The sequence below is a fragment of the Glycine soja genome, chromosome 11, assembly GCF_004193775.1.
Source record: "Glycine soja cultivar W05 chromosome 11, ASM419377v2, whole genome shotgun sequence".
Taxonomy (NCBI): domain Eukaryota; kingdom Viridiplantae; phylum Streptophyta; class Magnoliopsida; order Fabales; family Fabaceae; genus Glycine; species Glycine soja.
Genome location: NC_041012.1, coordinates 34,097,272 through 34,169,360, shown reverse-complemented (window position 1 = coordinate 34,169,360; position 72,089 = coordinate 34,097,272). Strand labels below are relative to the sequence as shown.

The window sequence follows — 72,089 nt, the reverse complement described above, 5'->3', positions numbered from 1 at the left end:
AATAATCAAAATATCTTAGAATAAAATAATAAAAAAAAATCAATCGGACGCTTTTCTTTTGAAGTTTTCTTGGATCAATTGACTAATAACCAAAGTGAAACTAAGGCTAAAATCAACTCACAAATCAAGCTTTGTCCGCAAAAATCACCAAAAACTATTTTAAGGTCCAACGCCTTAAACGGTCCTCTTTGCTTTTATCGGTTAACATGGACCGTTCAAAAGCATAAAATCAACATGTAACTTTTCCGCTTTTGCGAGAACTACGTAGGTCTGATTTCCTCTTCGATGGAGGATACGTAGGAGCAAAAGCCTCGCTTTTGTCGACCTCATGAGATGGTTAGAGGTCCAACGCCTTAGCTTTCTCACCAAGTAAAATGGATCATTTTAAGGTCCAACGTCTTAAATGACCCCCTTCCAAGTAAAAAAGAATCCCTTGATTCGCCCCTTTTGAAAGAACTACGTAGGTCTGATTTTCTTATCACAATTGAGGAATACGTAGGAGCAAGGGAAACACCCTTGTCGACCACAAAAAGATAAAAAAATAATACAAAAGGCATAAAAAGACATAAAAACGTAAAAGGGAAAATGAAACAAATTGAAGTCATATTTGCACACTTGATTAAAGGCTGCCGTCCCTTGTGACGGACGCGTGGGGTGCTAATACCTTCCCCGTGGGTAAATACAACTCCCGAACCTTTTGCACTTAAAGTTCATAGAACATAACTTTTCTGGTTTTTCCAACGTTTTCCTCGAATAAACGTTGGTGGCGACTCCGCACATTTTCCTTTCTTGGAAGACGCACCTGCGAGCCCTGCGTCGCCCTCCCGTCGAAGGATAGGTTGCGACACGGGGTCTTCCAAAATTGATGCAGTTGAAGAAATGCTAGTAGACAGGGATGAGACATTTTGAGCTATACGCAAGAAGCTTATGAAAGCCCAAGAGAACATGAAGAAGTACGCGGACCCCATAAACAAATGACTGCCAAAGAACCTCAAGTGGGCTTGGGCAAACTGGCCAAGCGATTTTATGGACCTTTCAATGTTTTGGAATGCATCGACGAAGTGTCTTACCACCTGCAATTACCAGAAGGGGCTCGGATTCATTCAGTCTTCCACTGCTCCTTGCTTAAACCATTCAAAGGGTCACCGAAGCAGTCAGAAATCGTATCTTTACCATAACATTTCATTAATGGTCAACCTTTAGTTTCTCCTCTAGCTATCCTCGATTATCGCAAGGCACCAGGACCATCCAATACTTCATATCAGTCACAGGAAAGGGGATAGTTGCAATCACAAGTTCTGTAGGCTCTAGATGTATTGCTGATGTCATATTTGTTCTTGAAATTGACCAAAACTTATTAAGTGTCGGCCAACTGATTGAACAAGGATTTAAAGTTGTATTTGAAGACAAATATTGCTTAATTAAAGATGTAGCTGGTCAAGAAATCTTCAAGGTGAAAATGAAAGGAAAATTTTTTGCTCTAAATCCATTGAAGGAGGAGCAAGTTGTTTTCTCTCTCAGAAAATCGCACAGAAATCTGGCACAAAAGGCTTGGGCATTATCATCATTAAGCATTGTTACTGTTGAGTGAAAAAAGGTTAGCACTTGATGTCCCTGTGCTTGAGGAAAAAAATTTTAAATTGCAAAGCTTGTTAACTTGGCAAGCAAAATAGAAAATCTTTTCCAAAGGCATCATTGAGAGCATCAAGAAAGTTGCAATTGATTCACACAGATGTAGCAAGGCCTCAAAGAACACCTTCATTGAAAAGTAATATGTATTACACTATATTTATTGATGACTTCACCAGAATGTGTTGGATTTTTTTCTTCAAGTTCAAATCAGAGGTGATTGAAATTTTTTGGAAGTACAAAGTCAAGGTAGAGAATGAAAACGGTCTCAAGATTCAAATTTTGAGGTCAGACAATGGCACCGAGTACACATATGCAAAATTTAATCAATTTTGTGAGGATTCCGGCATTGAACATCAACATACCAGTCCCTATACCCCACAAAAAAATGGGGTTAGTGAGAGGAGAAATAGATATATCTTGGAGATGATGAGATGCATGTTGTATGAGAAGAATTTGCCAAAGAAATTTTGGGCAGAGGCAGCAAGTACTATTGTTTTTCTTCAAAATAGGCTTCCCACCAAAGCATTGAAGGATCAAACAGCATTTGAGGTTTGGTATGGTTACAAACCATCTCTAAAATTTCTTAAGATTTTTGGTTGTTTGTACTTTACTCATGTTCCACAGAGCAAGAGAGACAAGCTAGATAAAGGAGCATTAGCAGGAACTTTTATAGGCTACAACGCAGTTAGCAAAGCTTATAAAATTTTCCAACCGCAAATTGAAAAAGTAGTGTTAGCAGGGATGTTCACTTTGTGGAAGATGAAGAATGGAATTGGGATAATCCAAGGATGATAAATCAAGCCCCTGGACATTTGAACTTAAACTTTCCTGCACCAAGTTCAAAAAATTGGCAAGATGAGCTTGTTGATGATGTTCTAGTAAGAGGTACTAGACTTCTCTCTGATATTTATGACAGGTGCAATATTGTTGTATGTGAACCTGAAAACTATGAAGAAGCCAAGAAAAATCAAATTTGGGTTGCTGCAATGAAGGAGGAGCTCTCAATGATAGAGAAAAATCAAACTTGGCATCTTGTAGAAAGACCTCAAGACAGGAATGTGATTGGAGTCAAATGGGTATATAGAACTAAGCTTAATGCTGATGGTTCTATTAATAAACATAAGGAAAGACTTGTGGTGAAGGGGTATGCTCAAGTTTTTGGAGTAGATTACTCAGAAACATTTGCACCAGTTGCTCGATTGGACACCATTAGGTTGTTGCTTGCTGTTGCTGCGCAAAAGAATTGGAAAGTCTATCAACTTGATGTTAAATCAGCCTTTTTAAATGGTTTCTTACAAGAAGAAATCTACGTTGAGCAACCTCAAGGCTTTGTGAAGGAAGGAGAAGAAGATAAAGTTTATTTCCTCAAGAAGGCTTTTTATGGGCTAAAACAAGCCCTAAGATCCTGGTACATCAAAATTGATGAACATTTGCTAAACTTGGGATTTACCAAAAGCTTAGCTGAAGCGACATTGTACGTTAAGAGTGAAGGAGCTGTCATTCTTATCATCTCACTCTACGTTGATGATCTCTTTGTAACAGGAAGCAACACAAGTCTTGTGGAAAAGCTTAAGAAAGAAATGATGGAGGAGTTTGAGATGATAGACCTTGGTTTAATGACCTTCTTTCTTGGCATGGAGATCAAACAAGGAGAACATGAAGTCTTCATTTGTCAAAAGAAGTATGCCAACGAGATTTTAAAGAAGTTTAAACTTGAAGAATGCAAAGAAATGAGCACTCCAATGAATCAAAAGGAAAAACTTTGCAAGGAAGATGGAACGAAGAAGATAGATCAAGCATATTTTAGAAGCATGACTGGGTATTTAATGTATCTTACAACAACTCGACCTGATATTTTAAATGTTGTAAGCATTTTATCTCAATTTATGAATTGTGCAAGTGAAATGCATCTCAAGGCTGCAAAAAGGGTGATAAGATATGTCAAAGGCACTAGCAATTTTGGCATCAAGTTCAAGAGAACTGAAGAGTTCAAGCTAAGAGGTTTCTCAGATAGTGATTGGGGTAGCTCTATTGATGATATGAAGAGTACTTCAGGGTACTATTTTAGCTTTGGATCAGGTGCTTTCTCATGGAGCTCAAAAAAACAAGATATAGTTGCTCAGTTTATAGCTGAAGCAAAATTTATTGCTGCTGCTGTTGCTGTTAACCAAGTTTTGTGGCTTAAAAAAATCTTGATTGATCTTAACATGGAGCAGAATGAGAGTACACAGATTTTTGTTGACAATAAAGCTGCCATAGACATTTCCCATAATCCTGTTTTTCATGGGAAAACTGAGCATTTTAATATCAAGTTGTTCTTTGTAAGGGAAGTGCAGAGAGATGGAGTTGTTGTTCTTGTTTACTACAAAACGGAAAACCAGGTTGAGGACTTATACACCAAGCCACTACCAGTTAGCAAGTTCGAGTTTCTAAGAAAGAAGTTAGGACTTTGCAAATCCTAAAACAAGGAGGAGTGTTAAGAAAACTGGTTTATGGACTGCACTGGACAACTTTATCTTTTATTATTTCAGTTATTGAATAAGTCTTCTTAGTCAAAGTAGTGGTTGCTAAAATTTAGGAGAAAGTATTTCTTGGCAACAAATCATTCACGATGCTGGAAGCAGATTTGACACGGGTGCATTCGATGATCCAATAGCAGAAATTGCATGATTGAAGCAAGCTGGCCCTTTGATCGATTACCTGGAAAACTTTGACACATTGTTAGCTCGAGTATTAATTACAGAAGACTTAGCATTAAGTTTCTTTCTTTCTGAGTTAAACCCTGAGCTTGAGAAATCAGTAAGGGTTCATAGGCCAAAGACAATTCAAGAAGCTATACGAATTGCAAGATTACAAAAGGAGGTCCTTCAAGAAATGGCAAAGAAATTCTCACCAGCAAAATCCGCAAGTTTTGAATCTCAAGTTAGATATACAAGATCTTGGTCTTTTACATCTCCACAAACTAAAAGTTATCCAATCACCACCTTACAACAAAGTCTATCTCAGAATCCTACATTTTCAACACTTCCAACAAATTCTAAGGTATCATCCATAAATCTCAGCTCTAGGAAGCAAATTAGTGAACGAATTACAAAGGGACTATGTAGATTTTGTGGTGAAAAATGGGATATGGATCATAAGCAACAATGTAAAGTATGGGGTAAACTAACTGCTATTTTTAGTGCACAAGACAATATGACTGCTGAATTTACATCTGAAGATGAACGGGAGCAGGAAACTGAATTAGTATAACAAAGTCTGGATTTAGTTAGGGATGAAGATGTTCATATATCCCTTAATGCATTACAAGCTGTAGCTGGGGGGAACACCCTGCAGATGACAGGCTTAATTAAGAAACAACCAGTGCCGTTTTTAATGGACACTGGAAGTACACACAACTTCGTTAGTGCCAAGTGGGTAAAATCACTCGGACTTAAGTCTCAAAGCATAAAAAATTTTCTAGTTATGATTACATCTGATAAACAAATGGTTATTACTAGAAGTTGTACTCAGGTAAAATGGTGGTTTGGTGATCATATTTTTCAAGCTGATTTTTTAGTTTTGCCTAGCAATATTTTTGGGGTGATTCTGGGTATGCAGTGGTTCAAGACACTAGGTGACATCAATTGAAATTGTGCTCAGCTGACAATGCAGTTTCAACATCAAGGAAAACTGGTCTCCTTACAAGGTGAACAAATTTCAGAGAACATCATGGAATTGGAAGGTAAATTAAAACTAGCTCATTGTCAGGCCATGCTAGTAGCACTGCAAGGACCGGTTTGCTATAATGAGATATCGGCGGAGGATCACAAGTTGACTCAAGAACAGGAATCTAAACTGCATCAATTGTTAGAGACATACCGACATCTATTCAATGAGCCCACAACGTTGCCCCCCAAAAGACGGTATGATCACAAAATCTCCTTGGTTAGTGATAAGCCATTTTGTTTGAGACCATATAGGTATCCACATGCTCAAAAGGAGGAAATAGAAAAACAAGTTAAGGCTTTACTCAACACTGGGTTTATTAGAGAAAGTGGAAGCTGCTATGCATCACCATTAGTTTTGGTTAAAAAGAAAGATGGCTTATGGAGATGTTGCATTGATTTCAGAAAATTAAATGCATTGATAGTAAAGAATAGGTTCCCTATGCCTTTAATAGAAGATCTATTGGATGAATTAAATGGTGCGAGTTACTTTTCTAAACTGGACTTACGAAGTGGATACAACCAAGTCAGAATGGTAGAGGAGGACATTCATAAAACTACCTTTAGAACCCGTAGTGGGCACTATGAGGGGTTGTGTTACCTTTTGGACTCAACAATGCACCAACCACATTTCAAAACTTGATGAATGGTATTTTCAGGGAGCACCTTAGGAAGTTCATTTTGGTTTTCTTTGATGACATCTTGGTCTATACTAAGACATGCTCAGAACACATTCAATGCTTGCACACTACACTACAAATATTACAAGAACACAGCATGGCACTCAACTACAAAAAATGCAGCTTTGGAACGACCAAAATCAATTACTTGGGACATTTGATTTTTTTTGCCAAAGGTGTGCATCCAAATCCAGATAAAATTAAGGCAATCCAACAGTGGCCAAGACCTGAGACAGTCAAAGAATTAAGAGGATTTTTAGGTCTCTCAGGCTACTATAGAAGATTTATTCAAAACTATGGGAAGCTTGCTGATCCACTTACACAAATGCTGCAGAAGGACATTGAGTTCAAATGGATAGAAGACACTGAATCAACATTTGCTAAATTGAAAAAGGCCTTGAAATCTGTTTCGATATTAGCTTTACCAGAATTTGGTCAACCTTTCACAGTCAAAACAGATGCTTCAGGAGTAGGTATTGGTGCTGTACTTCTTCAAAAAGGCCACCCAATAGCCTACATTAGCAAAGCCATGGGCCCAAAGTATCAATTACTCTTAGCCTATGAGAAAGAATTCTATGCTATATTATTTGCTGTGAAGAAATGGCAACACTACTTCCTTGGATAACACTTCATAATCAAGACTGATAAAAAAAAATTAGAGCACCTTCTTGAGCAACCTCCAACTTGATGCAGAATTGGGGATTAGAGAAACTCACGGGATTGGATTTCGGTATTGAGTATAAAAAAGGAAAAGAAAATGTGGTAGCTGATGCACTATCAAGGCAGAAACAAGGAAGCATAGTAGCAATCTTCCAAGTCACATCTCAGTTATTGATAGAGGCCAAGGATTCATGGAAAACTGATACAAAATTATAGAAGATAGTGGACAAAATCAGGGTTCTTACAAGCAATACACATTTGATGGCGCATTTCTTAAAAGAAAAGGAAAAGTGGTAATCGGAGCAGATCTACAAATGAAAGAAAAGATCCCGCATCAGTACCACAACACTGTAACTAGAGGACATTCAGGGGACGATCCAGCATATAGGAGGATTAAAGAACAATTTTATTGGAAGGGATTGCAGAGGGAGGTCAGGAAGTGGGTGCTGGAATGCCATATCTGCCAGAAAAACAAACCATTGTTACAAATGCCTACTGGATTACTTCAGCCATTATCTATCCCAGATAAAGCCTAGAAGTCCATTTCAATGGATTTTAATGTGAGGCTCCCTAAATCTAACGGAATGACAGTTATCTTTGTCATTTGTGATAGATACATAAAGTATGCTCATTTTATATCACTAGCTCACCCGTTTAGAGCAGCTAAAATAGGGCAAGTATTTATGGACACCATTGTAAGATTACATGGTTGGCCATCCGAGATCATTTCTGATAGGGATAACATCTTTATGAGTGCTTTTTGGTTTGAGTTGATGTAACAACATGAAGTTAAATTGCTTAAATCCACAGCCTTCCACCCTCAAATTGATGGACAAACAGAGGCATTAAACATGGCTTTAGAAGGATACTTGAGGTGTGTTAAGGGTGAATTACCTTAGAAATGGACAGAATATATAGCCTTGGCAGAATTATGGTATAACACTAAGTTTCATACAGTTATCAAGATGACACCATTTGAAGCACTATATGGCTACCTTCCTCCTATGCCAAATATTATAGTACAAGGCGAATCATTAGTAGAAGCCGTAGCTTATACGGTAAAAACCAGACAACAAATAACAAAGCTTCTACAGGACAATTTAACAAAGGCTCAGGAGAGGATGAAGAAGTATGTTGATCTCAAAAGGGCAGACAAAGAACTCAACTGGGGAGACTTCGTTTACTTGAAAATACAACCATACAAAAACCTAAGTTTGGCAAATTCAGCATTCCACAAGCTGGTTGCAAGGTACTATGGACCTTTCAAAGTAGTAGAAAGAGTGGGCAAAGTAGCATGAAGACTTGAGTTACCTGATAGAACAAGAATACATGATGTATTTCATGTTTCCTTGCTAAAAGAACATCATGGTCCTCACATAGCATCACAAGAACTACCTATGCAATAGCACAAAGTTCTGAATTGTTCTTCTTATACTTTGAGGGTAGAGAGTGAGTGAGGGTTCAATTGGGTAATTCTATTCCCAATTGTTACACAAGTATATATGAAATCCCTATACAATAGAACGAAGCACCCCACTTGCATATTAAGTGCCACGGGTCCAGTGTTTAACACAGTTAGCACGAGCAAGACCCCTGGAACAACATATATATGGTTTTGTTTTCTCTTATGATATTTTAAGCATATGTGCTATTGCGAGATAATGTTAAATATTTATAACTAAATGATAAATGCTTCTTAAACCGGAGGGTGTTAAATATAAGAGGGTGAGGAATCCTCCACTCGAAGAAGCATAAATATAAGAGACTATGACATAGAGAAGGGGGACATTCCTTGAGAAATTGAATGTATAGATATTATGTATTTTTGTAAAAGTTTGTGATATTTTTCTTTTACAAAAATATTATAGACTATTGGGTTAATTATGTTTTTACTTCCTAATTTTTTTTTTGTAAATTTCACATGTAATTCCTCAGAAATTTTTAATGTTTTTGGTCCTTAAAAGTTTTTCTGTTAATAGTTATAGTTCCTTAATATCAAATACTAATTGATGACGTAATAGTGTAATTTTTCTAGTAAACTATGTTTATAATATCTCATGCTCATATTAGTTGATGATGTCAAATTTTTTTATAAGAGATTACAATTTACCGAAATATTACTTGTGGTTGTCACATCAAACATATTACATTATAAATTAACATTTTTACTTGTGTCGCAACCAGCCTTTCGGCGGGAGGGCGACGGGAAGGCTTGCGGGTGCGTTTTCCATGGGAGGGAAATGCGCGGAGTCGCCACCAACATTTATTCGAGGAAAACGTCAAAAAAACCGGAACGTGTGGTCTACGAACTTTATTCTGAAAGGTTTGGGAGTTGTTTTTACGTACGGGGAAGGTACTAGCACCCCACGCATCCGTCACAAGGGACAACACCCTTCAATCAAGTGTGCAAATATGACTTCAAAATTATGTATTTTTCCCTTTTTTCATGTTTTTTTTAGCTTTTGATGAGCCTTTTTGTATTTTTTTTATCTTTTTGTGGTCGACAAGGGTGTTTCCCTCGCTCCTACGTATTCCTCAATTGCGATGAGGAAATCAAACCTACGTAGTTCTTTCAGAACTAAACGTTGGTTAAGTTGTTTTTATCTTTTTTCGCAAGATATATTTTAACCGAACAAAAGTTGTTTAAGGCATTTGGACCTTTAAACGATCTTTTGATTTTTGAAAAGGAGAGAAACGTTAAGGCGTTGGACCATTAACGATCTCTTGGTCTTGAAAGGAGAGAAACGTTAAGGCGTTGGACCATTAACGATCTCTTGGGTGGTCGACAAAAGCGGGGCTTTTGCTCCAATGTATCCTCAATTACGATGAGAAAATCGGACCTACAAAGTTCTTGCAAAAGCGATAAAGTTATGTGTTGATTTTATGCTTTGAATGGTCGATTTTAACCAATAAAAGCAAAGAGGACCGTTTTAAGGCGTTGAACCTTAAAACGGTTTTGAGTGACTTTTGCGGACAAAGTTTGGTTTGTGAGTTGATTTTAGCCTTAGTTTCACTTTGATTATTAGTCAATTCATTCAATGAACCATTCAAAGAAAAAACGTCTGATTGATTTTTTTGATTATTTTATTATTATGTTTTTGAAGATATTTTGATTATTTTATTATTATTTTGCTTTTTTTGATTTAACCGAAGTTACAACGTGAACGATCGGTTGGATTTTATTTTAATAGTGATTAAACGAGATTATAACACAAATGATCGGTTGAAATTCATTTTATCAATTATTAGGCGAGATAAAGGCTTAAATAAATGGTAAAAAGCTCGTTAAAAGTGGAAGAAAAGAAAATCGAAAGTGAACGAGATGAAGATGAAAGCAAACAAAACAAGTAATGAGTTGAAAGTCTCGGATTCGAACACTTACCGGTTGAAGACCAAAGAACGAACGAAGAATGGATGAAGAACGGTGAAGAACGGCGGAAAATCTTCACAGATTTGCTCATAGAAACGTCTCGGAAGTATTACGGAAGCACCTCGACTTGGATTTTCTTCACGGAAACACGTTTTTTCACCCAAAACAGTTGAAATACATAGCATAGGGGTTAGGGATCCTTGAAACTCAGCCTCCTTCCCCTATTTATAGCCAAAAAGGGGAGGTGCTTGCCGCCCAGAAATCTTCCTGTGCGCAACCCAATTACTAAGTTCACCCCCCTTTCGTACTTTACGAAAATGTTATGGAAGTGTTTTGGACTTGATTTTCCTCTTTTTTCTATTCCCTTTCACCAATATTAAGTGAAATATGCTAACCCAAGGTTTCAGAAATTTTACGGAAGCATTACGGAAGCCCTGGATGCCTCGAATGCCATTTTTTAACAAAATGGAGGTGGTTGCCGCCCAGAGGCTTCTTGAGGAAGATTCCTGAGTGCACCCTGTAATTGATAAGTTCACCTCCTCTAGAATGTTCTTGATGAAGTTTCTTGAGCGCACCCCCCGTGTTTGATAAGTTCACCCCCCACTTTTGTATTTTTGGTTGTTTTCTTTCCGAAACGTCCCAGAACTTTACGGATTCCACGACAATGGGTATTAAACATTTTGAAGTGGCCAAATGAAGGTCGCATGCCGACAAACAATGGTCCCCGAACGAAATTAGGGTGTGACAGTTTCCCTTCTTTACTTATCTTTTATTGGAGATAAAAGGGAAGTAAAGATAAGACACTAATTTCGTTTGAGCTGAATCTTTACCCGACCGGCCACTAGCGCAAATCCAAGCAGTAAAAACTGTGAAGGCATGAAGATATTGAAATTCCTTCTTTTCTCATTTAATTCATTTTCATTTTCATTTTCACTCTTTTTTTTTATAAAAGCGTACAAACAAAGGACGTTGAGTCCTATGAAGCATAGGGGAAAAAGATATTAAAGTTTTTGAGTTGAAGACATTGTCGTCTTCGAAATGCAAATGAAAACATTGTCACCTTTTGAAGGCATGCAATGACCGAAGACATTGTCGCCTTCGAAATGTAGATGAGGACATTGTCGCCTTTGAAGGCGTGCAATGACTGAAGACATTGTAGTCTTCGAAATGTAAATGAGGGTCATTGTAGCCTTTGAAGGCATGCAATGACTGAAGACATTTTTGTCTTCGAAATATGTACGGATTACCATATAGGGCGTCTCTGCATTCTACCTAACTTCTCACAGGTTGGGGTAGCATAAATATGTGTACGGATAATCCTAGGGTGTCTCCACAATGCACCCGATTCTCACAGGTTGGGGTAACAAATTTGTGTGTGTGTGTGAATAACCCTTGGGTATCTCCGCATGTCACCCGATTCTCACAGGTCGGGGTAACAAATTTATGTGTGTGTGCGGATAACCCTTGGGTATCTTCGCATGCTACCTGACTTCTCACAGGTCGAGGTAACAAAACTGTGTGTGTACGAATAACCGCTTGGGGTATTTCTTCCTGCCACCTGACGCATGGGTCAGGATTAACAGATGTTGTCTTTGTACGGATAATCACTTGGGTATATCCGCCTGCCACCTGACGCATGGGTCAGGATCAGCAAATATTGTCTTTGTATGGATAATCACTTGGGTATATCCGCCTGCCACCTGACGCATGGGTCAGGATCAACAGATGCTAACGCATGGGTCAGGATCAGCAGATGTTATCTTTGTACGGATAATCACTTGGGTATATCCGCCTGCCACCTGACGCATGGGTCAGGATCAGTAGATGTTGTCTTTCTACAGATAACCACTTGGGGTATTTCCGCCTGTCGCCTGACGCATAGGTCAGGATTAGCAAATGTTGTCTTTGTACGGATAATCACTTGGGTATATCCGCCTACCACCTGACACATGGGTCAGGATTAGCAAATGTTGTCTTTGTATGGATAACCACTTGGGGTATTTCCGCCTGCCACCTAACGCATGGGTCAAGATCAACAGATGTTGTCTTTGTACGAATGATCACTTGGGTATATCCGCCTACAACCTGATGCATGGGTCAGGATTAGTAGATGTTGTCTTTGTACGGATAACCACTTGGGGTATTTCCACTTGCCGCCTAACTCAAGGGTCAGGATCAGCAGATGTTGTGAGACCAAAAGAGTCTCGGTCGGAAGATGTTGAGATCTACGGAAAGGGTGCAGACGACCACATTGGTCTCCGCTTGTCAATCGGACTTGGTGTCTCTAAATGACGAGGTGCAGATAACCATTAGGCATCTCCACATGCTACCAGACTCATGGGTCACGATAGCAGTATGGGGTGGTCGACAAAAGCGGGGCTTTTACTCCTACGTATCCTCAATTTGTAATGTGGAACTCAGACCTACGTAGTTCTTTCTAAGCGGTGTGTGATACTAAAATAGTCTCTACCGAAAGATGTTGTCATCTCCGGAAAGGGTGCAAATGACCACATTGGCCTCTGCTTGTCAATCGGACTTGGGGTCTCCGAATGACGAGGTGCGGATAACCTTAAGGTCTCTCTGCATGCTACCGGACTCTCGGGTCATGATAGCAAAAGGTGGGGTGGTCGACAAAAGCGGGGCTTTTGCTCCTACATATCCTCAATTTGTGATGAGGAACTCAGACCTACGTAGTTCTTGCAAAGCGGTGTGAGACTAAAATAGTCTCGATATTCTTTCACTAAAATGTGAACATGCTTTAGTAAAGAAACAAAAACCTCCAACTGATCAGAATAACATATAATTTTTGGAGAAAAACAATGTGTCTATTGGGGAAGGAGAGTATGCTGATAAAATTTACACATAACCACAAATGAGATTTTGGATGTTAGCGTTTTGTTTCTAAACGACCATTTAGAGGAAACACCGGGTCCAACTAAAAATAGAAGAAAATCACTCAGAGTGTATAAACCTCACACAGGCAAGTGTTTCATCCTAATTCCGAACCATAGATATGTCATGACTTGATTATGCAAATCATTTCCTATCAAATCAAAGATTACATGTGATGTGCCATTATTTTCTCCTATTTCTTACCCCTTTCTATCACCATTTTAATTACTGATTAGTCTTAATTGTCAAATTAATTATGCAGTTTTATCATTTCGGCCTACTTGACTAATTCTGTGTTTTAATTTAATTTCAGGAGAATTATAAGCAATTAGGCTTGGATCCAGAATTGGGCTGAACCGGCTTGGACTTGAAGAGAGCAGACAATTTTATTTGTCGTCCAATTTTATTTTATTTCGTTTTTGGGCTGTATTTTTGTAATTGGGCCACCAGACCTTATTGGGCCCAAAAATCAGATTTGTAAGCTTTGGGGCCTAGTGACCTTTAGTGAGCCCAGCTGCTAGGGTTTTATAGGTGGTCCGATTACTGTTCACGGGGGGAGATATTGTAGGGTTTCATTTTCATTTTTCATGTTACTGTTCACGTAGCAACTCCATTTTTGTTTTCTGCTTCAAATTCCAGTTTCGTTTCTGCTTTTAATTCCAGTTTCGTTTTCATTTTTGTCTTCTAATTTCAATTTGTTTTCTGCCTTTGATTTCCTATTCGTTTCTACTGTTAATGGAAGGCTGAATTTCTAGTGTTGTTTTCTCTTGAGGATTAAGCATAACTCTCTTTGAGGTTCTATTATTAATATTAAATTCTGATTAGTTTTTCCCCTTCACCAATTATTCTGTATTTGTTGCTAATATTAATCCATGCATGCTTAATGCTTGATTAATTGTCTATGTGCTTAATTAACGTTCATGCTTAATGGACATGCGAGAGGGATTAATTGGTGTATGTGTTGCTTAATCACATAATGACAGCCTTGTGTTAATTTTCGCTTAGTAAATTAATTTCGGGTTGGATTAAGTGGTTGAACTGATTAGGGATAAATTCTCGTAACCTAGGATAAGCGACTTGCTTTTGAATCAAGGGGAAACAACATGTTTTAGTTCTGTTATTTTTTTTATTCAAGTTTGCTTGCTGTTTAAATTACAAAAACAAACAAACCCCCCATTTCGTTACTGTTTTATTATTATATGTTATGAACGTTTGTTTGATCATTGCTCACTGGGAGATGACCTAGGATCACTTCCTAGATACTGCATTTTAATGTTTATTTGATTTGGGTACGGCTCTGATCAACATGCGTGATCATGAATCAATAGGATTTTTTTGGGAATAGTGTTCTTGGTGGGAAATTTGGCTCTGAGTGTTTGGGCCTTTTCCTTTTCTGTTTTGGTTTAGTGCGAGGCGAGAAATTCGCCAGCGCATAGGATTTTGGTTGGCGATCAAAGGGAAAAGACCACTTCAAGTCGTGGTTTCCTTTCTTTTCTTGTTTGCTTGTGACAATTTTGTATTGTTCAGATATTGTTTGGTCCAAAGACCTTTATGTATATTTCTTTTGTTTTCTTCCGATCTTTGATCGGGAATTTTTCTTTCTTTTTTGCTTTCTTCCAATCTTTAATTGAGAATTTTCTTCTTTTTCTTTTTTCTGATCTTTGATCGGGAACTTTCTTTTTCTTTTGTTTTCTTCCGATCTTTGATCGGGAACTTCTTTTTTTTTTGTTTTCTTCCGAGGGCGAGGATGGAGATCCTCACCCTGGGTCAAGGTTTATGGTGAGTTGGGATTTTGGCTCAAGGCTTGTAGAACAGCTGGACATGATATATGTCAGGGCGTTGGTTTGACCAGCGGTTCAGGGATAAAGGAATGTCTCACATTATTTCCATGACACACATGCAACAATGATGATTTGGAAATTTTATGCAAAACTGGTCATGTATGCACCCATGTGGACACTTAAGCATCAAGTTTTTATGGTCATGTGACACTAGGGCTCAGGATTCATTTTTCCTATTTAAGTCAACCCAGTGTTTCCAAAACATGTTCTTTTATCAATTCATGCATTCATCCGAGTCCATTTTGGGCATTCGGGAAAATTTTCACGGCATTCACCCTTCAGGTGCATACACATTTTTTTCACCAAAAACTGGTGTTATGATCAGTGAATCTTTTTTCAAAGAAAAGCTGGAAGTTATTTCTTTTCAAAAGCATGCTGGCTTTTCAGCCGAAAGATATATTTTTTGTTCTTGTTTGTTTTTGTTTTTTTCTTTTTTTTTTTCAAAAGATTAAAAATAGCTTGTAACCTGGACACGGTTGATGCCCGAGATGACATCTTTTTGAAAAAGGCGTGCGAACGAAAGTGCACAAGACCTATACATTTTTTTGTGTTTCGGACAAATCTTTGTAAAGTAAGTACGACCATATGCCCAAAGTGATAAATTACTTGCAATGCGATAGATAACTGCATGTTCAGTTTAATCACAATGGACATAATAATTGGAAGCAAATAATGTCAGATCACAAGGGAAATAACAAAATAATTGAAAGCAATAATGAATGATAAATCACAAGTTTGGCGATTCCGGTCGTATGGCTCCGCCTCCTCCAAGGAAATTCGAAAATTCATCATCCCTTAGCTGCCTCTGTCTCTGTCTGAGGAATGACCATCCCTCAATGGCCTTGAAACGCTACTGATGTTCCACGCTCTGGAATCGATGTTTGTCGAAGCTTGTGTCGGCTTGCGGGGCCGCATTGGAACCCTCTTCAATGGTGTCCTTCTTGGACCTCTTCGCGGGGAGCTTCTTTGCAGCCAATTCTAGGTTGCCTCCTAGTAGCGCTTCTTTAACGTCTTGAGCCGGACGCGTGATGACGATTTGTCAATCATGGGCCCAATACCTACTCGTACCTGCTCGGGTGGTTGGTTTCCTACTTGTCGGCCACGTGTCGTAGACAACGCTCCAGCCTTTGTAGATGAGCTGAGGTGGACCCTGGAGGTGGTGGCGGTGCGTCTGTTGCCCGCTGCTGGCCGTCCCCAGGCTGCTGTGGTGCCTCACCCTATGCCTGCCTAGGGGCGCAGTACTTCTCGATGAAAGCCCAGTTAATGATGGCCTGATGATCAGAGCCGGGAACCCTAGGGCCCTGTTGGACTTCTCCGGGTCCAAGGGACTCCTCGTAGGGGGCACGATCCCTGCAAATAGTAGATGACATTAGAAATCAGTTGAGCCACATGCATACTTACCTATGTCATGGCGGCATAGACCAACTGATACTTCCACAGGGGGAGATCGACATTATGGTCGCTGGGCAGAATGTTGCTAAGTAGCAACATCATCCATATCTATGTAAGAGTGGTCATGTTGGTGCGCATGATCTGCACTCGTCTCTTTGTAGTGGCCTGGGCGAAATCTTGCCCCGGTATGCAGAGTAGCTGCGTGATAGCCTCCTTCTTTGGTTGTGCTCGCACAATTGGCCCTCCTCCAATATCAGGGGGTGGCCTAGGAAATGATAAAAGCAAACTACTAGCCCCTCACCCGGGAGCGCAAGCCTCGATTAAGCATTAAGGGTGGAGGACCTTGAGTTCTCTGAAGGCGCAGATGTGGAGCCCTTTGAAAGCGAGGACGTGCAGCCCTCTGAAGGTGAGGTTGTGTAGTCCTCTGAAGGCGAGGACGTGTAGTCCTATGAAGGCGAGGGCGTGTAGCCCTATGAAGGCGAGGGCGTGTAGCCCTCTGACGGTTAGGGTGTGTAGCCCTCTGAAGGTGAGGACGTGTAGCCCTCTGAAGGTGAGGACGTGTAGTCCTTTGAAGGCAAGGACATCTAGTCCTTTGAAGGCGAGGATGTCTAGTCCTCTGAAGGTGAGGACGTGTAGTCCTTTGAAGGCGAGGGCATGTAGCCCTCTGAAGGCAAGGACATGTAGTCCTCTAAAGGTGAGGGCGTGTAGCCTTATGAAGGCGAGGGCGTGCAATCCTCTGAAGGCGAGGACGTATAGCCCTCTGATGGTGAGGACGTGCAGTCCTCTGAAGGCAAGGACGTGTAGCCCTCTGAAGGTGAAGACATGTAGCCCTCTAAAGGCGAGGGTGTATAGCCCTCTAAAGGCAAGGGCGTGCAACCCTCTGAAGGCGAGGGCGTGTAGCCCTCTGAAGGCGAGGGCGTGCAACCCTCTTAAGGTGAGGACGTGTAGCCCTCTAAAGTCGAGGACGTGTAGTCCTCTAAAGGCGAGGACGTGCAACCCTCTTAAGGAGAGGACATGTAGCCCTTTGAAGGCGAGGACGTGTAGTCATCTGAAGGCGAGGGCGTGCAGCCCTCTTAAGGCGATAGGTACTAGTACCCAAGGGTCCACCTTTATGAGAAAGCAAGAGATTGACTCATCGAGAGGGCCGGTCATCCCAAATTCACAAGATTGGACATTAGATGTAGGAAATCTATGCAATTAACATGATTTTTAGGGGTGCAGATACATGCAACCTTTGTGTTGAAATGCGGTAAATGCGGACTTCGTATGCAACAATGCAATGTAATGGAAAGTTGTACAATGTTCATGACATTCTTTCCCTATTTTATGATTTTGATTTGATTTTTGAAAGAGGTGATAATTCATGCAACCTTATCCTATCTTTTGCAAATCTCTTTGGGAACTCCCTCAGAGTGTATGTCCTGTTTGATTTACTCACTTGACAATTTTGGAGTGACAGCAATGGAGCCGTTTAATCAATCCACTGAAATCCTAGGGTTTGTCACTCCCCCTTTTTTTATTTAAAAACATCGACGGGTGAGAACTTTTGACCTGCCCCTAGGTTCACCTGAGGCTCACGCATGGTGCCTTTCATTGCCCCAGTGTAGGGATCTGAGGTATCCATGGTTGTTTTGTTTTCATAACCTTGTAGCAAGGAAGAATGAAAGAAGCTGTTGATTCTCAAAAAGGATTTTCAAGGACGAGAAACAGTTGAAGGATTTTTCAGTTGACAGATTAAGTCAAATGACTCTTATTCTTGATAACTCACTTCTATCTCAAAAAGACAAACTTTCAGGAATGATCAAATGAGGTCACATGAATGTCTATATTTTTAATTGAAAACACAGTCAATCAAATGTTTTTTTTCTTTTTCTTTTTGAACTTTTCTGCTTTACTCGTTGTTTACGGCATCCTCACCAAATGTGTAGCACGAGTAATTTCTGATTGAACGGTCTTGGAAGTCCAAACTCAGGAGCGCAGGTCGCTTGAGCAAACAAACCAATGGCTTGCACTCACGTTCCAGTGGAAGCAAAGATGTAATTACGAGAGGAGGAGGGACAAAGATGTCAAATTTATCCATTTTATTTAGCATTGTAACTATGGTTTACAATAATGGCATAAACTTGAAAATCTTGATGATTCATTAGAGACATCTAACAACAGCTTTCAAAATTGCCCCATGTGTGGTGTCGCTTGTCAATGTTAGGATTCACAAGTGATTCTCCTCAAATTTTAGCCAGCCTGCATTAATTAGACTTTGCACCTTACGCTTCAAGGTCATACAGTGCTCAATGGAATGTCCCGGAACTCCTCCATGATATGCACATGTTGCGTTCGAGTCGTATCCTCAGAAAAATGGAGGTTGAGGAACCCTGGGCATGTGGTAAGCAGGCAGGCCTTGTGGCTGATTTGGGGATGACTTTTGTGGATGATTGGGTGAGAGGGACTGTTATTGGCTGAGTAATGACATTGTTGGGCTGATGGGAAATTTGATCGTGTAGGAATGGCAGTCATAGCAAGGGTTTCTCCCTCATTCTCATCCTCTTCATTTGCCCCAGTTTTCACATTCATCAAAGCAGGATGATCAGATTTGCCTTTTTCCAGACCCACTTTGATCCTTTCGTCGACGAAGACCAAATCCGCAAAGCTTGAAGGTGTGTAACCCACCATTTTTCCATAGAAGGGTTGTGGTTGGGGGCGAAATTAAGGTCCCTCCAAAGTGTTTTACAAGGGTATACCACCAATTGCTTGCCCTTCAGTGGCGTATCCGAGGCAAGGCTCGAAGTCGGCTAGATTGTGGTGGGGAATTTCATGTGTCTCCCCCATGGTTTGAGAGACATGTGCATGATCAGTTTGAGGTTGTTGGCTTTCAATGAGTATGGGAGCGGAGTTATTGACATCCTCACTGGGAGTGTATGCCACATTGGGTGGTGTATAGTTGGGAGGCAAACCATATGGTGGGAAGGCATGCTTGTTTTTCGCACTAAATGAGGGCCGTTCGTACCTCCCAACTCTTTGCCTTCCAGACCTACCATATCTGAGGTTGGATGATTTGGTTGAGGCCATATGGGGGGGTCAGGTCCATCTCAACAATGGTGCTGGTAGTGGCTATTGCAGCCGCATTGACCTCCATTATCTCCTTTATGCTCATCATGGCCTCCATCATTGTGGCCATTTGCTCTTTTAAGGCCTCCGTGTCGGCCTTCATCTGCTCTTGCACCTTCTCTACTTCACCCATTACTTTAGCTCTAGCACGGGTTCGGTAAGGGCGCCGTAAAGTGTGTTCTTTCCTTTTGATAACAATGATTAAGTTCGTTTTTTTTTCAAGGAAAGAATGCAATGAACAATGCAACCAAAGAAAAGCATGGATGTATGTGAATGATGCACAATTGAAGTATTGCGAATTTTTACACAGGACATGGGGTTGAATCAATTTAGATTTTCAACATGGTCCATGACATCTTTGTCAAGGTGAAACTGGAAGTAACAAGGACATCAACAGTCCTAAATGTGTTTGGCAGTAGACAAAGCAACAATGTAACTCGATCCATCTTTTGCCCCAATTTTTTGTAAGATGGTTACTTCCATACTTCAACTTGACTTGATGAACCTTTTCGTAAAAGCATGAGCTTGGTTCAACCCCATAACCCAAGGAATGGAAATTTTGATCGCCAATACTTCGACAACATTTCATAAAGATGAAAGACTCGGGAATACGTATGCTATGCATGGAAAATGTAATTATGAGATTGAGATGCTCGAAGAAACATCATTTCCTAGTTAACCACGCATTAGGTACCATGCTCAATCATTTTTTTTTTGTTGTTCTTTTTTTTGAGAAATGGGTTTATGATCCCAACATGGTTGGCTCATGGTACCTAACACATGCAACTAAGCATGCAGTGTGAATTTTCACGCTTCCTTTTTGTTTTTGTTTTGCAGAGGAAAATGCAAGGATCATGCATGAGTAAACATGAAAATAAAAGGTATGCAAAAAGCATGTTAGATGCAGATGCATGGTGATGAAATGACTTATGCGAAATGCAATGCATGAAATGATAAGTGACAAATGCAGGAACGATACATCCATTACGATGCCATGAAGAGATGCTTATGCGATGCATGATATGAATGCATTTACGGACACGAGAGCCAGGAAAATCATCTCTTCTTACTTGTGCATTCGGGGGCGCAGTGCCCCATATGTGTAGTTAAGAAGGTGATATGGACCTTCTGGCTTCCCATGACAAAAGATGAAACCAACATACAACACATGCGTGACGACATGATACAGATGCACAAAAGCACAACAGGGGGATGTACACAGCATGGCAATATCCTCAAATAATCATACAGCAAAGGCGTACATGACATTTAGGTTATATGCATGTCAGTGTTTAAAAGGAACGCAGCGTGTTCGCTTCGTGCCCCTATTTTAGGGACCCAAACGGGAGGAACTAAAAGGCTTTTAGTGATAATTCCCAAGATGGTCATATCTCTCTTGATGGTTTCTTGAGGTATCATCCCCTTCGAAAAACATATTGCGGCAGTAGGCACTACCAGCAACAATATGTTATCAAAGAGAAAAACTCTAGATGAGGGTTCACTGTTATCAAGCAAGTCGGAGACCCAACATGACCACAGATTCACCTCCACTCCTTATGTTCCCATGGACCCGGGTATAGGGCCCCTTTTCAACTCACCGTGTGTGCAAAAAGGTGTTGGTGTTGTGTGCATCAAATGAATACATATTTATCCCATGCATACATTAAAACACGCTTACAACATCGAAGAAGTTTATGCAAGAACATAAAGGAAAAGGGAAACCGATGAAAGGGAAAACACAACTTTTGCACAAAAGATTAATAGGCCTAACCCTCTAAAAATAGTCCCCAGTGGAGTCGCCAACTGTCGCAACCTGCCCTTCGGCGGGAGGGCGACGCGAAGGCTCACGGGTGCGTCTTCCATGGGAGGAAAATGCGCGGAGTCGTCACCAACATTTATTCGAGGAAAACGTCAGAAAAACCGGAACGTGTGGTCTACGAACTTTAATCGTGAAAGGTCCGGGAGTTGTTTTTACGCACGGGGAAGCTATTAGCACCCCACGCGTCCATCACAAGGGACGACACCCTTCAATCAAGTGTGCAAATATGACTTCAAAATTATGTATTTTTCCTTTTTTTTTTTATGTTTTTTAGCTTTTTATGGACCTTTTTCTATTTTTTTTATCTTTTTGTGGTCAACAAGGGTGTTTCCCTCGCTCCTACGTATTCCTCAATTGCGATGAGGAAATCATACCTACGTAGTTCTTTCAGATATAAACGTTGGTTAAGTTGTTTTTATCTTTTTTTGCAAGATATATTTTAACCGAACAAAAGTCGTTTAAGGCATTTGGACCTTTAAACGATCTTTTGATTTTTGAAAAGGAGAGAAACATTAAGGCATTGGACCGTTAACGATCTCTTGGTTTTTGAAAGGAGAGAAACGTTAAGGCGTTGGACCATTAACGATCTCTTGGGGTGGTTGACAAAAGCGGGGCTTTTGCTCCTACGTATCCTCAATTGCAATGAGGAAATCAGACCTACGTAGTTCTTGCAAAAGCGATAAAGGTATGTGTTGATTTTATGCTTTGAATGGTCCATTTTAACCAATAAAAGCAAAGAGGACCGTTTTAAGGCATTGGACCTTAAAACGGTTTTGAGTGACTTTTGCGGACAAAGCTTGGTTTGTGAGTTGATTTTAGCCTTAGTTTCACTTTGATTATTAGTCAATTCATTCAAGGAAACTTTCAAAGAAAAAACGTCCGTTTGATTTTTTTGATTATTTTATTATTATTTTTTGAAGATATTTTGATTATTTTATTATTATTTTGCTTTTTTTTATTTGATCGAAGTTATAACGTGAATGATCGATTGGATTTTATTTTAATAGTTATTAAATGAGATTACAACACAAATGATCGGTTGAAATTCATTTTATCAATTATTAGGCGAGATAACAACTTAAATAAATGGTAAAAACCTCGTTAAAAGCGGAAGAAAAGAAAATCGAAAGTGAACGAGATGAAGATGAAAACAAACAAAACAAGAAATGAATTGAAAGTCTCGGATTCGAACACTTACCGGTTGAAGACCGAAGAATGGTGAAGAATGGCGAAAAATCTTCACGGATTTGCTCACAAAAACGTCTCGGAAGCATTACGGAAGCACCTCGACTTGGATTTTCTTCACGGAAACACGTTTTTTCACCCAAAACAGTTGAAATGCATAGCATAGGGGTCAGGGATCCTTGAACCTCAGCCTCCTTCCCCTATTTATAGCCAAAATGGGGAGGTGCTTGCCGCCTAGAGGCTTCTTGAGGAAGATTTCTCAGCGCAACCCAATTACTAAGTTCACCCCCCCTTTTCGTACTTTATGGAAGAGTTACAGAAGTGTTTTGGACTTAATTTTCCTCTTTTTTACTCTTCCCTTTCACCAATATTAAGTGAAATATGTTAACCCAAGGTTTCGGAAATTTTACGGAAGCATTCCGGAAGTCCTGGATGCCATTTTTTAACAAAATGGAGGTGGTTGCCGCCCAGAGACTTCTTGAGAAAGATTCCTGAGTGCACCCCATAATTGATAAGTTCACCCCACTTCTAGAATGTTCTTGATGAAGTTTCTTGAGCGCACCCCCTGTGTTTGATAAGTTCACCCCCCACTTTTGTGTTTTTGGCTATTTTCTTTCCGAAACGTCCCGGAACTTTACGAATTCCACGGCAATGGGTATTAAACATTTTAAAGTAGTCAAACGAAGGTCGCATGCTGACAAACAATGGTCCCCAGACAAAATTAGGGTGTGACAACTTGATAGCAAAGACTAAAATAATTAATAGAGAACAAGATTAGGACCAAAAATACTAAAATTTTTGGATCCATCACTGTCTAGGATGTTACATATAACACATGATTCTAAATTGCACCTATACTTGTGTGGTTTTGAATAGGCAGTGACAGATCTAGGCTATTTGAGGGTGGACAAATGTACCTCCTCATTTTAATAAATTCACATGAATTTTTCTTGAAAATTTTATATTTTGCACACTTAGTTTTATGTGCTTGTATCGTGGGCTTACTTATTCTCATCCGAGAGTAAACAAAATATACTCCCTTATTTTAATAAAATCATGAGTGTTTATCTTAAAATTTTATATTTTCCACCTCTTATATTTGCGTATTTGAATCACTTTCTCATTTTTATGTCTTAAGTTTATTTTTTTTCAAATGGTTTGCCCCCATTGAACTCACGACGACTTAGATCTGTCATTACGAATAGGAAACTATCAAACCAGAGAATACTTAGCATCACACATGGACAAAACATTCTTAATTTTATGCTCTATTAATAAATCTAAAACAACACAATAGTTCTAAGCACTACACAAAAATCCCATTTTACCGGTCATCACTGCAACCTTTACCAGCCATATGATGGCCGCTAAACCCTTCAACGACTTAACTTTTGGCGGCCAGCACATCCAGGGTGGTTAAAAGTATTACCGGTTATAGCGATTGATGGTAAAAACCCATTCATAGCCCGGGAAAACAAAACTTTTACTGGCAATTATAGTGCTAATTTTTATGGCCACAGAAGATCATTTTTAAAAATTACTCATTTCTTACCATCTACTAAATATCATGTATGGCCAGTAAAACAAGATTAGCCTAGTATTTGTGATTTATCTAGTCTTTGAATTAGCATTTGCAGTAAATCACGTAGTTCTCAAACAGTATTTAGATTCCAGAATAGACAAGAAAAAAAGTGGAATTTGAAACCAATTCAAACTGATTTCTCAATAGACCAAACACACTATATTTTGAACGATTGACAAACAATTGGAATGAAAAGCAATCTTTATCTATTTTATTCTATTACTTTATTGATTTAGTTCATCAACTCCCTTTACAACATTGAAATCATCTAGCCGATAGAACAGAAATAGAGATTCATTATTATATATCAGGAACTCTTGGACAGTTGAATTTAATTGGCTTATTGACATTCCATAGTCTTGGTCTTTTAATTTTTAAGATACGTGAAGGGGAGGGACGGAATCAGAAAAAAATTGTTAGGGACCAAAAATTTAATATATGATAAACAGAAGAGTAAATTATACAGAACTCTTGAGCTTTCTCGTCCTTATTATATCTAATATTATACTTCTTTGTTTTTGAATTCTATAGAAAATCTCTTAATTTTTGTGCATTGGTTACACTGATTTCCACCTCTTAGGCATAAAATGTTGCACCGACCACCCTTAGGGACTAAAAGTAATATAAATAAAATTATTTTTTCTGATATAAATTAATTTATCTACCAAATTAAAAGCAATTTAAACAGTAACAAATATAAATAAGAAAGCATACTTGAAAAAAATAACTTAATTAAAACCGTAATAAAAATAGGATTAATTAAATTTTTAGTCCTTCAACCTTTTCATATTCCAATTTTTGGTCTTTCAATTTTTCCTGAAAACTTTTAGCTCTCCATTAATTTTTTGTTAACATTTTTAGTTCCTTTAAATATTTTTGTCCATTTTTAGCCTCTCATTTATTTTTATTTCTCAAAACTAGTATCTATTTTGCCCATTTTTGGTTCTCTATTTATTTCATATGAGAGACTAATTTTGAGCAATAAAAATAAATGAAACACTAAAATTGAGCAATTTTTTTAAGGACTAAATATGTTGACAGAAAATTAATGGAGGCCAGGACTAATAGTTATTAATTTTTTTTTGAAAGACTAAAAATTGAAATTTAAAAGTCGAGGGACTAAAAATTTCAATTAACCTAAAAAAATTAAAAGCAATTAACATATAATTTAAAAAATTATATAACAAATGAAATGTCTAGTGCTATTATAGTTAATATAAGAAAATAAAATAATTTATATAGAAATTTAGGTAAAATAAAGTAATTTTCACTAAAATTAATATTAAATTAACTTATATTTACTCGTTTCCTTTTTCTATTATCAATAAATGTTAGTTTATTAATTTTTGTTAGTGAAAAAATTTAAACCCATAATCTTCTCTAGTGGCGGATTATTTAAGGGGCAGGAGGAAAAGCCATGGTCCCCCAAAGTTTTTTCTGTCATGAATACACTTTATATATATATTCGACCCCCTCAGTAATACATGAAATAATATGAAATGCCATTTTTTTAATTCTCCTAATGGGTTTGATTGGATTTTATACACCTGCAACAACAATTTGCAGTTGGGTATAGAATCAGGAAGTGCTGAAAAATCAAACAATAATAAATATACAGGTAGATCATTTACAACCATCATCTTAATATTCACAAGTTAATGAATATCACAACTTAAATCTAAGTTAATGGATGATTCTTTGAAGGTGGTAGTCAATTAACAAGGATAATAGTGGGTTTGCGGTTGTCTACTCACATTAATTAAGCCCATAAGTTAATTGCATTGGTGTTAATTTCTCATCAATGTTTTGTTTCTTTTTTTTTAATATTAATAAAAAAACTTAAAACTAGATTTTTTTCCTTAGTGCCAATGTGATGTACCAGCTAATGCCTAATGTCATTGGTTTTTGGTATATAAATGCCATTGTTTTATTTTATGTGCATGATTTTTCTCCTCGGATGGACTGATTCTCACAAAAAAAAAATTAAATTAAATTATATACTAACTTTGGTTTGATCAATTCGAAAAATTCACTTAAGGCTTAAATATATTTCGGTCTCTTAAATTTGATTATATTTTTCATCTCTCAAATTTAATTTTTTTTAGTCTTCAATTTCAAAAAATATCATTTTTAATCACTCTTCATAAAAAAATCTCAGATTGATTTTGGAGTGACTAGGATGCTTAATTTTCTTTTATAAAGAGAGGAATTAAAAATAATTTTTTAAAAATTAAAAGATTAAAAAAATAAATTTAAATCTGGAGAAAGAAACAAAAGTGATCCAAAATTAATTTAAAGAACAAAAAATATATTTAAGCCCTCACTTAAATTTAGATATAATTTTATGCTCGTTGCTCATTAAGACGTAGAAGTGGTAACGAATGTCTAGAAAGATATTATAGCTGTTACTTTTATGTTAGTATTTTCCTTTTGTTTTTAAACAAAATAAAATATTTTGTATTTTAACTATATATTACTTAATATTATTTTGGCCCCCTCAAAAAAATTAGTCAAGCTACGCAACTGCTCTTCCTTTTTCTTTCACCACTAAGTCAATTTTATAATCCTTAGTGATTCCTCTTTTGACTTTGTGGTTTGCTAATATCTTCTTAAAATATAATAGTGTGGGTTTGAAAATGCCAACCATATCAAATCAATTAACTCATATTTTACTTACCTAATGTATAAATTAGTGTTATAAATAAAATCAATAAAATGGAAATAAAGCACAATTGAATTATGAAGTAAAGGAAGGAAATGATGCTTTTGATTGAGAACCCTTTGGTGAGAGATGACTTTTTTTTTCAACCATGATATGGATACAAAATAGTCCCGTGATTAACCTTTGTTGAGTATTGTGAGCATATACAAGATGTGCATTTTCTTTTAAAGGATCAATGGTGATTCAAATCTTAAATCATTTGATTAAGAGATACAAGTCGCTATTTATTTTTAGTTGATAAAGTTTATAGACAACATAAAATATATATTTAGAGAAAATTAGTGCGCTGAAAATAATTTTCTATAAAGGTGAGGAACGTAAAGGAAGGGGGATATGGAGCATGATTAGAAGGGGAAGTGGAAGCGAACTATGGGAAGGACTAAATATTTAATCTTATAATAACGCAGTTCCGTCCCTAAGTGAAGGGTACCTTTTTTAATATAGTTATTGTTTTGTACATACAAATTTGGAGATCAAATTATTGACTACGTACTTCAAACACAATGATCTGCTAACCATATTAATTAATAACTTGTAGCCTTTGTGTGTATATTAGTCACAAAGAAGCAAACGAACCGATCGAAGAGTTCTGTACGTCTCCAACAGATTGAGGAGAAGGTTGAATAATGAAGGAAAAAATGATGATTTTAAGAACATTGGTGTGAGAGATGATTTGTTTCTTATACAAGACGTAATTAATATATATATATATATATATATATATATATAAGAAATAAATATTTAGAGAAAACCAGTGTGTTGATTTGAAGGGGAAGGAGATCACTAGGATATGGGAACAAATATTTAATCTTATAAAAATAAAAATATTATTATATTTGAATTAAAATATTTTAATTTGATACATGGATCCTTCATACTTTTACTGCTAGTGGTAGAATATTAATTGAACAATGATATGTTTTAAAAATTAAAGTATATATTATTTAAACTTTAAAATTTTAAAACATCAAATAATTTTAAAATAAAAGAAGAAGAGTAAAACATCTAAATATATGACAAGGAAATAACAGTGTACTTCGTAGAGATATTGATATGTTGATGAAGTGTTGACATGAGTGATACACCTTAGTTTCATATATGTATCACTCTTGTATCAACACTTTTATTAAATGTTGAAAAATAAGTTAAAATTGTTTAATTTTAAAATTAAGAAAATCAAAATTATAAAATTAAAAATAAGATGACTAAAATTATATATTAATAAGTATAGAGACCAAAATTTTAATTAAGTCTAAAATATTAAAATCTTTCATTTTTCTATTATGTATAGTCTAAAATATAGTTTTACTCGCTCTTGCCTACTTTTAATAATGATACATAGGTATGCTGCGGCAGAGGATGATTATTTTTCATTGTGCCAACCTAATTGGGATGATGGGAGATAATTAACGGGATGCTTGTGCATATCTAGCTTCTATTAAAAAAAATAAAAACAATCTCCCATATCTCAAACTTGAGATTTGGATATTATCTTAGTCCACCCATGCATTGACATAATCAACAACTAGACCTTTTTCTGAGGCTTATATCAAATCCATCTTTTGAACCCTTAGATATATACCGATAATAAACAAGGATATGGTGCAACTCAAGCTGGTAGCCTTAACCTTGATGTTGTGATCATGGTGGAGCTTTGAGGGTGCAGTGGGAGACCCTCGACTCTTTTTACTCAAATGTGATTGCAGCGTATTCACGGTACCCAACTTGTCCAACTTCTACCGAAACCTAAACGCAAGTTTTGCAGACCTGATAACACAGGTGAGCAACCAAAGCAAGATCTTTGCCACGGCTCAACTAACCATTGGAACAGATCCTGTCTATTCTATGTTTCAATTCAGGAACTATCTTTCCAACAGTGACTGCACCACCAGTCTCGCCACGGCTACCGCCAAAGTCCGCAACTGTTCTGCTGGAGCCAACGTTGCCCGTGTCATTTATGACGGCTAGCTGCTTCCTCAGGTACACTTCCTTCTATTATTTGTTCAGTCATCCATTCTCATGGCCAATAATATTCAAAAATGATATTTTTCGCACTCTTGTTGTGTACAATTTGATGAGTGGAAAGACTAATTAAAGAGAGAGAGTGTGTGACAATTGAAACAATACAAATAGACACGGGACAAAGATATATAAAGTGTGTTTATATCGATAAAACATGAACAAACTTATTAGTTTTTAAAATAATTACGTTAAAAAAATCGTACTCCTATTAAAGGTATGATTTCTAATATTTTTTTCTTATTTATAAATCAAAGTGTATGCATATGGAGTCAAGGGCTACTCCCTAATACATCAATGACAATCCTTCTACTTCCAACTGAAAAGAGAAACATCTTGTATAACCATCCTAAATCTATAGTCATATGCAGTCACCCCAAACAAGCACCATGTATCTATACATTCAATTGCTTCTGATAAGTTTAAAAACTTATATTTATTGTACTTGCTTATTGAAGTCTTAATATTATTATTCAGTCGTTGAATCTAGCATAACTTTTTCTTCTTTAAATTTAATGAAATGGGTCCTGTTTCTTAAAATTAAATCCTGGAAATAAAACATTATAAACTGTGGATTAGTTATTTTAATATGTTTATGTAGGTTGACAGTTCATGAAAATAAGTCATGATTGGCTTCAATATTTGATACTTTCAAATGTGTTGACTGTTGAGGTATGAGAGCAATGACTTCTTTGCCCAGATCTAGGGGTGAGAATAGGTTAGCCAGATCAGGCTTTAAAAGATCTGAGCCTAGTCTACGATGAATTTTTTTAGGCCTATAGCCTGACCTATAGCCTATCAAAGACTTTTATTTTGACTCGGTCTGACCTTCTTAAAAGTGTAGCCTGACCTGATAGCCTTCTTAAAAGTCTTCTTCACATTAATTGAAGTTTTTTTCCTCTTTCTCCCGACAATTGGTTCTTCATGTTCATTTTCTTGATTGTTAGCTTCTACTTGAGTTGAATCTGTAGGAACTTGTACATTCACCTCATTCTTATTTGCATGAGTGGATGCTACACAACATAGGACAACAAGTAATAGGAAAAAGCTATCTAAATATAATAGTTATAATGACATGTAAAAAAGTATTGATAGAAATCATATATCACCAAGTAACAAAAAAAAAAACAATGTGAACATGCCTAAATCAAGACTCATAATGAAACTTGTTAAAGGAATAAGAAGATGAAAGAAAAAATGACAAGGTTTTGAAGTTTTACCTCTATCAAAGCTTGAAGTGAAAAGGATAGGATTTTTGTTTGCTTTGCCATTTTTGTTAGTTGTGTTCTCTATTTTACTTCAAAAAGTAATTGGAAAAGGAAACGTTAAAAGGAATAGGAAAATAAGCCAATAAAAATAATGAGGAATATAAAGGGAATGAACTGAATCTCTTAAAACTAGTAAAAAGAATGAAACGACAGTCAACACATGACTCACACCACTTAAATTGTAATTAAAGTCTTACTTGATTATAGAAATGGAAGTTATGGAGCAGTAGTGTGTAATCAAAGTTTGCTAGTTTCAAAAAAAAAATATTAATTATATCGTGCGTTCTGTTCAATGCAATGACACATATATATTGGTACCCAAAAAAATAATATAAGTATATATACATATATATAGGTCGGCCTATCAGGCTTTTTAATAAGCCTAAGTCTGGTCTATTTAATTTAATAGGCTTTTAAAAAAAGCCCGAGCTTAACCTTTTTATTAAATAGGTCAGTCTAGGTCAGGCTTTATGTAGGCTAGGTTATAGGTCCTTGTAGGCCGGCTTGACCTATTTCCACCCCTACCCAGATCATGCCTCGTAGTAGCATACATTTGTGGAAATCAGACTGTGGATGAAAGCACAACTATCAGTGAAGCTGGACAGCAAGTGCTAATGGATCTACAAATAGCAACACAAAAAATGGCTTCTATGCAGCCACCAACAAGACACATACATGTGGCTGGGGTGCAATCTATCCCATTGCAATCTATCCCACTGCTTGTCAGTTGAACATAGCAGCATACAAGGTTGTCTACCCAAAACAAATCGTAGGGCATTCAATGTTGGGTGCTTTATTGTAGAAGCAAAGCTTCATGATGAATCAAGATTGATTCAAAGATGTTATGATGATAACAAAGATGATGACAAAAAGCTCAAAGGTCAATCAAAGAATGAGTTCAAGATGTTCAAGATAGAATCAAGAACACTTCAAGATTCAAGAGGAAAGTTGAAGAACACTTTAAGATTCAAGAGGAAAGTTGATTTCAAGAATCAAGAATCAAGATTCAAGGATCAAGCTTCCAAGAATCAAGATCAAGATTCAAGACTCAAGATTCAAGAATCAAGAGAAGACTTAATCAAGATAAGTATGAAAAGGTTTTTTCAAAAACTGAGTAGCACATGGATTTTTCTCAAAACATGTTTACCAAAGAGTTTTTACTCTCTGGTAATCAATTACCAGATTATTGTAATCGATTACCAGTAGCAAAATGGATTTGAAAAAGTTTTCAAATGAATTTACAACGTTCCAATTGATTTCAAAAAGCTGTAATCGATTACAATGTTTTGGTAATCGATTACCAGTGCCTTTGAACATTGAAATTCAAATTCAAATGTGAAGAGTCACATCCTTTCACATAAAAGCTTTGTGTAATCGATTACACTAATTTGGTAATCGATTACCAGTGATTGTTTCTGAATAAATCAAAAGATGTAACTCTTCAAATGGTTTTTGACTTTTTCAAATTGGTTTTAAGTTTTTCTAAAAGTCATAACTCTTCTAAATGGTTCTCTTGACCAGACATGAAGAGTCTATAAAAGCAAGGCTTTGTTTTGCATTTTCAATAAATCTTTCTAACAATTCAATACAATCCTTTACAAGCCTTGAATCTCTTTGAACTTCTTCTTCTTCTTTGTGCCAAAAGCTTTCCAAAGTTTTCTGGTGTTCTAAACCATGAAAACTTGTGCTATTCATTCTTTTCATCTCTTCTCCCTTTGCCAAAAAGAATTCGCCAAGGACTAACCGCCTGAATTCTTCGCCAAGGACTAACCACCTGAATTCTTTTTGTGTCTCTCTTCTCCCTTTTCCAAAAGAACAAAGGACAAACCGCCTGAATTCTTTTGTGTCTCCCTTCTCCCTTGTCAAAGTATTCAAAACGACACAGTCTGAGAATTCTTTTGATTCTTCCCTTTCCCTTATACAAAAGATTTCAAAGGACTAACCGCCTGAGAATTCTTTTGTATCCCCATTCACATAGTATCAAAGGTTTAACTGCCTGAGATCTTTGTCTTAACACATTGGAGGGTACATCCTTTGTGGTACAAGTAGAGGGTACATCTACTAGGGTTTGACTGAGAACAAGAGAGGGTACATCTCTTGTGGATCAGTTCTAGTGGAGGGTACATCCACTAGGTTGTTCAAAGAGAACAAAGGAGGGTACATCCCTTGTGGATCTTTGCTTGTAAAAGGATTTTTACAAGGTTGAAAAGAAATCTCAAGGACCGCAAGTTGCTTGGGGACTGGATGTAGGCACAGGTTGTTGCCAAACCAGTATAAAAACTCTTGTGTATTTGTCTCCTTCTTCCCTACTCTTTTACTTTTCGTTGTGCATTTTAATTTCCGCTTTTACTTTTGGTTAAGTTTCTCTTCTACTCCTTATTCTCTTAACATAGTAAAAGCCTTAGAAGAGTAAATTTTTAATTAGTAAAGGTTTAGGAATAATTAATTCAACCCCCCTTCTTAATTATTCTGAGGCCACTTGATCCAACAAGTGGTATCAGAGCAGGTATCTTGTAGAAAGTCTAACCACTTCAAGATTTATGGCCTCTTTAGATTCTTTGCCTTTGAAAAGTATTTTCAAGAATAGGTTATTCCAAGATTATGATGAAGACCAAGCCAACTTGTGTCTCATGACAAAATCTGATGAGAATAACAAAGAAGATTCTGTAAGGAAGAAGTGGTACATAGACAGTGGATGTTCCAAACACATGACGGGTGATGTATCCAAATTCACAACTATTTCCCCCAAGAAAAGTGGACACGTTACATATGGCGACAACAATAAAGGCAAAATTATTGGAGTCGGTAAAATAGGTACGAGTTCTTCTACTCCTATTGAAAATGTGTTGCTTGTAGAAGGTTTGAAGCATAGCTTATTAAGTGTTAGTCAATTATGTGATAGAGGATATAATGTATCTTTTGATTCTGAAAAATGTGTTATTAAGCATGAGCATGACAAAGATATTGAACATATAGGTTTTAGAGAAAATAATGTTTACATGATTGATTTAAAACAAAAATCTGAAAATGATAGATGCTTTTTAAGTAAAGATTGTGATCCATGGTTATGGCATAAGAGAATTGCTCATATTAACATGGATCATCTAAATAGATTGATTTCAAAAGATCTAGTCATTGGTTTACCTAAATTAAAATTTGAAAAAGATAAGTTATGTGATGCATGCCAAAAAGGTAAACAAACAAAAGTATCTTTTAAATATAAAAATATTGTTTCCACCACTCAACCATTGCAATTATTACACATGGATTTGTTTGGACCATCCAGGGTCATGAGTTTTGGTGGAAGTTACTATGCATTAGTAATTGTTGATGACTATTCTAGGTATACTTGGACTTTATTTCTTAGGCATAAAAATGATGCATTTCATGCATTTAGAAGACTTGCCAAAGTCATTCAAAACGAAAAGAATCTCAAAATTATCTCCATCAGAAGTGATCATGGAGGTGAATTTGAAAACAATGATTTTGAAATGTTTTGTGATGAATATGGCATAGAACACAATTTCTCTGCACCTAGGACACCCCAACAAAATGGAGTAGTAGAAAGAAAAAATAGAGCCCTAGAAGAAATTGCTAGAACTCTTTTAAATGACACACCTCTTCCAAAATACTTTTGGGCAGAAGTAGTTAACACCGCATGTTATATTATGAACAGAGCCTTAATCAGACCCATTCTTAAGAAAACCCCATATGAACTTTTCAACAATAGAAAACCAAACATTTCACATTTAGATGTTTTTGGATGTAAATGTTTTGTTCTAAACAATGGTAAAGAAAGCCTAGGAAAGTTTGAATCCAAGGCAGATGAGGGTATCCTCCTTGGGTATTCCTTACATAGTAAAGCATTTAGAATATACAACAAAAGAACCATGACAATTGAGGAATCAATACATGCTGCTTTTGATGAAACTAATATTACCTCCCTGAGAAAGGAGTTTGTTGATGATATTGCAGATACTTTGGAAGATACTCAAAATGAAGAAAGAAATCTTAAAAGAAAGAGAGATGATGAAGACAAGAATGATCAAGATGACACAACACAAGAAAATGATAATCTTCCCAAACAATGCAAAACTTCAAGAAATCATCCTATTGACAACATCATCGGTGATATCTCAAAAGGGGTAACAACTAGACACTCTCTTAAAGATTTATGCAATAATATGACATTTGTTTCATTAATAGAACCTAAAAACTTTAAAGAAGCTATTATAGATGACCATTGGATAGTAGCTATGCAAGAAGAATTAAATCAATTTGAAAGAAATGATGTATGGGAATTAGTAGAAAAACCTTCAGATTATCCAATCATAGGAACTAAGTGGGTATTTAGAAATAAATTGGATGAAAATGGTATAGTAATTAGGAATAAAGCTAGACTTGTAGCAAAAGGATATAACCAAGAAAAAGGTATAGACTATGAAGAAACTTTTGCACCTGTAGCTAGATTAGAAGACATTAGGATGTTATTAGCATATGCATCTGTTATGAACTTTAAATTATATCAAATGGATGTCAAGAGTGCTTTCTTAAATGGTCTAATTCAGGAGGAGGTATATGTGGAACAACCTCCTGGGTTTGAAGACTCACAAAAACTAGACCATGTCTATAGATTAAAGAAGGCACTTTATGGTTTAAAACAAGCACCTAGGGCTTGGTATGAAAGACTAAGTAAATTCCTATTAGAGAAGAATTTTACTAGAGGGAAAGTAGATACCACCTTATTCATAAAAAAGAAAGATAATGATATCCTGTTGGTACAAATTTATGTTGACGATATAATTTTTGGACCTACTAATGAATCTTTGTGCAAGGAGTTTTCTATTGATATGCAAAGTGAGTTTGAGATGTCCATGATGGGTGAGTTAAATTATTTTCTTGGACTACAAATCAAACAAACAAATGATGGGATCTTTGTCAATCAAGAAAAGTATTGCAAAGAACTCATTAAGAGATTTGGAATGGAAAACTCAAAACACTTGGCTACTCCTATGAATACAAGTTGTTATCTTGGCAAAGATGAATCCGGTCAACCGGTTGATCCAAAGCAATACAGAGGTATGATTGGATCTCTACTTTACTTATCTGCAAGTAGGCCAGATATTATGTTTAGTGTATTCATGTGTGCAAGATTTCAATCAGATCCAAAGTTTTCACATTTAATGGCAGTAAAAAGAATCATAAGATATCTATTAGGAACAGTTAGTTTAGGATTATGGTACCCTAAGAATTCTTTATGCAACCTAGTAGGATACTCAGATTCAGATTTTGCTGGATCAAAAACAGATAGGAAAAGTACTAGTGGTACATGTCAATTCATAGGGTTTGCACTTGTTTCTTGGAATAGCAAGAAACAAAATAGTGTAGCTTTATCCACAGCAGAAGCAAAATATATTTCTGCTGGTAGTTATTGTGCACAGATTCTGTGGATGAAGCAACAACTATCTGACTATGGAATAGTATTAGATCACATTCCCATAAAATGTGATAACACAAGTGCCATAAACATATCTAAAAATCCAGTTCTTCACTCTAGAACCAAACATATAGAAATTAGACATCATTTTATTAGAGATCATGTTCTAAAAGGTGATGTTGTGTTAGAATTTGTAGATACTAAAAATCAACTTGCAGACATCTTTACAAAACCACTAAGTAAAGATACCTTCTACAACATTAGAAGAGAATTAGGACTAATAGATGTCAGTGACTTATCCAAATAATCTTTATTATTATGATATTTGAAAAATTTACTATTTCTTTATTTGCATGGTATGTTTGAACAAATATTAAGTACGTTATTTGACTATGTGAATTTTATAATTAATCTATTCATGATTGTTGCTTCATGGTTCTTGCTTCATGATTTGGTTGATATTTTTCCATGAATGTTGTATGGATGCTTAGTTATATTTGTATGCTTCAAATTTGTTACGCACTTTGGCTTTTTGTTGATGCCAAAGGGGGAGAGAAATAGGGAATAAATCAAGAACTCACACAAGTAATTAACTTAATTTTAAATGAAGCATAAACTTAAAAACAATGGGGGAGAATGGAAATTTATGTGAGTGATCGACTAGGAAAAAGTGTGTGTGTGTGTGTTTCTTGATTTCAGAGTTGTCATCATAAAAAAGGGGGAGATTGTAGAAGCAAAGCTTCATGATGAATCAAGATTGATTCAAAGATGTTTTGTTAATAACAAAGATGATGACAAAGGTGATGACAAAAAGCTCAAAGGTCAATCAAAGAATGAGTTCAACATGTTCAAGATAGAATCAAGAACACTTCAAGATTCAAGAGGAAAGTTGAAGAACACTTCAAGATTCAAGAGGAAAGTTGATTTCAAGAATCAAGAATCAAGATTCAAGGATCAAGCTTCCAAGAATCAAGATCAAGATTCAAGACTCAAGATTCAAGAATCAAGAGAAGACTTAATCAAGATAAGTATGAAAAGGTTTTTTCAAAAACTGAGTAGCACATGGATTTTTCTCAAAACATGTTTACCAAAGAGTTTTTACTCTCTGGTAATCAATTACCAGATTATTGTAATCGATTACCAGTAGCAAAATGGATTTGAAAAAGTTTTCAAATGAATTTACAACGTTCCAATTGATTTCAAAAAGCTGTAATCAATTACAATGTTTTGGTAATCGATTACCAATGCCTTTGAACGTTGAAATTCAAATTCAAATGTGAAGAGTCACATCCTTTCACATAAAAGCTTTGTGTAATCGATTACACTGATTTGGTAATCGATTACCAGTGATTGTTTCTAAATAAATCAAAAGATGTAACTCTTCAAATGGTTTTTGACTTTTTCAAATTGGTTTTAAGTTTTTCTAAAAGTCGTAACTCTTCTAAATGGTTCTCTTGACCAGACATGAAGAGTCTATAAAAGCAAGGCTTTGTTTTGCATTTTCAATAAATCTTTCTAACAATTCAATACAATCCTTTACAAGCCTTGAATCTCTTTGAACTTCTTCTTCTTCTTTGTGCCAAAAGCTTTCCAAAGTTTTTTGGTTTTCTAAACCTTGAAAACTTGTGCTATTCATTCTTTTCATCTCTTCTCCCTTTGCCAAAAAGAATTCGCCAAGGACTAACCGCCTAAATTCTTTTTGTGTCTCTCTTCTCCCTTTTCCAAAAGAACAAAGGACTAACCGCCTGAATTCTTTTGTGTCTCCCTTCTCCCTTGTCAAAGAATTCAAAACGAAACAATATGAGAATTCTTTTGATTCTTCCCTTTCCCTTATACAAAAGATTTCAAAGGACTAACCGCCTGAGAATTCTTTTGTATCCCCATTCACAAAGTATCAAAGGTTTAACCGCCTGAGATCTTTGTCTTAACACATTGGAGGATACATCCTTTGTGGTACAAGTAGAGGGTACATCTACTTGGGTTTGACTGAGAACAAGAGAGGGTACATCTCTTGTGGATCAGTTCTAGTGGAGGGTACATCCACTGGGTTGTTCAAAGAGAACAAGGGAGGGTACATCCCTTGTGGATCTTTGCTTGTAAAAGGATTTTTACAAGGTTGAAAAGAAATCTCAAGGACCGCAGGTTGCTTGGGGAGTGGATGTAGGCATGGGTTGTTGCCAAACCAATATAAAAACTCTTGTGTGTTTGTCTCCTTCTTCCCTACTCTTTTACTTTCCGCTGTGCATTTTAATTTCCGATTTTACTTTTGGTTAAGTTTCTCTTCTACTCCTTATTCTCTTAACAACATAGTAAAAGCCTTAGAAGAGTAAATTTTTAATTAGTAAAGGTTTAGGAATAATTAATTCAACCCCCCTTCTTAATTATTCTGAGGCCACTTGATCCAACATTTATTAGACACTCAGAGACACCCTTTTTTGCTGATAACCAAACCATTGATATCAGCCCCTTCTTAAAACAAGGTACAAATGGCATAACTTCATTTAATAGATGTTGACTTGAATGAAAAATTTGGCCTACTAGTGTGCCATCTCTTTGTATAAGTAAAAATACTAGTAACAAATTATCTAACACATTATTTATTATGAGGCGTACTTATTTAATAAATCACACCCATGTTTTTGTAGTTTATAATAAATTCTAATGAATAATAAAAAATGTATTAAGAAGAGTATGTTAGAAAACGTGTTACTAGTACTTGTCGTACTATAATATCAACATCTTGAATGGACACATCATTCAGAATTGGTGTCAAGTTCTTTATTGCCTTGAAGGAGGAAGTTCAAGCAAGAAAGGGACAATTTTTGGTGGTGGTGTTGGAGGTAAAGTCCTTGTTGTGATCCTTCTTTAATTATTTCTCTGAATTTTAATTAGAAAGTCTTTATGTGATGTTTTGCATCCAACTATTACCCAATTACCATGTCTAAACATATATCATTGTTCTCCTAAACATAAATGGATTCATTTCTTCATTTATATATCAAGAAAACCAAACTTATATATTACTTAGCATGTAACTTATTGGGAGCAACTAACTTGAAAATTGCAACCATGTACAAGTATAGTGATTTGAAAGCTGCAACTAAATATTTCAGTGAGAAAAATAAGCTAGTAGAAGGGGGCTTTGGTGCTATATACTAGGTAATAACTTGAGTTGTTCCTCACATTTCAATAATGACTCTAACATTGTCTTTGGATGAAGGATTTAAAAATTTCTAAGAAATTCAAATACACAACATTTTAATTGCCTTGATTTAAATTCCTTTCATTTTGTAAACATTTTGTTTGGATGAAGCAATTCAATTTCTTGTATTTTCATTTCCTTGTTTGGATAAAGTAATTGAATTTCAATGAAATTCAAATTTTCATTTTTAAATAAACTGCAGTACATATAAAATAAATAAATACTAACTAAACTCCAGTACATATAATCATTGGCAATTGATCACCAACAATTTTATTTTATCTGCAGCTTTAATTAGAAGCCAGTGGGCAATTACAACGAAAAACTAAAACAAAAGAGAGAGAGAGAGAGAGAGAGAGAGAGAGAGAGTACTACTAGTTTTGAGATACTGTTATTATAGTGTCTAACCGTATGAGAGTATGCATGACTTTCTCCACATTTGTATTTTATGCAGAAAAAAGCTTAGAGAGTAATTTAGATTCATTGGCATTCATGACAAGGCACTTCTGATTTTGGAACTAATGCCTTATTGCCTTATTGATCCTATGATTTCACTCTTAAAATAGAGTTTTCTACAGCAAAAAAAAAACTAGCCAAAACATGGTTTCTTCTGCCAGTACAAAACTTTTGAAAAGACTAGGTCTTACTGAATCAAAGTAATGTAAATACAAAACAAGGAATATATAGTGTAAATTTAAATGCAGTCCCAGGGATGAGGACATGCCCAAGTTACCCAAGAAAAGCCAGGATAGTGTAATTGCTCAGGCATGTGATTATCCCATTCGTCTTCCGTCTATTCCCGATTCTGTTATTAAAGATATAAAAACCTTCATAGAGACTAAAAGAGAGGTTTTATGCGTTTTAGCAGTCCTCATATGACTCCTTGGCCTACTGAAGGACTTGGATATGTGAAGTCATACTGAGTTGGGTTTTGCTAGATTGAAACTAATAGGGTAGACTAAGAATGGGCAGAAACCTCATTCATAGAATTTATCTCACAATGTCCATGGCCTTTGCCAAATATATAGCAGTAGCAGCACCACATGGGACTTTGACCAAAGTCAATGATAATAATAATTTAGACTTATCATAAATTTGACCAAAATTTTGTTCTAAATCATAGATTCTATATCATGAGAAAGAAAAGTTTCTTTAACCTTGTTCTAAGTCTAAAATTCAGAATTCACAAGCAGTTTATATATTAGGAGTTGACAATAAAGTTTCAACATGAACATATTAGACATGGATCTACTGATAAACAAAATATTATACATGGATCATGGATATTTTTCTTTAGAGAGGGAAATTCTGAGCAATGGGCCGAAATAATACTCAAATCAATATTCTTATAATACAACCATAATTGTTGAAAGAAATCAACCTTTACATGTATTATCTCCAAAATCTCCCTAAACTGTTAGCCATGATGGAGATTATCAAGACAAAACTTTTCATCCAAAATGCAATGAAGTCTGGAGACTTATTGTTTAGAACAACATCTCGAGCTTATTTTATTCACAATAGAACAAAACACTTGGAACATGAACATACCTTAAAGAAATTGACATTTTGGGATACAGAAAAATAAATATTTAAACAAAAAGTGGAGGTACTTGTTCGTAATACTACATGCATATAGGAAAAATAAGTGGATAATTGAGATGCAGAAATTTGAGACAATCATTAACAATGATTATTCAAATTAGAGATTATGGATCACAAATACAAGCACAAATCAGAGGTATGCAATTCTCCTGATCAGCTTGATCAACTAAAGTAAATAAGGCACACAAATACAAAACAATGAACACGTTTACCAACCCACATGTTGGCTTAAGCTCCAATACAATAAGAAATAGCAAAGGACATGTCTAAAGGTACCAAATAGAGACAAGTAACACAACTCACCTGGGCTTTCATATTCAAACAATAGTAGAAATGAAATATGAATTTCAAAGAAGCATAAAATACAATGATAAACCGTTAGCATGCTTGAAATCAAACCAAAGTGATTTAAATTAAACCAATCTATCGATTATATCTCTATTTCTCTTTGATGCATATTCACAAACATATGCTGCTCACAACTTATCTCAACTCCAAACCCATCCAATTCCACACCCACCAACATATAAAAATCATTGAAACAAAATAAATGAAATAGAAAACGAAACATAAATCAATAAAATCAAGTGAACCTTGTAGCTAAAAAAATGAAATCAAAATCAAAGAAACATAAGCTTGAGAAAAGAAAAAAACAGAGATGAACGAGAGAGAGAGAGAGAGAGACCTATGAGTGAGAGGAAGAAAAGATTGTAATGGACAGAAAGAAAAACATATTTTTCGATGGAGGTGGTAGCTCGTCACGTCAAGGTGTGTTGAGAGGGAGAGAGAGATACAGAGAGTGAGCATTGTGAGGTACAATGTTTTGTACAGAGTGAGGAATTTTAATTCCTTTGTTTTTGCTAAGAATTTGAAATTCTGTCAAGTTAGTCTATTAAAATGCTTTACAAAAATGATAACATAGCATCCAAACATAGCATAAGAGTATTGCTTCTAATGTGAAGTTGTCAACTAAGATCTCTCCATAAGCTAAGAAGGCAATATTACTTGTAAGCTACACATATAGTGATAGAGATAAATCACTTTCAAGTAGATTTTTTAATTCTAATGCTATTGAATAGGGGACGATGAAAAATGGGAAAATTGTTGCAGTAAAAAATTTAATTTCAAGAAAATCCAACAAGATAGATGACGATTTTGAAAGCAAAGTAATGCTTATAAGTAATGTTCATCACAGAAACCTCGTTCAACTTCTTGGTTATTGTAGTAAAGGCCAAGACAAAATTCTTGTTCACAAATACATGACAAACAACAGCCTTGGCAAATTCTTATTTGGTAACTAACATGTTACTTTCCAATATAAGCATTTTGTGTAACTTTTCCTTTCTTTAATTACCCCTATTTTTTTACCTATAAATTTTTGAACATATAAACATGAGAAACAGGAAAAAAGAAAAGGTCCACTCAATTGGAGACAACGCTTTGATATAATTTTGGACACAACAAGGGGATTGGCCTATCTACATGTGGAGTTTCATGTTTCTATCATGCATAGAGATATTAAGAGTGTGGATATCCTCTTGGATGAAGAACTTCAACCAAAAATTTATGATTTTGGATTGGTGAAGTTTCTATCAGGAGACCAATCTCATCTTAGCACAAGATTTGGAGGGACAATGTAAGCTAAAATAAAATACCAACTACTCAGCCTGAAAACTTTTAAGAGTAAAATATATTGTCCTCACATGCATAATAGTCTCATAATTTCTTAATTTTATATGTGACATAAATGTTAGAAAAGGCTGAATATGCACTTCATGGTCAATTATTAGAAAAGGCTGATACATACAACTATGGAATTGTAGTCCTAGAAATCATTAGTGGTCCAAAGAGTATTGATGTGAAGGTTGTTGATGATGATGGTGAAGATGAATACCTTCTTCGACGAGTAAGGAATTTCCCATAAATGTGTACCATTTTTTTTTTGTTTTCTTGCAACATTTTACTTGGTTTTGACTACAATAGGCATGGAAATTGTATGAGAGAGGCATGCACTTGGAGTTAGTGGAAAAAATCTTAGATCCTAATAAATATGATGCAGTAGAAGTGAAGAAAGTTATAGACATTGCTTTGTTGTGCACTCAAGAATGGGCTACAATGAGGCCAACCATGTTTGAAGTAGTAGTTCTACTCAGTAGCAATTACATGAGCATATTAGACCTTCAATTCCTATCTTTATTGAGTCGAATTTCAGGCCCCATAGAGATATTTCTGGTTCAACCGATCCCTTTATGAGTAATATTGCTACTGCCTCAAATTCTATAGTACATGCTCAATGATTAAGTATATTATGTAAAAGGACATTTTTGTCTAATTCATTACTACCTTTGGTCTTATATATAAGAAAACATATGACTAATCATCAAGATCAAAGGGATTAAATTAGTTATTTTTCATTAATACCATCATAGATTCAAATTTTATTTCAAAAATACTCTCACTACTAAAATAAGTAGTTTCAACGACTGACGCTCAACAACGGTCCTCTCAAACCCATCGTTATTTTTTAAGCGGTGGTATTTTATTTGTCATACCCTAATTTCATCCGGGGACCATTGTTTGTCGGTATGAAGACCTTGTTTGACCACTTCAAAACATTTAACACCCATCACCATGGAATCCGTAAAGTTCTGTGACGTTTTGGAAAGAAACAGGCCAAAAACACAAAAATAAAGGTGTATTTAGCAAAGTGAAGGGGGTGTAAATGGATTGTCAAGCCCTAATTTTGTCCAGAGACAATTGTTTGTTGGCATATGGACCTCAATCGATCGCTTCGGAAAGCTTAACGCCTATTGCTGCAAGTTTCGTGATGTTTTGGAAAGAAAACAGTGAAAAACACAAAAAGCGGAAAAAGGGGGGTGCATCAGGAATATTCCTGAGTAAGCAACCAGCTCGCCCAGCTGGGCGGCAAGAACCTCCCCCCACTTTGTTGAAAATGGTTTCGGAGGCTTTTGTAATGCTTCCGTAACATTTTCGAAACCCTAAGTAAGCATATTTCACTCAAGATTGGTGAAAGGGAAGAGAAAAAAGAAGAAAATCAAGTCTGATATGCTTCCGTAACTTTTTCATAAAGTACGAAAAGGGGGGTTGAACTTAGCAATTTGGGGGGTGCATCAGGAAGCTTCCTAAGGAAGCCACCTGCTCGCCTGGGCGAGCTGAGCTCACCTAGGCGAGCTGAGGGGCAACCTCCTCCCCTTTTCTCCTATAAATAGGGGAAGGGGGTTGTGTAAAAAGCATCCCTGACCCCTATGTTGTGTATTTCAGGTGTTTTGAGTGAAAAAACTTGATTCCGTGAAGAAAATCCAAGCCAAGGTGCCTCCGTAACTCTTTCGAGATGTTTCCGTGGGTGATTCCATGAAGATATTCCACCGTTCTTCATTCGTTCTTCGGTCTTCAATTGGTAAGTGTTCGAATCCGAGGCTTTTAATTCATTTCTTGTTTCGTTTGCTTTCATCTTCATCTTGTTCACTTTCGGTTTTCTTTTCTTCCACTTTTAACGAGCTTTTAACCGTTTATTTAAGCCGTTACCTCGCCTAATAATTGATAAAATAAATTTCAACCGATCATTTGTGTTGTAATCTCATTTAATCACTGTTAAAGCAAAATCTAATCGATTGTTCACGCTGTAACCTCCGTTAAATAAAAAAAGGCAAAGTAATAATAAAATAATCAAAATATCTTAAAAAAATAATAATAAAATAATCAAAAAAATCAATCAGACATTTTTCTTTGAAAGTTTTCTTGAATGAATTGACTAATAACCAAAGTGAAACTAAGGCTAAAATCAACTCACAAATCAAGTTTTGTCCGCAAAAGTCACTTAAAACCGTTTTAAGGTCCAATGCCTTAAACGGTCCTCTTTGCTTTTAGCGGTTAACATGGACCGTTCAAAAGCATAAAATCAACACATAACTTTACCGCTTTACGCAGGAACTACGTAGGTACGATTTCTTCCCCACAAATCGAGGATACGTAGGAACAAAAGCCCCGCTTTTGTCGACCACCCCTTCTAAAAAAAACAAAAGATTGTTAATGGTCCAAATGCCTTAACGTTTCTCTCCTTTCAAAAGAACCAAGAGATCGTTAAATGGTCCAACGCCTTAAACGACTTTTGTTCGGTTAAAATCAATATTGCGAAAAAAGATAAAAACAACTTAACCAACGTTTAGTACAAAGAACTACGTAGGTCTGATTTCTTCATCGCAAATTGAGAAATACGTAGGAGCAAGGGAAACACCTTTATCGACCACAAAAAGATAAAAAATACATAAAAACATTAAAAAGGGGAAAATACGTAGTTTTGAAGTCATATTTGCACACTTGATTGAAGGCAGTTGTCTCTTGTGATGGACGCGTGGGGTGCTAATACCTTCCCCATGCGTAAAAACAACTCTCGAACCTTTCATGATTAAAGTTCGTAGACCACACATTTCGGTTTTTTCGACGTTTTCCATGAAAAAATGTTGGTGGCGACTCTGCGCGTTTTCCTCCCTTGGAAGACACACCTGTGAGCCTTTGCATCGCCCTCCCGTCGAAGGGTAGGTTGCGACATTAGTAAATAGAAGGAACATTTCAAAGACAATCATTTTCAAAAATTGTCTTTATATGAGGTGAGTTTTTATTTTTATTGTGACTGCTCAGCTCGAGCCCTAGCCTTCGTGGACTCCACTCACTCTTCTCTCTCAACCGCGTTGTGGAGGTCTACAATGCCGACACCCTCCGTCGTGACGCTGTCAAGGATCTTTAGCGCCTCGCCGAGATTTTCGTCACGACACTCAAACAAACTCTCGTCGATGACGGCTAGGTCCATCACGCCAAGAGGGCGCTCTCCGCCCTCCTCACTACCATGTTGTTTGACGACAAGAACGTTGCAACCAAGGGAATTGTATGCACCTGCTCTTTCAGCCACCAGATCTACATGATGAGCACTAGATCTAAAGAAGTCGGAGGTGTTGCTTGGCATGTGGAATTAATATCGCATCTTTTGCTGATACATTTCCTGCAAAAAAGGTATGCTAGAATACTTGAAGATTTCAAGAATGATCCTGCAAGTCAAGACATGCCTCTTGATATCCTTGTATGTTCTTTAGCTATATACAAATTTGTTTCAACAACACACTTTACCCCTTCTGCATCATTTTTGGTACATCTCTAATTTCTCCCTTTTCATTTTCCTTTATTTCTATCTTTTTCCTGGGAGTGGGTCTTCTAGATTCTATCCAGACTTCGTGAGCAAGTCCTTAGAGAACAGGGATTCAGAGATATCTTCAAGAAAATAAAGGTAAGATTAATTGTGCTAAAAGTTAATACTATTCAGTTAAAATGTTGAAGAAAAGTATGTCTATATCTGATATAGGGGGTTGAAATAATGTAACATCTGACATGAAGAATATAGTGAAATTTAATAGCATGTTGGCTAAAGGCCCAATGGATGGTATTGTATCAATGGACCATGTTGTTTTATTTTGCTCAAGATTTGTAATTCCACTCTTATTGAATGCAACAAGATGTAGAGAATGCAAATGCCATATCCCTATTTCAAAATGTTGTTCATCTTAATGATGCCATTGAAGATGAAGGGAAATGACTGGAGAATTTAGTTAGAGGAATTTTTGTAGGGAACATATTTGATCTTGGTGCTACACAGGTAAGATGATTTTCTTTATGTAATTTTGGTCACTTCTGCGGTAATGATTCTCGGTATAATAAATCCCACAAACTGTGAATAGACTCATTTGAGAAATTAACCAAACCGTATACATAGTTGATTTAATACTCAAGGAATAGTAGCTGTAAACTTACATATCAATAACAGTGTAACCAAATTACATAAGAATGACTTATGTTGAATAAAGGTTCCGAAGAGGGAAAAAGAAAAATCATAGAGAAGGAGGAAAATATCCAGATAGGGAAAGGGGGTGAGTTCTCATCATTTTCTTGCTTGGTTCTTTTACCCTTCTATTGGTCACCTGTGCCTTAAATCCTTTGGTTAGAAATCTTCCTTCTGATGCTTTAAGTTGTAGCAAGCTTATATGAGTTAGCAACTCCTATCTCACATGACACAACCAAATCATCTCACTCAGCCTTTGACTTGGCACCTGATTCAGCTTCATTCATTACATGCAAATAACTAAAATCGTTAGTCGTGGAATAGACTAAATTGGCCCACTTGTTCATGCAATGATTAGTTTTAGTTGATTAATGTTCCTTATTACTGTACCAATCCTTTATTGCTCCACTTTCCCATTGTCTTGTTTAGTTTAGTACATGGTGTGATTAGAATATGATGATCCTTCACTACCCTTAAATGGCATTTGCTAGTACTATGCTAGTTGTATGTGGCATTTACTCATCCTCTAATCTATCATCTATCTACACAACCATAGGCTGACAATTTGAGTAGGGAACCATATATAGTTCAAAGTTAACTTTATACTAATTACTAAATTTATTTGACTAATTGAAGAAGACAATTTTTGTAATTTATTACAATCATGCTAGAGCTTGGAGGATTATATAACTAGGTGTAGTTGATGGGTTACCTTTTCCTTCCCTCAATTTCTTGAAGCTTGCAGAGGTTTTCTCAAGGGATGGAGTGTCTTTTTCGATTACTTGTCAAAATCTTGTCCCTCAACCTTGGATTATTGATGATGACCTTGAAACTTTCAGAATGGCATGGAGCAAGAAGTCCTGGAAGAAGGCAAGTGTCATATAGCTATAGAAATGTACAAATTCTATGATACATTTTATGTCTTCTTCCATACTTTGTGTAGGGGTAGTGTCCTAATCAATTCTTTTACATTTGCAAGTAATCATATTTGTGGATAACTCTGGTGCAGATATCATTTTGGGTATTTTGCCATTTGTAAGGGAGTTGCTTTGACATGGGAGTCAAGTTTGCTAGCATTTTTCCTGTCTTTCATTTGTGTTTTTTGGTCTGGAAGTTCAAAACTTTTACCAAAACTAAATTCTGTCACTTGTGGTTCATCTTTCTTAATTTTTTGTTTTAAAAAGGATAGTGGTATCCTTTTTATCACTAAGCACAGTAGATCGATAATGTATTGAAATACTTGGAATTTATTTTGCATTATATGGAATGTGGAGGAACTGGAGATTTTGTAAATTTATAGTAAGTGCTTTAACTAGATCCACTGAACTTTTCTTGGTGGATGACATGATTCGTTTTTAGGATTGCCTTGTTTTAGATGTAATAGTATTATTAGTCTATTTTGAAATTTTTGTTTGATTTTTTTTCATTTGTAGCTCTTATGGCTTCTTGCTTCAACATATTTTATGTGATCTGAGTGCAAGTTATATTGGCTGCTAATGACTTACCTTCCATCAATGATGTGACTTACTCTGACCTAATTGAAATTATACCAAAGGTATCACAAAATTAAGTCCAACAATTTATGGCATCATAAAGTTCTTTCCTAACTTTTATCATGCTGATTGTCAGTTAAAGGATGAAGAAGGACGTCTCACGGGTGTCAGTACTTCAAATCTTCTAATTGCCAACTCCAGAAATGATTTACCTGTAAGTAATTTAGAAGAAGTATATTTTCTGTTATATTAGGAAAGTTATGGTTTCTATGTAGTTGTTGGCCTATGATGCCAGTTCATTGACTTGCTTCTTTCTTGTTTTGTTCAATGGATTCCATGTTATTGATCTTACAAGGGTGTCACAAGAACTTGCATACCTTGCTAATGATGTAGATCTTGTCATGTTAGAAGGGATGGTAAGGTCTTCCTTCCACATTATATATGCTTTATGTTAGCGGCATATTCCCACAGTTGCGTTGAACAAGTACTAGTAAGCTCTATTTTTGGGTTCTTAGTTTCTTTAACTCTTGTTCCAATGAGGCCTCTGCATACACTTTATCCACTCAACCTTGTCAGATATTGGTGCTTCATAAATATTGAACACTGACTTATTTGTTTTGACAGGGTCATGGAATAGAAACAAATCTCTATGCTCAATTTAAATGTGATTCCCTTAAGATTGGGAATGCATTTTTATCATTTTTTTACTTGCTTCTTAACAAATGAAAAATTGAAATTCTAATGATTATATTATTTCTTCTTATTTCTCATTATTTTATAGGTAAAACATCCTGAGGTTGCAGAATTTCTTGGGTCATGTTTGTATGACTGCATAACCAAATACGATGAAGTTTAGAGCTTATAATTAAGTTGATTCTTTACTTTGATAAATACCTAACATTATATTTGCAATTAGTCTAGGATTATTGTTTCAACTGCAAATTTCCAAATAATCAAAATTGAAATTTTAAATTTTTTCAATGTCAATTACTTTTTTTTTTGTAAACAAGGTCATTACTCATTAGAAGTCCAAATTTGGATCAACAATGCTGGAAAAAAAAATGAATCCATTAAATTTAATTAGATTGAATTAAAAAATATTTATTATTAAACATTTTATTTTATTTTGTATCAAATTGGATTCAATTCCGGTTAATGATTTTGATAGATTTATTTATAATGATTTTATTTTGTTTACGAGATAATCATATAGTTCAATAATAATAATTTAGCCCATTGGGCTATTTAGAAAGTGGAAATAGGGACAAAAGGTTATGCAAGTATCATTTTGAATAGCTAACCAAAAGTGAAATAGTTATGCACTACTTCCAATGTTTTCCTGACTCTGTATGTTTTGACAATGTTTAATGCCATGGCAGGCTCTGATTCAGTTCATTGATGCTGAGACCACTTCTTCAGTTAGGGATGCGCTGGATGGAAGAAGCATACCAAGGCAAGTAGTGCATTTTGTATTATTTCCCTTATTCTTCAACCTCGTCTATAATTCTAGTTATAGCTTGATTCATCATAAATTTGCTGAATCACTTGTGGTTTGGCATGTAGATACCTGCTTCCAGCCCATGGAGGTTCTTGTAACTTGCGAATTTCATATTCCGCACATAAAGATATGAATATCAAAATTCAGTCAAATCGCAGCAAGTAATGATGGTAGTATAGACAACTATCATATATTATTCTTCAGATTTTATCATTGGTTTTTCCTTAGAAACTCAAACAAATTGTGAAAGCTATTGTATTTTACTTTTTGCGGTGTTCTCTAATTTGCTAATTGATAAAGTCAGGATACAGTTGACTTGCCCAGACCACTTAGTAATTTTCTTGATCATTTTCTAGCTGTTTGATGCATTTTCTGTTGATATTGGTGAAATCCTTGTTCCTATGCTATTTAAAAGCATTCAATATTTTATCACATGATAGAAAATTAGTAAATTGTATACTTAATGACTTTTAACTACAGAAAACACTAAGTGACTTTTGATGAAAAATTTGAGTGTACACAAAGCTTTATTAAGTTTTTGCTAAACATTGTCCCTTAGTACAATGGATAAGCAATAAAAATATATATATAAAATAAGCATGCGTCTTGATTTGTGAACTAAGTATCTCCTCTATCAGTCTATTTAATACTACATAAATTTAGCAGGCTTATCCATCACTCTTATGATATAAAATCTTGCCAGTCAACCATTTTGGTTTAATGCATCTAGAGTCTATAATCTTGAGATCTCTATATTTGTTTAATGTACTCTATTATTTTTTAATGCTTTGATTCATGCATAACATTTACTTAACGTCATGGTTAAATTTCTATTTTATGAACTTTCTTTCTTTGATATTAGTCTTTTGTCAACAGTTAGAATTGTTGTTTTTTTTTCACGTGACTTTTCAAGGACTACACAAATCCCATTCTTCTCGTTCTTCTAATTTTGCTATATGTTCTTCTCAAAGATTAATTTTTTATTCATTTGTAATGGTTTTTTTAAATTATTTAAAAAAACACATTCTAAGACGGTTATATGAAAAACCGTTTTAGAATCATCAATACTTTTTTTAAAAAAATACATTTTAAGACGGTTTTCTGAAAAATCGTCTTAGAATCTCTACATTCTAAGACGGTTTTCTCGAAAAACCGTCTTAGAATCAATAATATATTTTATTTTTATTTTTTAAAAAATACATTCTAAGACAGTTCCGTAAAACATCATCTTAGAATGTCTACATTCTAAGGTGGTTTTCTAAAAAATCGTCTTAGAATTCTTAATATTATTGATTTTCTTTTAAAAAATATATTTTAAGATGATTATCTGAAAAACCGTCTTAAAAAGTCTACCATTCTAAGATGGTTTTCAGCTAAAAACCATCTTTGAAGGGCACCTTTTTCTAAGACGGTTATTTAGGGAACCGTCGTAGAAAATAGAGACTTTTTACGACGTTGACTATAACAACAATTAATAAACCAATGTAGAATGTCCAAAATAACTGTTGTAGAAAAGCGTTTTTCTAGTAGTGTCTTAAGAATATTAATTTGCTTAAGTGATGGTTAGATATAATGACACTATTCACAATCGAAGGAATATTTTTTCAACCAATGAGAATGAGTTATATTGTTAGTAGCTCATTAAATGCATCAACTTTTATTTTGGAAATGAGTTATATATCATTAATTGACTTCTGAATAAATTAATGATAGAAAAGAAAATTAGCCATTAAAGTGGTAATATGTTTCTTATAATTAAGACCAACAAAATATACCATTTTTTTCTTAATGCTTTCATCCCAAAATGACTGATGTTTAAGGGTTTTCACACAAATTATGAAAACAAGTATTTCAAGATGTAAAATGGTATTTATTAGGGAACAATTTTACTAAAATATACTTATTCTCTTTCTTAATTTCAATAAATGTATTATTAAGTTTTTCAATACAACATTATTTATTAGAGAATCAAATTGGATAGATGTTTTTATTGAAAATTGAGAGAATTAGTCAATATAAATTTTTAAATTCTTAAATATCAATCAATTTGAGACGATAGAGATAGTATTAAAAAATGGGTATAATTATTTGTAAATCTTAAGTATTTTAAAGACTAAATTACATATTGATATTCTTCTTTCGTCATGTGATGGGACTCAACATTAAAGGAGTCCGACGATGGGACGTTATCAAAGTCTGACGAGAAGGATTCCAAGAAGGGGGACGACAAAGGGTGGTGGTTGGGTTTGAACAAAAAACATTCATTTATCAGGGACCTCACACTACTACAAAAATAGGATTTATGATTTCCTACCTAACGTCGATTTTGATGAAAATTGACTTTACAAAATGCACGGTGGCATGTTTGTAAATAAAATGTCGTCATTGTTAACATCAGTTTTTAAAAAATCAATATTGATATTAGAATTTTAACATCAATTTTAATAAAATTGATTTTGTCAATACTCATTTAACATAGGTTTTTTAAACACCATTGTTGTGCATGCTTAGTTAACATCGGTTATATTTGAAATCGATGTTGTTTGAGATACCTTAATAACAATTTTTAAAATCAAACATTGAGTTTTTGATAATAATTTCAATTCATCTTAGTCCTGCGTGCCTAGAACCCGCCCCCTCTCTCTCTCTTAAAGGTCCATCTCTCGTCGACGGAGCCATCAAAGGTGAGTGACATGGTAAATGGACTCGGCTCCATTGTGTCACTGGACTCAATCCTCCACCTCAGCATGGGCCCACTCCTTCACAATCGCTCCTTCGCCCTAAGCTTCACTTAGATGCTCCATAGCCTCTACAAGTCCAAGGATGATCTCAAAGCATATTTTGCACACCCTAGCCATGACAGCATCATCAAGGGAAACATGCTCCCCATCATCAACGATCTCACTGACCTCATTACATTGTCAAGTTTTGTTGTTCATGTCAGCTTCTTGAAATTGAAGGAGGACACGGATAAGGATGAGGTGTTGGGTGTGGCCAGAGGAATTCCCAAGAGTTCTAAGCATATTAGTGATCAAGTTCAGCTTTTGGGGAGAATTTCTCACTGGGGAGAGCCAAGGGTTTCTTGATTGCTTCACTTGTGGTTTTTTTGGGACCAAGGGAGTTGGAGGCAATGGATTCAAACGAGGAGTTAGAGAATTACCAAAAGGATAAGGTTAAGGATCAAATCAAGAGTGTGGTTGCGGTTAATTATGTAATATTTGATATTTGATATTTTGATATAATGAACATTGTAGGCATTCAAACCTCCATTTGACATGAGCCAAGACATAGATTTTAGTGAAGATCCACATCCTGAATCGGCCCAAAAAGATCATTTAGTTTCTGAAGGGATTTGTGCTTGATCATGTGAGTCAACCCTGTGAAAATAACATGTTTTGTATCTGATCAACATTGTTGTGTGGAAGGTGCCAATGATGCATTCAGATCACAAGCACAAATGCATTCTATTGAGATTTTTGTAGCATTATCAAATCCACAGGGACTTTGGTTGTACTTAAGTTATGCAAACCCAATTATTATGCAATGAGAAGAAAGAGAAGAAAATAGAGACAGAATTGTAAATGCGAAATTTGGAGTACGACAAAGAACAAGAAGAAAGATAGCAAGAAAAATAAACAATAATTTAAATGCAAAAAAATGGAATAATAAACAAGAAGAAAACAAAGATAATTAAAAGATGATATCAAAATGCAATTATATTGGGGCCTAGCATGCCTTATTTGCCTAAGATGTATGATTTTAGATTTTTCTCTATCAATTTGATGAATTTTTCCTACCCACATCTATTAATATGCTCAACCCGGATCCCTCATGATGAAGAGCCTAATTTATGTATTCTCTCTCAAATCCCTTTGCAAAGATGAAATCATAAACAACATTAAGTATAAAGATGTATGCAGAGGCACAACAAAGTCACTCTATCCCTAGCAATGCAATGTTGAGATGTCCTTTATCAGTTCTTTAGATATTACTATTTCCCAATTAATAACCCCTAAAACTAATGCATGTAAGACCTTCCTTGCATTTCCATTAAGGATTACCCTCTCCCGAACGACTAACCCTTAAAGATGATGCAAGAATGAATGATACATGAAATTAAAATAAGAAAGGATAATAGGAAAGAGAACACCTGATTGCATTGATAGATATGAAGCATTACAATACATCTGTTGGCTTTTTAGGCCTGCCAGGCCCTAACTAATGGGGGTTAGCCTCTCATTGTCATGATAAACTTTTACACTTTTGGGGGTTGTTGTGGATGAAAGAAGATGATGGATGACTAATAACAAGAAAAGAGGGTCGCTACTAGTCAATTACTGGGAGCCATTCTCCAAGCTTGATACATCGTAAAGAAACTAGTGAGTATCATCGAAGTCCTATTGCCGATTCCAATGGCAATGTATTTCCTTGGCTGTTTTATTATTGTAAATATTTTCATATTTTAGAATCACTATTTAAGTTAGTTTTAAGTTGTGCAAATTCCTTGTGGTTAGTTGATGTTACTGCTATGATATATCTTGAAAAAAATAATCTTGATACACTTCAAAGTTGAAAGTAATTTAGTACAGCCAAAACTTCACTTTACTACTGGTGATGTCTTCCTGCACTTTAGCACCATGGTACAATTATTTATAAATATAATGTATGTTTGGTTCATTAAAGCATATCTTGATATAATGTACTATTCTGGATGGAAATTTGAGTTGTAAATAAATAACTCTTTACAGTATGTGTTTAATGAGTTAATTATATATCAATTTCAAACATCATAACATATTTTAGATAACCTTCTCTTTTTCTAATAGAATTAATGATTGTGTTTTGCAGTATTAGTTTTACTCTAAGATTTTTTTTTCTGAAGTTTTACTCTAAGATGCATCTATACTTATCTACACCATTTTTACTATAAGATGCATCTATACTTATCTAAGGCAGATGAGAAAGAAAATAAACTTCTACCTTGAACTATGGTTTGGTTGCTTAGAGTAGGAGAGTAGCTTGCTACAATATTTCATAAATTTGTCTTCTATCATGAGAAAGAATTACTGCTATTTAACTTAACCTCGTATTATGCTCTGTATTTTTCAATTTTCTCTTGGTAAGAAAATTCTGGTGAAGTGGGGCATTTATATGGTTTTGTTGCTTATATTTATTTGTTATTGCCTTTTACCTCAGGTGTGATGTCTAATAAGGAACATAGTCAGGGACTGGGTAGCTGAGGTATTGCATGTTAATTTTATTTTTTTTAATACAAATTTTAATTTTGGTTATCATAAAAAACTTGATTCTGTTTCCACTTTTTTGCTTTTGCAAATGTATCTTATTAGGGTAAAAGAAAGCGAGATTGGTGCTACAGCCTTATACTTGAAGAGCTTAATATGCTATTCCCTAATTGCAATAAAGATAGGTAGACCTTAACATCTTGATACTGGCTAAAATTTCTTAGTTGGGTTGAAGATTGGTTGCACAATTTATTTTTCCCAAAAGCATGGAATTTCTTAAACAGTCCACCTGCATGTTTAGTGCCTGGTGTTGGCCTTGGTCAGCTACCCCTAAAGATTTCATGTTTAGATGCGTAAACATTAACGAGATTACATAGGAATTATGTTTGGTATACTTCTATTATAATTGACATGTCATTATGATGCAAGGTTTATTAGCCAGGGAAATGAATTTTCATACTACATGATGATATGCTCGAGATTTATTCTTAACCAGTAAGATTATGGTTTATCTCTTTCATGTTGATCTTGTTAATGTTACAACAATTACTTCTTTGTTTTGAAGTCACAAAGTGATGATTTGCTTGATGGAACATTTATGTTCCCAAACGGTTGGTGAATGGACAATTTATCCTTGGATTCACAATAATTACAATTCATTATCAGAAGTGATCAGCTTCGTCCTGTTTCAATACCGGATATGCATCCAGGCAGGTATATACATTGGTTTTTTTAATAAAAGAAAAGTTATTAGTAGAAAAAGGTTGCAAAAAGGAACCATAATAATTGCTAGAGATGTATACAAAATCATTCACGTTTCTTCATCTAACAACTTAAGCTTTTGGGTAGATGGTTCATAATATAGTATCAAAACCTCTGACCAAGTGGTCTAGTGTTTGATCCTTGTAGCTCCATTTCTTTAATAAAACATTGAATTTCAACATAAGGTAGGTAGGCCTTTGCATTATCTACTCTTCAAGCCTGAAAGGCTTATACATGAGGGGTTATGTTAGAGATGTAATATAAAATCATTTATGCTTATTCACCTAACATCTTAAGCTTTTGGTGTAACTAGTTATAATGACAAAAAAATTGTTGTTAGTTAAAGTATTTATCTTGTTCTATAAGGCTCCAAAAGTAAGACCTATTCAAATATGTTATCAAATACAATCGACAATCTTACGTTATCCGCTCTTACAGAGTAAACTTAATATATTGCTGCTCTGGTTCTATTCATTATGTATCTACTATATGCGTAGTTGATTCATCATGTTAAATTAAGCAACACATACAATACAAACTATGGAATATGAAATGTTTCGTTGGTACACTAATTAGAAAATGAGCTGCTTCAAATGCTTGAACTTGTATAAGGTCTATGAGTTGATGAAATTGAATACTATATTTTGAATTTTCAATATATATATATATATATATATATATATATATATATATATATATATGGAGTATACTTATTATTCGATTGATATTTTTCTTTTCTTAGCTATTGTATAAAGGTTTAATTATAGTGAATAGTGAGTTTCGTAGTTAGTTAACTGTTTCATTAGCTGACTAGAGTTAGTTAACAGTTACAGTTATGTAACTGCCCATATAAACTGAGGTGTAAACAGTTCTTTCCTAGGGTTGAATAATATCACCTTTCACCTCAATTCAGTTTTTGATATTTTCTCTCTCAAAGATTCGTTTAATATAGTTCATATTTGAACAAAGGATGACTGCTGCATAGTTCTCTAGTCAATTCTTAGTAAGTTTTTAAATGCAACAAACTTAGGGAGCATGACACACGGATCGCCCTTATGGTGGTCAGAGATACTATTAAAAAGTTGATCTTGCACAAACTGAGCTTGACATTATAATTCCACCTTCAGGCCTTTTTTAAATAGTAAACGTTCGTATAATTTACATTGATTTCCTGAAATGATGTTTGAATTTTATTTAGGTACTATGATAAGTATGATTTTCATTGTAGTTTATTTAATAGCATTTAATTGAATTTTATTTAGGGACTATACTTTAATAGTTTTGTACACTAATTAGTTTTTATGCGCAGAATAAATATTTTTGTAGAAAGTTTTAGAATCTATTTTGAATTTGTAGGTTGGGTTCATTGCGAAACAAAATAAATATTAAAAATACACTTTAATCTCTACATCGGTTATGGTTGCAACCGATGTAGAAAGTGTCTTTACAACATCGATTTTTGAATTGTCATAAAAAAATGCCTTCTTTTAACAATGATCAATTGAATATTGATTCTAAACTGATGTTAAAAGTCCTTCAGAACCGATGATAAAGACTTTTTTTTGTAGTAGTGTCAAACATATTTAAACCTAAGTAAAAAAAATATATGAATTGTCCCACAAATTTTGGGTCAATTTTTATATCTCTATTTCTAACGCAATAAATTAATTAATTAATGGGAATTAAGTATCACATATCTAATAGTAATCAAATTCCATGTGTATTCTTTACCCGTACACACAATGAAATGCTCAACTGCTTTTAAGATCGATGACAACTTCCTACAAAATAGTACGAGACTTTTCAGTGTGCTTTGGTGTCAGTCACGCATTTCATAGAAAACTTCCCATGAGGTCACTCACTCGAAGTCAAACATGCTTAGCTACATAGTTCTTAGATGATAAGTTACCGAAAAATAGATACATCTTATTGATATAGATAATACTAATCTGTTCCTTTAAGCTATCTTCAAGTATACATGTCCATATATACCTGCTCAATCTTTGGTGTAATGACCCATTGTCGCTAGATGATGGCTAGATAATTAAGACTTTATTTTGGTTTATTTTCAAGCTCTTCAATTGACATTATTTATGAAAATATCATTTTATTTTCACATTTCAAAATCTAAAAGCTAAAACTTAAACCTTAAGATAATACATCATGTATAACATAAACAACTTAATAAAACTATGTGCCTTATGGCACTTCAACATGTAGATACGTATACATAAACAACATATAGATTCATATAACTCCTTAAAATAGTCTCCCTCTTTGACCATTCAATTAGTCTCTTATAGGGTTGCTAGACCTTATATATATAGGGATCCACCTACTTGTCTATTCTATTGGCTCATTACCACAATAACTCCTAGCATTAGGTTGAGAGTTCACCAAACACCCTTAACGTATGACTATGCACCAATGGTGCATATATAACACACCAAAGGTCTTGAAGCTTGGGTTTTTGAGAAGAAGAGAGAAAGAGATCATCTTTTTACCACCTAACTAGAAGTTCACACCATAAAAGTACCAACCATACCCAACCAAAACAACAAATCAGATTTAGGCTCAAAACCAAAGACTTCCATGGAATCTCCATGGTTGCTCTAAGGAAAGAAAATAGAAATGGAAAACAAGGGAAAAGGAAAAGAAGCTTATCACTCCAAGGGTCAGCTATGATGTTTCAAGGGATGGAGAAAAAAAACCTTCTATGAGCACAATCACCAAAACTCACTCTCCCAATGAATAATGTCCTTCGAGAAGAAGAGGAAAAGATAAGCAAAGGTTTTTGGAGAAAGTGAAATCTGGAATATCTTAGGGTTTAGAGTAGTTTATGACACTTGAAAGTCTCCCTCTCACACCTAGGCTTCTACTATACACACAACAACCCTTCCTCTCATAACCCAAAAGTCAATCCATTTAAGCTCAAACACACTAAAACTCACTAACTCACATAAAACACATATAATCAAGTCAACAAGCACATTAATTAATTAATTTTAAACACTTAATTAAATTTAATTTATCTTGTTATTAAATTAAATCACTTATACAACAATTAATAATTAATCTCGACATTACATTTGGATTCCTCTCATTTGAGTCTGTATTTGATTTATTCATATATCCCTCATGTTGGAAACATGTGAAGAGTCATGTTAGTCGGTTAATACGACTAACTTTTGTGTAAGAAATTGTTGTAAATTGTATACAACTCCTCCTATTTATGGTTCTTTTTGTAGTATTGTAATTACTTTTTGTTAATATAGGTAATCAGTACTCAGTATCCCAATTTTTTGTATTTAATGATCATTCCATTTCAATTTCAGGTAAAATAGGCAAGATTGGTGAAGTGTAGAAATTGCAGATTCGCTAAGTTGTTTCATCCGCTGAGCGAGAAATCCGCTGGCTGAGCACAGAGAAGAATCTGGAAGAAGGATGAGCTGTACAAGCGTGCTAAGTGAGCTGCATCTCGCTAAGCGCACCGCCTGCATCCTCCAGGCTGAGCAAGAAGACTGGCCCTAAGCCAAAAGCCACTTAGGCGTGCTAAGCGAGCCATCTCGTGCTAAGAGCACGACCACCAGTAGGATTGCCTATTTAAAGTTGAAATCTAGAAATTGGAGGAAAGGTGACCTTTTTAAAAAATTAGCTTTTAGTTTTGGCTGTGGAGAGACTGAGAGATAGCTGAGCTTGACGAGGAAGCCATCTTGCGGAGCTTTGGATGAGATTTTGAGGGATTTTGAGGTTTCTAGAGGTGGAGGAGACATCCCTGTCATACCCTAATTTCGTCTGGGGACTATTGTTTGATGGCATGCAACCTTTGGTTGAGCACTTCGAGGTACTTGGCACCCTTTGTTGCATAATACGTGAAGTTCCGAGACATGCTGGAAATCAAAAGGAAGCATTGTTACGCAATCCGTGAAATTCCGTAACATGCCGAAAATCAAAAGGAAGTATTGTTACGCAATCCGTGAGTTTCCGTAACATTCTGAAAGTTAAAAAAGGAGTAATTACATGACCCGTAAGGTTCCGTAACCTTACAGAAAGAAAACAAGTATCGTTACAAAATTCGTAAAATTTCGTAACGTTACGAAAAAAGAATCACCAAAAAAGCAAAGGGGGTGTATTTAGTAAAAAACGGGGTGCAAATAGCAACCAGGCCCACTTGGGCCTTCCAGGATGTTCCTCCAAAAGGCGGTTGCTTCTGGAGGAAGCAACCTGGCTTGCCTGGGCGAGCTGGGTGGCAAGCTCCTCCTCTATTTTCCTATAAATAGAGGGAGGAGTGAAGGTGAAAGGGGTTCAGCCCTTCTGGTACTTCGTAATCACTTAAAATTAGTGAGGAAAATTGTTTCTGTGAAGAAAATCCAAGCTGAGGCACTTCCGTAACGTTTCCGTGGGTGATTTCGCAAAGATTTTCAATCGTTCTTCGTCGTTCGTCGTTCTTCGGTCTTCAACCGGTAAGTTTTCGAAATTGAACTTTTCAATTCATTCTATGTACCCTTAGTGTCCCCACTTGTTTCGCGTGCTTTTATTTTCGTTTCATTTACTTTCCGTACCCCCTTTTGACGTGCTTTAGTCATTTACTTAAGTCATTTTATCGCCTAATCAAAAAATAAAATAAATTTCCACCGATCATTTGATTTGTAATATCCGTTAATTTCTGTTAAAATGAAATCCGACCGTTCGGTCATGCTGTAACCACGTTGGAAACCAAAAAGAGGTAAAATAATAATATAAAAATAAAAAAATATCTTTTAGTAAAATAAACCAAAAAAAGCAATCGGACATTTCTCTTTGGGATTTCTCTTTCTTAATTGAATGGACTAATAACTAAAGTGAAACTAAGGCTAAAATCAACTCGCAAAGTCAAGCTCGTCCGCAAAAAATCACTAAAAAGAATTTTAATGTTCGATACCTCAGTTTTTCTCACCAAGTAAAAATGGGTCATTTTAAGGTACAACGCCTTAAAAGGACCTCCTTCCAAGTAAAAAGAATCGCTAGATTTTCCATTTAGAAAGAACTACGTTGGTCTGATTTCCTCTTCGATGGAGGGTACGTAGGAGCAAGAGCCCCGCTTTTGTCGACCTCAAAAATAAAAAGGAATAAAATTTTAGGTACACAATTTCACACAATTCTAAAATTAAGGTTGTTGTCCTTTGGGACAAACGTGAGAGGTGCTAATACCTTCCTCAAACGTAAATACAACTCCCGAATCTGGAATATTCTTCATGACCGATTTCCTTCGGTTTTTTCGACGTTTTCCACAAATAAACGTTGGTGGCGACTCCGCGCATTTTCCTCCTTTGGAAGATGCACCCGTGAGCCTCGCCTCGCTCACCCGCAAAAGGGTAGGTTGCGACAGTTGGCGACTCCACTGGGGACTGTTTTTGTTAGTTAGGCCTATTTTAGGAAATTGTGGAATTGTGAAACTTTGTGTGTGCATTTTTTTTGAATTGTGTAAATATAATAAATGTTGTCTTTTCCACATTTTTACACTGCATTCTAAGCACCCACGGGTTTGAGTAAAAAAAGGGGCCCTATACCCGGGTCCATGGGAATTTAAGGAGTGGAGGTGAATCTATGGTCATGCTAGGTCTCCGACTTGCTTGATAATAGTGAAACCTTGTCTAGAGCTTTCTCTCTTTATAATTTGTTGTCCCTGGTATTCCATACCGACGCAATATTATTATCTTGAGTGATGATACCTCTAGAAAACAACCATGTGAGATATGGATCATTGGGAGTAGTTATTAGAGACCCCTAGATATTATCCTATAGGTCCCCAAATAGGGGCATGGAGCAAACACGCTCTGTGCCATTTGTTCTCATGCATTCTTCTGCAAATAGCACATAAATTATAGTTTTGTTGTATAGCTAGTGATATTTTGTCTCTCTAGAGTAATGCGTCACTTTTTAATACATACATTGGGGCGCTGCAATGCCTAGAACGTAGTATTAAAAAGATGGATCTTTTTCGGTCTCGTATATGTAAATTACCCCTTGTTTTTATTTTCATTTCATACATGCGCATTGCATCATTCATATCGGAGCCTTGATTCACCCCTTTTTAGGTAAATGATGGGGACAAATCAAAATGGAAAAAGATTCTATCAAGTCAAGATTAAGGGCCTAGATGTCACCAGCCTTAAGGAGTTGGGACGGTTGATGGGACCCCTCCAAAGGCAAGCCTTCCGCAAAGTGTACGGAAAGATTTTAGATTTGAACATAGCGGAGGTATTTACAGAAGCTGTTGTATCCCTCGCCCAATACTATGACCAGCCGCTGAGATGCTTCACGTTTGGGGACTTCCAAATAGTATCGACTGTTGAAGAATTTGAGGAGATATTAGGATGCCCTCTTGGGGGAAGAAAACTGTATCTTTTCTCCGGGTTTCTTCCCTCCTTGAGCAAGATTGCAGCTGTGGTCGGAGATTCGGCGGGAGAGTTGGATCGTATGAAGCAAACTCGAAATAGCGTAGTGGGCCTACCGTGGAAATACTTGGAAGGCAAGGCAAGGGATATGGCGAGTCAAGAAGAGTGGGTTTCATTTGCGGATATACTAGCTTTGCTAATCTTTGGGGTTGTCCTCTTTCCGAACGTGGACGGTTTGGTGGACCTAGCCGCAATTGATGCTTTCCTTGCATATCACCATAGCAAGGAGAGCCCGGTGGTAGCTATCTTGGCAGACTTATTTGATACATTTGACCGAAGGTGCGAGAAGAACAGCGCACAGATTGTCTACTGTTTACCCGCTCTTTGTGTGTGGTTGGTTTCGCACCTATTCCAACAAGACATAAGGCACCCGTGTCCGCTTCAAATTTATCGCTCGTGCGTCGAAAAGAGAAGAGTAGATTGGGACCAATACTTGGCTGAGATAGGAGGCAACACAATCAACTGGTTTCCTCGATGGAAGGAAGGAAAGGAGGGAGTTCTCTTCTCATGTGGGGACTACCCAAACGTTCCGTTGATAGGGACGAGGGGTTGTATTAACTATAATCCCGCACTTGTTATAAGACAGTTAGGGTACCCCATGAGGGGAGCACCGACGGAAGAGAGCCTCTCGCATTTCCTTGTGAGAGATTTCGGCGTACAAAGTTTCAAGATCGTACACAGAGTCCACAAGGCGTGAGAAAGCCCGTTAAGGAAAGATAAAGAACTTAGGGGCATCCGTAATGGCATCATCGGTGGTTATCATGAATGGCTAAGAGTTCATACACGAGGGTTAGATTGGCTCTCCAAGTTAAAAATTATCAACGTGGAGAACTTCGAAGCTCCGGAAGAGGATGAAGAAGTCCAAGCTCTAAAATTAGAGCTAGGAAAGGCAAGACTCGCCAAAGAAAAATTCAAGTTAGTCGCTACAGACATACGAAAAGAGTGTGCCAGATTACGAGAGGAAAATGCGGCTACCGCAAGAGCCCTCGAACGAGAAACTAAGAGGGCTCGCAAGGAAGAGCATGGCCGAGATAAATTCCGAGGAGCTCTGTGGAGCAGCAACAATGAGCTTAAGCTCTAGAGAGAGGAAAGAGACCAGTCACAAGTACATGGCATGGTCTTAAAGGAGGAGTTAGCTGCTTGCTTAAGATCCAAGAGGAGTTTGGCCCAACACTTAGAAGCCACGAAGCAAAGCATGCTAGCTATAATAGGGCAGTACAAACCAGTCTTTGACCCATGAACAGAAACTAGTAGAGGACTTCGCACAAGCGTACGCCGAGAAGGAAGCAAGAGGGAGGGTGATTGATGCATTTCATCAAGAAGCGACCATGTGGATGGATAGGTTCACCTTGACCTTAAATGGAAGTCAAGACCTCCCGCGACTACTAGCCAAAGCAAAGGCCATCACTGAAGTGTGTTTAGCCCCAGAGGAAATTCACAGGCTAATCAATTACTGTCAACACATGATAGATTTAATGGCCCATATAATTAGAAACCGTTAGGTTCTGTTGTAACACTTTTGTATGATCTTGGCTAGATAAAAGCTTTTGTTCCTTTTTTATAAAAAGAGAAGTTCTGAAACTCATCACGTTGTCTAAAAAAGCCTTGAGGTGGATCCAAGTGCTCTGATCATTCATTAGCATATTCATGTTTTGGTGGCATACTCACCACTGTTTGTTTCTTTAGGGAACTCACCATAACTAAAAAAGCGCAAAGGCACCCCTATAACACCCGATCCAAAAGTAAGATGGATAACGAAGAGGGAGTGCAAGAACAGATGAAGGCCGACCTATCGGCCTTAAAAGATCAAATGGCTTCTATCACGGAGGCCATGCTAAAGATTCAAAAAACTATAGAAGATAATGCTATAGCGGCCGCTTCCAATACAGCTAGGGAAGCGGAATCGGTGCTACAGCCTGCAATAAACTTGGGCCGAGATAGAAACATAATGGGTTTTAATTGGAGGTATAGTCCTCAAGCCTACCCATATGGTTTGCCTCCAGACTTTATTCCCCGTACCGCTCCAGACGATTTGAGCCAAGCCCCTACCTTCGAGGGGTAGCTCCCTCCTCATGCCGACTATCCTCTGCAGGAAGATGATGAAGGAGATGCCCATTTAGGCCCTCTACTTCCCCTCAAGGAACCGGCTCCCCATGAGTTTCCCCAACCAAACATAGTTTGCCATGTCCCGTCTCCATCCGTACTCGTTAAGGAACTCGTTCCCGTTGCAAAAGACAAGGGAAAAATTGATCTTCTTGAAGAGAGGTTGAGAGCGGTAGAAGGCCTTGGCAACTATCCGTTCTCAGATTTATCGGATCTGTGTCTGGTACCTGACATCGTCATTCCTCCCAAGTTTAAAGTACCAGATTTTGATAAATACAAGGGGACGACGTGTCCAAAGAGTCATCTTCGGATGTATTGCCGAAGGATGAGGGCATATTCTACGAACGAAAAGCTGTTAATGCACTTCTTTCAAGACAGCTTAGCCGGAGCAGCTGTGGCGTGGTACACCAATCATGAAGCTTCTCAGATCTGGTCATGGAAAGACTTGGCAACTGCCTTCATTAGGAAGTACCAATACAACACGGATATGGCTCCTGATCGGAACCAACTTCAGAGCATGACCAAACGGGAACATGAGTCCATTAAAGAATATGCTCAAAGGTGGAGAGACCTAGCAGTCCAAGTCATCCCACCTATGACGGAGAGGGAAATGATCACAATTATGATAAATACGTTGCCTACGTTCTACTACGAGAAGCTGATAGGATATATGCCGGCTAACTTTGCAGACCTCGTCTTTGCCGGAGAAAGAATCGAGTCCGGACTGAGGAAAGGCAAGTTTGAATATGCCTCCAACGCTGCCCCCAACAACAATAGAAGAGCCCCAATGGTGGGCACACGGAAAAAGGAAGGAGATACCCACGCAGTCACCACCGCCCCAACATGGATGAAAACGCCCCAAAACACTCACAACTCATACCAACACAACTACCCGAACTTTTCGATCCGAGCTGGAAGTTCCCTCCCAACTCAAGTGGAAGAGCCTCCTGCAACAGAAAAAACGCCTGCCCAACACACAGGTCCAGCCATTCCCTGGCCAGCAAATAATACAACTCTTGGCGCGAGCTATAACAATGCACGACACCCCCCAAAAGACGAGTTCTCTCCTGTTCCCATGGCGTATTCCGAGTTGTGGCCCTTATTATTGGAAAATCATTTGGTGGTGGCCATACCCGGGAAGGTATTTTAGCCACCATAACCCAAGTGGTACAACTCAAATGGTACAACTCAAATGCCACATACGCATACCATAGTGGAGCCCCTGGACGCAACATTGACTCTTGCTTGCCATTCAAGTATAAGGTGCAACACCTAATAAATGTCGGCTGGCTATCATTTCAAGAAGAGGGCCCCAACGTTAAAACCAATCCACTAGCCAATCATGGAGGGGCTAGCGTAAACACCATCGAAAAGGATAGGCCGTTAGGGTCAACGAGATTAGAAGATGTGGCTACGTCTAGACGATTCATCTACCAGTCGTTGTAGGCAGCATGCATGGTCTCTTGTGGCGGAGGCAAAAGTGACGAATGTCTGTTTCATCTCGGGGAATCACACGACATGGAAACCTGCCCCGTGGTGGAAGAGTTACTTCAACGGCTCATGGACTGGGGGCAGCTCGAAGTGTCCGAGGGAGATAAGGAAGAATCGCAGATTTGCATGCAGTCGGCAGAAAGGAAGATTCCCCCAACCCCCAAAGCCCTAGTAATATGTTTCACTAGGAATGTGACCGGCTCCGGGTCCAAGTACCCCCCGACAGTACCCAAGCCAACGCCGTTTTCCTATCAAAGCAATAAGGTCGTTCCATGGAAGTATACCCCTCCCGCTTTTGGAGAAAGGGCTGCAACCGAGGTTGACTCCTTGTCAGCCAAGGTGACCAACATTATCGGCCTTAGTGGCGTAACCCGCAATGGCCGGGTGTTCGCTCCCCCTCACTCGGCGGAATTTCCCTCCAAGGGGAAAGCACCCATGATCCAAGAACCCGCAGACGTGGCCACCCCCTCAAAAGAAGTGGATCCCCTAGTGGTGAAAGGAGCTGAAAAGAAAGAAGGTCTTCAAGGAAAGGCGGTGACCTTGGAAGAGGCTCATGAGTTTCTTCGTCTCATCCAACAAAGCGAGTTTAAAGTAGTTGAGCAACTGAATAAAACTCTGGCAAAGATCTCTCTGCTTGAACTGCTCATAAACTCCGAGCCTCATCGTGCACTATTGGTAAAGGTCCTCAACAAAGCCCACGTAGCACACAACATCTCAGTTGAGGGTTTTGAAGGCATTGTTAATCATATAACTACCAATAAATATATCGCGTTCGCGGAAGAAGAGATTCCCGTCGAGGGGAGAGGGCACAACAAAGCTCTACATATGTCTGTCAGATGCATGGATCATGTCGTCACTAAGGTGCTCATCGACAATGGTTCAAGTTAAATGTGATGCCAAAGACCACCTTGGAGAAACTTCCTTTTAATGCGCCGCGTCTAAAGCCAAGTTCGATGGTAGTACGAGCCTTTGACGGTAGTCGGCGGGAGGTGATAGGGGAAATCAACATCCCCATTCAGATAGGCCCCCACACTTGCAATGTGGTTTTTCAAGTGATGGGCATAAATCCTGCCTACAGCTGCCTTTTGGGGAGACCCTGGATTCACGTGCTAGGAGTGGTCCCTTCGACGCTTCACCAGAAATTGAAATTCGCGGTTGGTGGACTCTTGGTGATATTGTCAGGCGAAGAAGATATGTTGGTGAGCTGCCCCTCCTTCGCACCATATGTAGAAGCAGCGGAAGAATCATTGGAAATAGCTTTCCAATCCTTCGAGGTGGTGAGTTGTGCCTCTTTGGAAACGAGTCCGTTGCTACCTTGTCTCTCTAATGCGGCCCTAATGGTGGTACGGGTAATGCTCAGGCACGATTATGAGCCCAGAATGGGTCTGGGCAAGGACAGCCACGGGAATGCCGATGTGGTCGACATTAGGGGTAACCCGTACAAATATGGGTTGGGGTATGAACCCGGGAAACCGAGAAGAAGGAATGCATCGTCAAGACTTCGGGCAGATAGGGCATGGCCCGACCATGTTAGCCAGTGTTTCACAAGTGTCGGGATAATGTTTGAGGAAGAGGTGGCGGCAATAGGAGAGGAATCTCCACAAGATCCGCCAAGTTTCGTGCGACCATGCCATCCCAATTCCCAAGTGGGGAACTGGCGCGTGATGAGCCAGTCGGAAGTCTATACCGCTGATTCAATGTAATTAGAGGCTATGTATTCCTTTCTCTTTTGTTTTGTGAAACCTACCTTATTAAATAAACAAAGAGATCTTGTTTCATCTGTTCTTGCGATTCCACTTTTTCTCATATCATTTTGCATGTTTTTGTTTTTGTCTTGAATGGTATAGATGTGAGGGTCAATTCTTTGAGGATCTTAACAACGAGGGTTTGATAATCGATTTTGACCGAGAAGTAAGTCAAACAATAAACGAAGAAGAGGAAGAGGACATCCTTTCACCAGAGTTGGAGAGATTGATTGCTCAGGAAGAACGTGAAATGAAGCCTCACCAAGAGGAAATCGAACTGATAAACTTAGAGACCGGAGAGGGAAAGAAAGAAGTGAAAGTAGGAACCGGTATGACCGCACCTATCCGCCAAGGTTTGATAACCATTCTTGAAGAATATCAAGACATCTTCGCATGGTCGTACCAAGACATGCCAGGTCTGGACCTCGACATTGTGCAGCATAAGTTGCCATTGAATCCTGGGTCTTCCCCGGTTAAGCAAAAATTACGAAGGATGAGACACGAAATGTCTTTGAAAATTAAAGAAGAAGTAAGAAAGCAGTTCGATGCGGGTTTCTTGGCTGTAGCTCGATACCCAAAATGGGTAGCCAACATTGTCCCGGTCCCAAAAAAGGATGGCAAAGTGCGAATGTGCGTAGACGAGTCTATGGGGTGCGTGTTGGGTCAGCACGACGACTCTGGCAAAAAGGAACAAGCCATTTACTATTTAAGCAAGAATTTTACCGCTTGTGAGATGAATTACTCAATGTTGGAAAGGACGTGCTGTGCCTTGGTATGGGCGTCACATCGTCTTAGGTAGTACATGCTCAGTCATACCACGTGGCTTATTTCCAAAATGGATCCCGTGAAATACATCTTTGAGAAGTCGGCCCTCACGGGACGAATCGCTAGGTGGCAGGTACTACTATTTGAATTCGATATTGTGTACGTCACCCAAAAGGCGATAAAGGGAAGCGCCTTGGCAGATTATTTGACCCAGCAACCCCTCCAAGATTATCGGCCGATGCACCCTGAGTTCCCGGATGAAGACATCATGGCCCTATTCGAAGAGAAGCGGATGCACGAGGATATAGACAAATGGATTGTTTGTTTCGATGGGGCATCTAATGCTTTGGGCCATGGAGTAGGGGCGGCCCTTGTATCCCTAGATGATCAATGTATTCCTTTCACGGCCAGGCTAGGTTTCGATTGTACCAACTGTCATACCCTAATTTCGTCCGGGGACCTTTGCTTGATGACATGCGACTTTTGTTTGGTCCTTGTGAGGTGCTTGGCACCCATCATTAGGCAATTTGTGAAATTCCTGGACATGCCGGAAAACAAAAGAAAATATTGATGCACAATCCGTAAGGTTACGTGACACACCGGAAATCAAATGAAAGCATCGTTGCACAATTAGTGAGGTTCCGTAACATTCCGTAAGTCAAAAAGGGGATGATTATGTAATCCGCAAGGTTCCGTAACATTACGGAAAGAAAACAAGTATCGTTATGAAATTCGTAAGTTTCCGTAACTTTACGAAAAAAGAATCACCAAAAAAAAGGCAGGGGGTGTACTTAGTAAAAATGGGGGTGCAAATAGCAACCAGGCCCACTTGGGCCCTCCGGAAGATTCCTCCAGAAGGCTGTTGCTTCTGGAGGAAGCAACCCTGCTCGCCTGGGCGAGCTGGGTTGCAAGCTTCTCCCCCAATTTTCTATAAATAGGGGGAGAAGTGAAGTGAAAAAGGGTTCAGCCCCTTAGGCACTTCTCTCTCTTTCGAATTTGCTTGGAAAAATTGTTTCCGTGAAGAAAATCCAAGCCGAGGCACTTCCGAAACATTTCCGTGAGGAATTTCGCGAAGGTTTCGACCGTTCTTCGACGTTCTTCCTTCGTTCTTCATCGTTCTTCGATCTTCAACGGGTAAGTACCTCGAACCAAGCTTTTCGATTCATTCTATGTACCCGTGGTGGTCCACATTGTGTTTCGTGTATTTTTATTCTCGTTTCATTTGCTTTTTATACCCCCTTTTGACGTGCTTAAGCCATTTTATTTAAGTCATTTCTCGCTTAACCTAAAAATAAAATAAATTTCCACCGATCGTTTGAATTGTATTATCCGTTAACTTCGGTTAAAATGAATTCCGACCGTTCGGTCGTGCCGTAACCACGTTGGAAATAAAAAAAAGAGGTAAAATAATAATATAATAATAAAAAAAAACGTCTTTTAGTAAAATAAAGCGGAAAATCAATCGGACGTTTTCACTTTGGGATTTCTCATTCTTAATTGAATTGACTAATAACTAAAGTGAAACTAAGGCTAAAATCAACTCGCCTAGTCAAGCTCGTCCATAAAAATAGGTTTTTGAAGTTTGTCATTTCAATTTCTTACTAAGTAAAATGGATCATTTTCAAGGTCCAACGCCTTAAAATAATCACCTTTTAAGTAAAAAAGAATCACTTGATAAAAAAAGAACTACGTAGGTCTGATTTCCTCATCGCAATTGAGGAATACGTAGGAGCAAAGGGAAACACCCTTGTCGACCACAAAAAGAGAAAAAATATAAAAAGGGTATAAAGGATATAAAGACATAAAAAGGGAACATAAAAATCAAGGTCATGTTTGCTCTCTCCTTTATAGGTCCCTTAAATAGGGGCCCGGAGCAAACACGCTGCGTGCCATCTTTCACACTGCCATGCATAAGTATCATATACCCTTTTGCTTATATTTTGTGAATATTGTCATACTATGTTGCGCCTTTCGCATATGCATCACACGCGGGTTCCGTCTTGATCCCCTCTGTAAACAAACCAATGGAGGGTCCGTGTCACCTTCTTAAATACATACGTTGGGGCACTTTGCTACCCCTAGACGTTGTATCTAAGAAGGAGGCAATTCCTCGGGCCCCCGCATTCCTAAATTGCATCTGTGTCATATGCATTCCTTCATGCATTCATCCATTCCACTTATGAGATATCGGAGTTTTGATTTGCACCAGCTTTTTGTTTCACTTTAGTAAGCATGGGAACAAATCAAACCGGCAAGAGGTTTTACCAAGTCAAGGTTAAAGGCCTAGATACCACCAGCATCAAGGAATTAGGACGGTTGATGGAACCTCTCCGAATGCAAGCCTTCCGCAAGACTTACGGAAAGATCTTAGATTTGACCATAGCAGAGATATCTATAGAGGCCATTACGTCACTCACCCAATACTACGACCAGCCTTTGAGATGCTTCACGTTCGGAGACTTCCAATTGGTACCGACCATTGAAGAATTTGAAGAGATTCTAGGATGTCCTCTCGGGGGAAGAAAACCATATCTTTTCTCTGGGTGTCTCCCCTCTTTGAGCAGGATTGCAACTGTGGTCAAAGATTCAGCAAGGGGTTTGGACCGCGTAAAACAAACTCGAAACGGCATAGCGGGCCTACCACGGAACTACCTAGAAGACAAGGCGAGGGATATGGCAAATCAAGAAGATTGGGTCCCGTTTATGGATGTGTTAGCATTGCTAATTTTTGGGGTCGTCCTCTTTCCTAACGTAGATGGTTTGGTGGACCTAGCCGCCATCGACGCTTTCCTCGCATACCACCATAGCAAGGAAAGCCCGGTGGTAGCTGTCTTGGCAGATTTATTTGACACATTTGACCGAAGGTGCGAGAAAAGTAGCGCACGGATTGTCTGTTGCTTGCCCGCTCTCTGTGTTTGGTTGGTTTCACACCTGTTCCAGCAAGACACGAGACACCCGTGTCCGCTTCAGAGCCATTGCTCGTGTACTGAAAAGAGGAGAATAGATTGGGACCAGTTTTTGGCTGGGATAGGAGGTAGAACAATCAATTGGTTCCCCCGATGGAAGGAAGGAAAGGAGGGAGTCCTTTTCTCATGTGGAGGGTACCCAAACATTCCGCTGATAGGAACGAGGGGTTGTATTAACTACAATCCCGCGCTCGCTATAAGACAACTAGGGTACCCCATGAGGGGAGCACCGATGGAAGAAAGCATGTCTCCTTTCCTTGTGAGGGATTTCGGCGCACAAAATTTCAAGGCTATACAAAGAATCCATAAAGCATGGGGAAACCCCGTTAAGGAAAGATCAAGAACTTAGGGGCATTCGTAATGGCATCATTGGTGGTTACCATGAATGGCTGAAAGTTCATATACGAGGTTTAGATTGGCTCGCCAAGTTAAAAGTCGTCAGCGAAGAGAGTTTTGAAGCACCGGAAGAGGACGAAGAAGTCCAAGCTCTCAAAAGCGAGTTAGGAAAGGCGAAACTTGCCAAGGAGAAGTTCAAGTTGGCCGCTACACACATCCGGAAGGAGTGTGCCAGATTACGGGAAGAGAATGCAACTACCGCAAGAGCCCTTGAACAAGAGGCCAAGAGGGCTCACAAGGAAGAGTATGGCCGTAACAAATTTCGCGGAGCTCTGTGGTGTAGCAACAATGAACTCAAGCTGCGAAGGGAAGAGAGGGACCAGTCGCGAGCACATAGCATGGTCTTGAAGGAGGAGTTAGTCGCCTGTTCAAGGTCCAAAAGGAACTTGTCTCAGCGTTTATGCGAGACGGAGACCAACATGCTAGCTATCATCGCCAAGTACCAAGAAGAGTTAGGTCTAGCCACGGCCCACGAGCATAGGGTTGCGGAAGAGTATGCCCAAGTATACGCGGAAAAAGAGGCTAAAGGAAGGGTGATCGACTCTTTACACCAAGAGGCAACCATGTGGATGGATCGGTCTGCTCTTACCTTGATCGGGAGTCAAGAACTTCCCCGATTGTTAGCCAAGGCCAAGGCAATGGCGGACACCTACTCCACCCCCGAAGAAATTCATGGGCTTCTCGGCTATTGTCAGCATATGATAGACTTAATGGCCCACATAATTAGAAATCGCTAGGAAACTTGTATGGTCTCTCAGACTTCGACTAGATACGACTTTCTGAAATAAAATGAGTTGGTCCCATGTTTCTAATCCAAAAAGCTTGTGCGAATCAAATCACTCCTGCATTTTATCTTTAGCATGCATTCTTTCTTTACCCACTCCTCATGTTTGGTTTTTTAGGGAAAAACACCATAACTAAACGCGCTGTCATACCCTAATTTCGTCCGGGGACCTTTGCTCGATGACGTGCGACCATTCTTTGGTCCTCGTGAGGTGCTTGGCACCCATCATTAGGCAATTTGTGAAATTCCAGGACATGCCGAAAAACCAAAAAAAATATTGATGCACAATCCGTAAGTTTCCGTGACACACCGGAAATCAAATGGAAGCATCGTTGCATAATTAAGTGGGGTTCCGTAACATTCCGTAAGTCAAAAAGGGGATGATTATGTAATCCGCAAGGTTCCGTAACATTACGGAAAGAAAACAAGTATCGTTACGA

General features: G+C 37.2%; 1 protein-coding gene and 2 pseudogenes across 1 annotated transcript; all 3 read left to right on the top strand.

Annotated features, from left to right (window-relative positions):
* Positions 1–38,284: 38,284 nt before the first annotated feature.
* On the top strand, positions 38,285–42,593 carry LOC114373234 (annotated as a pseudogene).
* Positions 42,594–47,188: 4,595 nt separating this feature from the next.
* LOC114373761 (polypyrimidine tract-binding protein homolog 1-like) lies at positions 47,189–49,280 on the top strand. Its single transcript, XM_028331293.1, has 5 exons — positions 47,189–47,521; positions 47,596–47,673; positions 47,815–47,875; positions 48,839–48,912; positions 49,023–49,280. The coding sequence occupies exons 2-5, from the start codon at positions 47,663–47,665 to the stop codon at positions 49,120–49,122; spliced, it is 246 nt and encodes an 81-aa protein (XP_028187094.1). The 5' UTR covers positions 47,189–47,521; positions 47,596–47,662; the 3' UTR covers positions 49,123–49,280.
* Positions 49,281–51,135: 1,855 nt separating this feature from the next.
* Positions 51,136–52,186, top strand: LOC114373233 (annotated as a pseudogene).
* Positions 52,187–72,089: the final 19,903 nt, after the last annotated feature.

Bases quoted from the DNA above. Each gene is read 5' to 3' on its own strand.
- LOC114373761 (XM_028331293.1), top strand. The intron at 47,876-48,838 runs GTAAGGTCTTCC...ATGCCATGGCAG, and splicing joins TTGTCATGTTAGAAGGGATG to GCTCTGATTCAGTTCATTGA. The intron at 48,913-49,022 runs GCAAGTAGTGCA...TTTGGCATGTAG, and splicing joins GATGGAAGAAGCATACCAAG to ATACCTGCTTCCAGCCCATG.